Source organism: Miscanthus floridulus, chromosome 8, assembly GCF_019320115.1.
Source record: "Miscanthus floridulus cultivar M001 chromosome 8, ASM1932011v1, whole genome shotgun sequence".
In the NCBI taxonomy this organism is placed as follows: Eukaryota; Viridiplantae; Streptophyta; class Magnoliopsida; order Poales; family Poaceae; genus Miscanthus; species Miscanthus floridulus.
This window is the reverse complement of record NC_089587.1, coordinates 169,079,551-169,141,716: the sequence shown is the minus strand read 5'-3', so window position 1 is coordinate 169,141,716 and position 62,166 is coordinate 169,079,551. Positions and strand designations below refer to the sequence as shown.

Sequence of the window (62,166 nt, the reverse complement as noted above, 5' to 3'; positions counted from 1 at the left end):
CCGTCGAGGCTTCGTACTCAAAGAGCTAGAGACCCATCGCGGAGGCTGGCCGGCGACGAGCAGAGCGCCCTTCAGGAGTAGATGTGACCACGAGATCCATACCGAGTCATGCAGGATGACTGGCCTGAGCTTGTCGAGTAGATCTGTTGTGGGTAGTGGTTACCTGCTCATTAGGTTGACTTTGAATTGAACTTACCAGAGCTAGGGTTTCAGCAAGTTTGGTGCTGACCCGATCGATGGAGTCGAGCAGGTCGGTGTTGTCGATGTGCTTCCCTTTATAGCGAGGAAGCGGACGACGGGTTGTCGGCGTGGCTGAAGACGATGCGGGCATGGTCGGAGCCAGATCCATCGTGGTCGAAGCCGTAGCTAATGCAGGTGAAGCAGTGGTCGACGCAGATTGAATCTGTGCCTCCTCCGTGGTCATGGCGATGAAGTCGTCGGAGCCAGTGGTCCAGGTGATCTGGCCGATGGTGAACGTGAGGCCTTTCGGAGTAGCCATGGAGCTAGGGATGATGACCATCTTGTTTGCTTGGAGAGCAGTATGCACACCCCCTACCTAGCACGCCACTGTCGATGAAATATGGTCGGCAGTCTACCTAGGGGTACGCCCAAGGTAGTAGATTATCGGCAGACAGATGCGCAAGCTACAAACAAGATGGTGACGCAAGACAGACACGAGGTTTTATCCAGGTTCGGCCGCCGTGAAGGCGTAATACCTATGTCATGCGTCTGATTGTATTGTTGTATGTCAATAAGAGATGTTTTTTAGAGGGGTCCCCTACCTGCCTTATATAGTCCGGGAGGCAGGGTTATAGATCTGGAAACTAATCCTAGCCAGTTACAATTGCCATAGGTGACCGGATAAGGATTCCTATTCGAACCGATCAGGATCTTGCTTGACCTCCAAATATGTCTTGATTCCTTGCGCGGGATTCCGAACAGATTGGTTGGGCCGCGCGTCGTCTTCTAGTGGGCTAGACCTCCTGATCTGGGCCGGCCCAAGCCTAGCCGTAAGGGTATAGGAGTTAATACCCCCATAGCTTGGGTCATATAAACTTGCATAACTCTTTTGTTCTTATTATCAACAGCTTATATGATCCAAGCATGTTAAAAACCTCATCTCTTTCACATACTCGAGGTGGTATTGTCATCAATCACCAAAAAGGGAGAGATTGAAAGCATCTAGGCCCCTAGTTAGGTTTCGGTGATTAATGACAATACGTGATTACTATGACTAACGTGTGTTTTGCAGAGGCAATTAAGTTAGGTCATGGTAATGGAGATCGATTGGGCAATCATGGTGGTCATGCCCCTACGATGGAAATCATTTCGGTTTTCAAAGGATGGACGATAAGGTTAAGGATGAACTAGTTTTAAGTGTCGTTTGGAGTTGAAGAGACACTTAGAGTAATTTAGGACTTTGTTTTCCTTTGGTCGTACTATTAAGGGGGGTATGGACGTGTAGCTTGACCTAGGTGAGTCTAGTAAGTTAGGTGTGGTGCACACTTGTTAAATCTAACACTAGGTAGCTCCTAAAAAGCCCTTAGATCCATTGGAGCAAACTTCATTCATATATGATTGAGAGTTGGAAGTGAATGGAGGGTCAAATATTGACCAAACACTGGTTCCGGTGTGACCGGACGTTGGTGCAGAGTCCGGTCAGTTCATTTGATCAAGGTGATTTCGTCTGGTGCAATCGGACGCTGAGAGGTAAGTGACCGGACGCTGAGGGCAAGCGTCCGGTCGACTCCAGTAAGGTTCCAGAGAGAGAAAATCTTGACAGGACGCGTTCGGTCAGTGCTGACCGGACGCTGTCCAGCGTCCGGTCACAACTTAAACACTGGAGTTCGGGGAGAACTGACCGGAGCGTCCGATCACCCCGCAGAGGCATATAACGGTTCGTTTTTCAACCAAGGTTATAAATACTTCCTCCATTCGTGTGAGGGGGTACTTTTGCTCATTCCAACAGTTGAGAAATACCTTTGAGAGTGCCAAGAAGAGCAAGGTCCTAGTGTGGTGATTGAGATTTGAGAATCCCAAAGAGAGCCCTCATTAGTAAAAGCAAGAGCAGCAAAGTGTGCATCCACCCTTCTCATTAGGCTTGTCGTGGTCAAGTTAGAGTTTGTGCTTGTTACTCTTGGTGATCACCATCACCTAGATGGCTTGGTGGTGATTGGGAGCTTGGTATTCATCTGGCGGAGCTTGTGGAATACCCAACTCAAGTTGTGAGCGGTTGTGGGTGATTCACCGTGACGGAGTGTCAAAGAATCAACCCGTAGAGAGCACTTGATCCTTGCGCGGATCAAGGGGGAGCTACACCCTTGCACGGGTGCTCCAACGAGGACTAGTGGGGAGTGGCGACTCTCCAATACCCCGACAAAACATCGCCGCGTTCCTCCTTCTCTCTTTACTTTGAGCATTTACTTTAAGCAATTCAATTCTTATGTTTACATTCATAGAATTGCTATGCTAGAGTAGGATTGGAACTTAGGTTGCAAGACTTTTTGTGCGATAGAACATTAGAAACACATTCTAGGCACAAGGGGTTAATTGGGCTAACCGTAGGGTTTAATTTTTGCAAAGAAATTTAGAATTAGCCCAATTCACCCCCCCCCTTCTTGGGCATCTTGATCCTTTCAGTAGCTCTGGTGTTGAACATGTTGCAATAGGACCCACCTGCCGTAGCTGCCTCTTCAGCTACTAGTCGCCAGCGTGGTCACCGTGTGGGCGCCTGAGGCCAGCAGATGCATTCGCGGCATGCATCCACATGTGGGCGCGGTTGGTGACCTAGACCCACATGGCTATAGGCGGGTCTCAAAGCGAAGGGGCGCGAGCGGGTCCCCAGCAGGTGCATTCACGTAGGAAAGGAGCGGCGTGGGTTGGTCCCGTCTGTGCGAGCGGATCCACGTACACGCAAGCGCTCGGACGTGGGTGTCGGTGCGGACGTCCAGGCGCTAGCCTTCTTGTGTCTTTTTGTCGATCCTAGTTTCTACCGCTATTTTTGTTTTTATTTTCCTATATCTTTCTATTTTTGCAAAAAAATAATAAATGCAATATTATCGGTATTTGTATCCTTTACCCTTCATTAATCATTAATAAATAACTATTCTTACTACTAAGTTGCTGATGTAGTTTTGATTAAAAACAAATTCCTCTTAGAATGTAGATTAACAGATGGTCCGCCGACTAATAAAATCGTGAACTAAAATCTTGAATATTTTGTTATTCAATGTAATTTAAATAAATGTGTGTGCAATCCTCAACGATGACTGAAACAGATATTTAACTCTACCAACGTATGGATAGTATAAAAATTAAAACCATGTTTTTTTTTCAAATCACGGTACGTACATACGCAGGCACTCATGCTTGCACCCACACATATTCTAGCAACTCCGTAACTGAGACTGCATCGACATATCACATATATCGAGATTAACGAATTCGCCGCAGGTGTCTTGCAGTCGATAGGTATGCCGCTTGATAAAAGTGCCAACCAAACAACACCTTAATTCCATAGCCAAGGAAGAAACTTTTAAGCTGTTGAGGTATAGCTGCTACTCGAAAAACAGTAGAATACTTTTAGAAACATGCAGTCCAAAAATACCAACAAATCCTAAATTAAGAGCCTCTAGGTCCTTGTCCTCCGTTCCAAGTTCTTATTTCTCTTATTTCTCTACAGTTTCCCTTTTGTAAGACTATACTACAACAACAACAACAACAAAGCATTTAAGTCCTAAACAAGTTAGGGTAGGCTAGAGTTGAAACCCAGCAGAAGCAATCAAAGTTCAGGCACGTGAATAGCTGTCTTCCAAGCACTCCTATCTAAGGCTAAGTCTTTGGGTATATTCTATCATTTCAAGTCTCCTTTTATTGTCTCTACCCAAGTCAACTTCGGTCTTCCTCTGCCTCTCTTCACGTTACTATCCTGGCCTAGGATTCCACTACGCACCGGTGCCTTTGTAAGACTATAGATGTTCTTTAAATTTATTGAACTTTTAATGTTTTTTTTGCATAATGGGTAGGTGTTCTGCCTTTTTATTTAATAGAAAGCAATCAAACAGTACAACAAAGTTACAGGGATGAAAAAAAAGAAGTTGAGAAATCAACAACTGTAAATGCCCAATTGGGCACCGACCAGGGGCTACTGCAGCTCCTTAGCTTTATTTACATGGTTTACTGCACTCTAACAAGAATAGCATACAAATTTTTGTGCTCTGAATATCTCGTGGAGGAGTAGCGTTTTTTAGAGGGGCTTGCAAATTGCAAGTATATAGATGTGCAAGATTCAGTACATGCCAGCCTCCAAGATTTTCTAAAACATCTGATAAAAAATCTCTAGGCAGCGCGCTGACGTATGACATCGACACAATCGAGCATCGGGGCCTCAATGTATCACCGACATCAATATCAATATCAAGCACTGCGTCATGCTGACCGCCATTGCAAACACACTTGTATCTTCAGCCCCTCAGCTCTAGTATATTTTTCTAGATCCGTCACTGGCGAGTAGAGTGTACAAATTGATCTTGCAATCAATCAAGCAGCGGCTAGAAAAAGAGGCAAGTAAGCAACGACTACTTTGTCCATGAAAAAAATATGTGAAGATTTAAATGTTTCATGCAATCCAAATTTTCCATTCGTGTGTGGGATACCGTGGTTTTTCACTCTTTGCTTTCTCTCATTCTTGGGTCTTCTCTGGTCCCTCTATTTTACGATCCTTTGTTCGCAATAGGGCTGTAGCGTGCTCCAACTTATATTCATTAATTTTCTTGTAGCGTAATTCTACGACGCTTAGAAATAATGATAGCCGTTCGTGGCTCTTAGTATAAATTTCGACTTCGCACAACAGAAATACAAACCGTTTTCTCTCTCTCTTTTTTGTGAGTGTAACTAGCAACTGCTTCATTTCAGAAACAAACTGACCATCAAGACTTGATCATTTGCTTTCAGTGTAGTGGTCAAAATGCAAAGTCAAAAAATGGGAAAAGAAAAAAAATAGATGCATTGTTTCATCTCATGTGGATGAAGCAAGCACAAATTATTCCAATATCCACATGCACTACACCACAACACCGCATCACCGTCACACATCTGACGCTAAAAATTATATTTATCGATGAATGATTTGTCGCTAAAGATAATTCACAGACCATCTAACGCTAAATCCCTATTTACTGATTGATTGTCTCCCCATATGGCAATGGATGAATGTCATGATCCAGAAGGAAATGCATGCATTTAGGAGTGCTAGAGGCGACCGCAGTCATAGTTGGCATGCCTGAGCGACCTACTGCCACTACCGGACACGGCTGATTTGCCGAGTGCAAAAATCTTTGCCGAGTGCTTTCTGTCGGGCACTCGGCAAAGGCAACCTTTGCCGACAGCCAGACCCAGCGGCACTCGGCAAAGATAGGCCGTCGGCAAATCTGCCTTTGCCGAGAGCCGGACACTCGGCAAACTTTAGCCGTCGGCAAAAATTTTCCTTTGCCGAGTGCCGGGCGCTCGGCAAAGATTGGCCGTCGGCAAAAAAATCTTTGCCGAGTGCCGGGCACTCGGCAAAATTTGGCCGTCGGCAAAGGTGGCTAGCATGACGGCGGCCACCTGCCGTCAGACTTTGCCGAGTGCCCCGCCGTTAGGCACTCGGCAAAGGGTTTTTTATTTTTTATTTTTTAAAATTCTTTGCCGAGTGCACTGTGACCTGGCACTCGGCAAAGGCTTCTTTGTCGAGTGCCAATGTTGGCACTCGGCAAATTAATTTTTTTTGTTTTTTTTTGCCCCATTTTTTCTGGGGCCTTGCTACAGTAATTAAAACTCCATTTCAAAATTTGGGATAATTTTGAGTTTTTTTACTATATTTCCTTAATTATTTTTGTTTCGTTGAATTTTTCCAACTATTTCAAATTTGAACTGCATGTACATGAAATAATGGAATTTGGTCATTCAAAAAATGGTATTCATGATGTTTGGCGTATGTTGAGGCCGTATCCAGGAACTTGCATGAAATTACGAGCATCTTGTTGTCGTAACATGACGATGTGTTTGCGGAAAAAGTGTATTTAAATTATATAAAATCCAAACGAAATCCGAAAATCATGAAACTTGTCGAGGTGTCTTGTTATCGCATGTGAAGGCCGTGGTAAAAAATTAAGAAAGTTTAGAGCAAGTTGTGACGTCGGATGCTTAAAAGCCAGACATCTCCACATGTGACCACACAGCAAGCTTTCACACAGCAAGCTACGAGCGAGCTTGGCCCCATCGAAAAACCACAAACAGCGGTAGCGGCAGCGGCAGCAGGAGGGGCCGGACTCCTCTAGTCAGGCCGCGTGACGTGTTGGAGGAGGAGCGCCGTACCATGGACTCCTCGCTGAGGAGGAGCTGATTCGGCAGACGGACGACGAGGGAGACGAGGCACAGCAGGGTGGCGAGGCTAGAGGCACAGCTGGTTCGGACTCCTTTGCTGTGGCCAGGATCTACTTGCGAGGTCCCTCGAAACTCCTTGAGCCTCCGCTTCTTCCTCTACGCCCAGTGATCCGCCCCCAAGGGGACAGGTAAGTAACTTTAGATTTTATCACAGCTACTTCATATAACCTGTTGAAAATTGTTAGAGAAACTAATAATGTTTGTTAATGATTTGTGCAGGCACTGGCTGGTTGTGTCGCCTGGTGACTCACGCAACCCCAACCACATCCTGGGTCTTGTGTGCAGGCACTTTTACCCTGGCATTGTCACGCACAAGGGAAACACTGAGCCGGCCAAATCGTGGGACCACTACAAAGATGCCCCCGACGCATGTGGAGATAAGTAGGAGCGGGTGAGGAGAGAGTTCTGGGTAAGTCTCGCTCGCACAACTTTGATCAATACATCGCATTCATTTGACTTTTTTGACATAATGAATTGATACATTGTGTCTGTCTACAGACTTTTTTAGATGTGAAGAGGGATAGGAGGACAGGGCGGAGAAGGTGATGGTGAAAAATGCCAGGAAACGAATCACCAACATGCACTACGAGGAGCGCCTCACTTGCATCGTCAAGTACTACGCCACGCACCTTGGTGAGAAGATCACCAAGACACAGGCAAGACAGAGGACGCTACCTAGGAATAGTACCTCAAGGTAAATGAAGAAGAATAATATTGATTCGTTTTGAGATTAAGTATCTTTAATTTGGTCTTCTTACATCTCAAATTCTTTATGACATGTAGATAATTCCATGGTTGTGCGAGTCGTATCGGGATTGCTGGGAGATGATCGTCGGCAGGTGGTTCACGGAGGGTTATATCCAGGACCACGAGGCGGGGCAGGAGCGGCATATGGCAGCGACAGGCCCCACACACCATCAAGGCAGTCGCAGCCTCGGTGCGTACAAGCAAGCATGGGTACGTGAATTTTTAGTATTCTGACGCTCCATTCTGCATGTTTCTTCTAATAATCTTGTTGTCTTTCTCGCAGTCGGCGTCACATGGTGGGCAGTCCATCTCCAATTTCATGGCATATGGTCTGGCCCGCAAGGGTAAGGCGACGTCCGCTGTCACCTTCACCCCGGATGACCCACCCGAGTCCTACAACAACCCGAACGTCCACACCCACATCAGTTCGTACGCGTCGGAGGCAAGGTCGATCCATGGGCCAGACTGGGATTCGAGCACCGACGACATCGATGGGACGATGGTCATGAGGCTCGGACAAGGCAAGAAGCATGGGCGGTACTGGATTGGCGATGGCACCCTCGAGCCCAGCGAGATTCCCTCCCTCTCCCAGATCCGAGCACAGACCCCGAGCGGAGGCCCGGCCATACGCCAACGGCTGTCCCCTTCACAGCAGCGGGTCGACGCACTCTAGGTTATTCCCATTTAACTCTTCGTACATTGATCTTTAAATAACTTAGTTACCTTTGCATTACTGAAACATTTGATTGAAATGTTGCAGGCCGAGAACGACAGGATGGCTCAGGAGCTATGGGACCTGGCGGCGAGGACCGAGCAGGCCGAGCGGGAAAGATAGGACGAGCGGGCCGAGTGGGAAAGGCAGGCCAAGCAGCTGGCGGAGATTATGACGTTCCTGCAGAACTTTGGGCAAATGCACGGTGTAGCTGTGCCGCAGTTCGCTCCACCGTCGCCGCCAGTTAGAGCTAGTCCTGTGAGTATGAAACCAAATTGCTTCGACTAGTGCTTTCATTAGATGACCACTCTAACAGATGCAATCTCTTGTCCTTTATGCAGCCTCCGTCGGCGGGTTCGAATAACCCATCTCAGGCGCAAGCAGGCGACGACACTTTTCCTTCACCAAGCACTCAGTTTCCTCTCCACCGGTAGTTTGTATCTCTTTTTCACCGCTTGATGGACATGTGATGCACTGTGATCAACTATCGACTTGTTTCGATGGATATTGGACCTATTATGCTTGTGATGTCGTGTATGTGAGATATTGTGTGATCGACATGTGATATATATGTGGTATTGCCTTTGTGATGAGATGGATGTGATATATATGTGCTATATTGTGTTTATGATATTACAGATGTTATATATATCTCTTATATGTTGTGTCTGTGAATATAGAATCAAAAAAAAATTAGCCTCTTTGCCGAGTGCCAGGACCAGGGCGCTCGGCAAAGATTTTTTTAAAAACAAAATATTTGCCGAGTGCCGCCCTGATAGGGCACTCGGCAAAGAAATTACGAAAAAAAAATTAAAAAATATTTGCCGAGCGCCGACCTAGCAGGGCACTCGGCAAAGAAATCTTGAAAAAAAATTAAAAAATCTTTGCCGAGCGCCTCTAACATGACACTCGGCAAAGCATGTGCTAACGCAATCGGCGCCGTGACGGTCACTTTTCTTTGCCGAGTACCGAGATTGCACTCGGCAAAGACTTTGCCGAGTGCCCGATAAAAAACGCTCGACAAAGAATTCTTTGCCGACGGATTTTTTACCGGAGGCTCTTTGCCGAGTGCATTAGCCACTCGGCAAAGCGCCCGAATCCAGTAGTGTGCCTAGGAGTGCCAAGACAGCCACGCAGGCAAGCTTGGTGAGCAGCGACGACTCTGGGCGCACCAGCGTCCCTATAAGAAAGCTAGAGACAGCATTGTTACCCTCAGCCTCCTCTCTCGGACGTACTCCTGAATCGCGACACTGTAGTCACCGGCGGCGGCTCGTGACAGCGACCGGGCGAGCAAGACGGCGTCCTCAAGCGCCGACGAGCCGCCCTCGCCAATGAACGGGCCCATGGCGTGCATCGCATCGCAGGCGACCGTCACGACGCCCTTGTGGAAGGTGCCGAATGCGACCTGACATGGAGGCCGGCACCAGATGCTGTTCACGACGTTCAGGGACTCTGGATCTGAGTTCTGGACCATCTCGATGATCTCAGGAGGGCAATTATCTCGTAGCTTCTCTAGCATGGAATTCTTCGTGGCCATCACGTCTTTGGTGATTATTCCTGGATGACATCATTGTAATAAGCGCTAGTTATTCGGTTATCACGCAGTTTTCTTGTAGTAGTTCAACAAACCATATACATATATACCTGTTGGAGGATTAGGCCTGGTTACGAAGAAATGAACTAGCAGCTTGTTCGCTTGCTCGTAAACGATCGTAAATTTTCAGCCGGAAACAGTGTTTTTCTCTCACACCAAACCAGCCAGCAGTAAATAATCCACGATACGATACGGCCTCCCGAACAGGCAATCTGCCGACAATGAACTCCTCTCCTCTTAATTGCAGAAACTCAGTCCCAAATGGATGTCCATGCAGATATCTAGTGAAACCACGAAGAGCCGTGCGAGGGATTATTTTGGGCGCAGACAGCCCAAGGTACTTGGCTACCACCGAGCTTACGCCATCACATCCAATGAGAACCTGCACGTCGAGATCGATCAATACATAGTTTCAGACAGAAGAATAAACAAAAAGAGAGGAATCAGATGCGTGAATGTGGAGATACACCTTGGCCCTGATAGTGCAACCATCGACTGTAGTAAGAATGGCTCCATGGGTACCACCAGGATCTTGGTGGATCGCAACCATGAGGCAGCCGAAGCAGATTGCTCCTGAAGGTATGTTCTTGGCCATTGTCTCGATGAGATCCTTGATAGTATTTCTTAACCTCTAGGTGTAGATCTAGCGGGTATGAATAGCTCGGTGTACCTTGGTAGCTAGTGCGCCCGCGGGCGCCGTCACCGTGGCCACGTCGTGTTGGAGTAGTGGTAGCCGTGACGCCCGCGCTAGGCCGTCGTAGGTGCAGGCACGGTGAAGTGACAACGGTCGAAGGCGTCCCGGTGGTGGCACTACAGAGGCGACGGCGAAGTCAGTGGGGATTCCCATCGTTGGCAACACCCTTCTCTTTAGATTGAATAGGGTTAGAACCACAGTGGGGCGTCTAGCGGCTTAGGGGAACCTAGTACCTTGTGCCCCAGGCTCACCTCTCTTTTATGGTGTTGTGCGACATGGGCCCACCAATCATAGAGTAGTTGGACGTCCCCGATCAGGGCGTTGATCAAGGGCCTAATTGGCCGTTGGACCAATTGGTGGAGATCAAACTAACATTCTCTCTCTTGATCTCACCTTATTCCTTAAACTTAACTTACTTTATCTTGTTCCCATTCCATCACAGATCAGTGTATAGAGCGTGCCTCATCATCACGGTTTGTTGTCATTAGATTAAACAGCTACAACGCACCTCTCTGTTTTGAAACAGATACTCAATTATGCCCTTAGTATCCAGAAATCATAGGCTTTCCTATAAACCCATGTCGACTGTGTGTTCTCTGAACGCACTAAGTGGTTAGCCTTTTGTAAGCGGATCCGCAAGTACTTACTCGGTACTTATGTGCTTAATACTTTCAAAATAATTCTGGATTTTCTCCTTTACAACATATACCTTAGTGTCAATATGTTTGGCAGCACACTTGACTTGTTGTCTTAGAAGTTAACTTACTTTAAATAGTTATTGTTGTTGTCTACCATTGTTAAATCCAGGTACAAATTTTCTTAACCTTCTTTTGCCTGTTCCTTAAGCCTCATGTCAAGCTATTCTATGGTATGCATCACTGATGACACCACAACTATTTTTTTGGAGCTTTTCCATAATAATACTCCAACTGCGAGTGTTAGCAACTACTATGGATTTCACTACACATCTCGCCAAGACTTAACTTTTGTATCCTCAACTATTTAAGAGTTCTTATTCTTTCTTACTCAGCATAAGGCCTATAATACTTTGCAAAAATGCAAGACATTCTCAACTCAATTCCAGTGATCTATATCTGAACTGGACTTCTGTCAAAATATCTTAGATACATAAACTATGTCAAGGTAAGTTCTTACTTGTACTTGTATACACATCAAGCTTCCAACAACTGAAGCATATGGAACCATATTCTTTTGATCGATCTCATATCGGTTCCTGAAACACTTAAAGTTCCTAAAACTATTACCCTTTACTATAGGGATAGGCGTAGGTTTACTCGCATGAATATTTTACTTCTTTAGAATCTTTTCTAAGTATGCATTTACGATAGCCCTAATACCCCATTTTCTTCTATCTCAGTAAATTTTGATTCCTAGAACCAATGACACTTCACCAAGATCATTCATATTAAAACTTGAGGATAAAACTTTTTCTTCTCCAATGATAGATTAACATCACTACTAAGGAGTAGAATGTCATATATTCACAGGATGTGGAAAATAAATTTTTCATTCTTGATCCTCGCATAAACGCTGTCGTCCTTCTCATTTTCTTTAAAACCCAAACTTTCTTATTGTTTTCATCAACATCAATACTAATGTCTAGAGACATACTTTTAACCCATAAATGGATTTCTATCGGCAACATCCCATATGTTCTTTTTTTCCACGACAAAACCTTTTAGATTATGCCATGTAATCGTTTTCATATAAATCCTCATTGAGAAATGTCGTCTTTACATCCATCTGATGTAACTCTAAATCTTAATGTGCCATTAATACCACTATGATTCTAAAAGAATCCTTACATAAGACTGGAGAGAAAACTCCTATTATAATATGTTCTTTCTCCTTGCTTAAAGCATATTGCCACAAGTCGCGCTTTATATCTTTCTACATTCTCTTTGGAGTCACATTTTGTCTTATAGACACATTAACAGCCTACTATTTTGGCTCCATTAGAAATTACTTTTAAGTCCTAAACATTGTTGGTATTCATCGAATTCATTTCAGCTTGCATAGCTCCTTGCCATTTAAATGAGTAAACCCTTCTCATGGCTTCTTCAAATGAGGTAGGATCATCCTCCATTTGAATTTCTTTACTAACATAAACTTCATAGTCATCAGAAAACTAGTTTACTAATTCTTTGGGACCTTCTGGGAGCTACTGGCACTTTCATATGGGGCTATTGTTGCTCTTTATTACCAAGAGACAATTGATTTTACAGGCTCCTGTATAACAAGATCCTTATTTATAGTATTCATCTTCTTCGAAGAGCTAACAACAGGTGTTGTATTGGTCATACAACATCAATAGGTATTGAGAAACTTATTGCTTCTAAGTCACTAGAGTGGGCACACAGTCCCTCTTCTCTTCAAGTCTTAGGTCTCTACATACCTCTACATATCATGCTCCCCTAGATCTTTTTATCTTTTCTAAAGATATGGTATCTTCAAATATCTTATTTTGGGTTTGATCTGTTAAAATCCCATATAGCACTTTAAGCACCACCTTGACATCTTTGAAACTGACTACGCTATTTTTCTATCGAAACTTTAAAAAATCCAGGAATTTAGCTATTTCTCTGCTTAGGGGTATCATTGTTGTAACCGTTGTACTCCTTCGACGGTCACATTCATCTTAATTAATATTTATCTTACTCTTAGTGAAGAGTATCTTTCTTATTTGATCTTTATATCCCCCCCCTCAAAATATGGCATGAACTTTACTGCCATAATTTCGATAACTATTTAGAAAGCCTGTAAACGAGGGGACACTTATAACTTACTTTATTCACATGATTATGGCATGTAAACAAAGTTATTTCTTAAACTGTTTAAGAGTACACTTTCCTTAATTTACTTTAAGAACTCAACGAGGTCTTTCATTAGCGATACTTTTGCAAGTCACACTTACATCTTTTCTTATCTTTTGGTTAGTATTGACCATAACTATGCATTTCTATTGTGCCAAGGTTAATACTAGGACAGCATAAGAGCTACCCAAACTTCTCTCGCTATATGGGATACAAAAAATGTGAATCATCATAAAACTTCTCCCGCCATGCTAGATGGACTAGCATAATTACTATGCCAAAACTTCTCCCTATGCGGGATACATCTATACGAAAACTTAGTCATCGCGACTAAAATATTCACTTATACTTCATTTTCTAATTAAATCTTTCCGTTGGTTCTAATTTAATCAGAAAATTAGTAAGCTAGCAAAAACTATCCTAAACTGGCTTGACTCAAGCTTTTTCATTCACATACCCCAGCATTACAGCCCGTTGGCATGCAGCCGAGTGATCTCGTCGATTAAATAAACAAGGTGCTTCTATATCAATTCTACATCACCGTTGGGCAGAAAATAGAATTAATGCATAAAACTCAGAAACTAACTTGAAATCCATATAACTACTCTTCAAAAATTAAATTCTCCCATCGGTTCAAATTTAATTGGAAGATAATCAACTTCATTGCAGTGAAAACATATTAATAAAATATATTTTATTAGCTCAGGAGCATTTCTTGGTCATTATCTACTCTCTGAAGAATTGACCATGTTGGTGTGAAATTTATAAGAGATTTAAACCTCAAACTTAAACTCACTATAATATTGTTATCATCAACGTTGGTCAGAAAATAATAATACCATAATTTAACAAAAACAAAAATAGATTACTCCTCTAATTAAATTTTCCCGTTGGTTCCAATTTAATTAGAAGATCAACATAATCATAATTTTCTAAATATAACTGCTCTTCAAATTAAATTCTCCCGTTGGTTCGAATTTAATTGGAAGATAATAAACATTAAATTTTGCAGCGGAAACATAAGAAATTCTTTATCTACTTTTCAAAAGCAATTTACTTTACTCATCTACTCTCTGAAAAAATTATCCCGTTGGTTCAAATTTTGACAGAGATTTAAAACTTGACAAAATTCATCGAAATTTGCTTCTGAAAATTGTCGAAACTACTTCTGAAAATAAATAAAACTTAAAGCATTAGCTACTGTTCATTTGGCCCAACCGAGAAAATTTGGCCTGCGACCCATCTCGCCAGCACGCGTGCACTTGCAGCCCAGCACGCGAAAGCACGGCCCAGCAGCCTACTTCACCCAGCGCGCGCCCGCTCTCCTACGCCCAGGCCACAACCAAGACCTGGGCCGGGAATCTGCTGCCCCGCCTAGGCTCTATTCGGTCTAGACAATCTCAGCCGCTGGTTTCCATCCGATGGCCAGGCGTCAACATCGCAAGATCAAAACCGCCGCTGCGGCTATCTCACCTGAAACCCTAGCTCACTTGCCCCTCCCTCCTCTCTCTCTCTACGTCTGTTATCGGTCAGCTCTCTTCTCTCTCTCCTTTCTCCTCTTCGCCGCACGGCTTAGCCAGCGTAGCCGAGCTCAAGGCGGACACGACACAGGGGATGGCGGCTCTACCGTGGCACCCCTCGCCGACGCATGCGTGTGGCTAGAGCCACGCGCGGTACCGTTGAGCGACACCATGGTGGTGCCCTTTGGCCTGAGCCCGAGGCGGAGACCGTGCCGCGGCGCTTCTCTCGCCCTAGCGGCTGGGGTTGATTTCCCGCGGGCGTCCATGCGACGACCGGCAGTGGAGACGGAGCAGGCGGACCCCAGGTAGGATCTCCTTCCCCTTGTCCAATTCGCTCTCTTCCCCTTTTCCCCTTTCCCTCTTCTGTCTTTGGATCTTTTTGTGTTCTTCTCGGTTCTTTGCCGATTGGGGATTAGGGTTAGGGTTGCGTACTGTTCTTCTTCCCCAAGCTTTTGCGCAGGTTAGGGTTAGGGTTACGTACTGTTCTTCTTCCCCGAGCTTTTGCACGGGTTAGGGTTAGGGTTAGGGTTAGGGTTAGGGTTAGGGTTAGGGTTGCTTTCAAAACCCGATGCCCTTCTCACTCCTTTTCTTCCCCGATTTTGGGTTTAGGGTTCGGAACCCTCTGTCTCGATCCGAATTGGATCTTTCTCATCTCCTTCTAAATTGCTACCCCTAATTTAGATGTACACTAGAAACTGGCTCTGATACCATTGATAGTATTTCTTAACCTCTAGGTGTAGATCTAACGGGTATGAATAGCTCGTTGGTGTACCTTGGTAGCTAGTGCGCCCGCGGCCGCCGTCACGGTGGCCGCGTCGTGTTGGAGTAGTGGTAGCTGTGACGCCCACGCTAGGCCGTCGTAGGTGCAGGCACGGTGCAGTGACGGCGGTCGAAGGCATCCTGGTGGTGGCACTGCAGAGGCGACGGCGAAGTCGGTGGGGCGTCCCGTCGCTGACATCGCCCTTCTCTTTAGATCGGATAGGGTTAGAACCTCGGTGGGGCGTCTGGCGGCTCACGAAAACCTCGTACCTTGTGCCCCGGCCCCACCTCTCTTTTATGGTGCTGTGCGACGGAGGCCCACCAACTATAGAGTGGTTGGACATTCCGATCAGGGCATTGATCCAAAGCCCAATTAACCGTTGGTGGAGATCGAACTAACAATCCTTTCTTTTCAAGCATCGTTGTTCCTTATTCCTAACCAAATCAAGATTGGCCGACTTAGTGCCTTTGTCATATATAGGAACATGACTTTTTTTTTTGGAAACGGCCGGCAGGAGTTCTGCCCGGCTTATTAATAGAGAAGAAGTATATAGGAACATGCACAAAGACTGGTTTTATTAAGTTTGTTTCGAGTGCTACTTTGGTATTTGGCATATCGTCGCAAACGTCGTTGTACTAAGTACTGACCTGATTGGTACCTGGCTAGTCTTGTTTCTCTGCTGCTACACGTCATGATGCCTGAAATGCCGAGTTAAAGCAAGCACTATTTATCCCTCAAGAAAGAAAAAAAGCAACCATATTGATTCTACTACTTCATTCCTCTGTTTGATGCAAAGTTGGGACTTCTAAACTGCAAATTTGATACTGAATTGTCGCTTTTCAGTTTTCATTCCATCCGAAGCAATCAAAATGTAACTTTAGGAGCAGTTATCAGGATCAACAAGAGTAGTTGAGAGAAAACCTTGTTTTTTTAGAACACAACTTCACGTGTATTTCATTAAGAAAGAAAAACAGGACAATACAATCAGGAGCTATCCGAGAGCAAGATGCCAGGATAGATCAAGGTAGCACTAGCATCAACAGGTAAGGCATACTGGACTACATCTAGACAAACTTTGCGACAACCAGGTAGAGACCATCACAAAGGCTGTGCTGCATCTGCCAGAAATGCCGAGATTGCCGTGAACCCAGCGGCAATCCACTCATCACCTTCGTGCAGCACCTTCCGTCTCGCCTGATCTGCCGTGATCGCCACATTGTCAAAGATGTGCGAGTTACGCTCTCTCCACAGCCGCCAAGACACTAGCAGCACCGCCGAGTCAAACCCCTTCCGCAGGTCCCTGGGCACCTGCCGCCGAGCATCCATCCACCACGACGAAAGCGCTGTCCCCATCGATGGCGTGAGCCGTTCCCAGCCGATGGGGCGTAGTAGGTGCACCAAAGGTCCCTTGCATAGACGCAAGAAGCCAGCAGGTGGTCGACCGTCTCATCCTCCTATCCGCAGAGCGCACACTCAGCAGTATCCTGTAGGCCATGCCTCCTTCTGCGATCCGCTGTCCAAATGCACCCGTGGATAGCCAGCCAAAAGAAGAACTTGACCTTCGGCGGAGCTGAGGCCTTCCAGAGTTCCTTAGCTCCCAACAAGGACGACATACCCAGGAAGAACGACCGATAAGCCGACGACGCAGAATCAGCGCCGTCCGGCGTCCATCGCCAAACGAAGCGGTCACTGGCAAGCGGCCGAAGCTGGACGGCCTCCAACTTCTCCTAGAGATCGGCGTACTCGTACAACACCGGTGCGGTCAGTGCCCCGGTGATATGGCGCACCCATCAGCTTTGGGCAAGCGCATCCCTGACAGACACCAACAGGAAACGGCGACCAACTGCTCGGTGTTAGATCGATCTCTTTCGATTGGTCCACGGGCCCTTAGATCCGTGTCCTGATTGGAGCACCCAACCGCTCCATGGTTGGTAGGCCCCGTCACACAGTACCATAAAAAAGGAGGTGGGGCCAGGGCACAAGACACGAGGTTCACCTGAGCCGCCCGACACCCCACCTACAGTCTCTAAACCCTAAACAGATCTAGTGAGGAAGCGTTGCCAGCAACAGGAAGACCGCCATCGGCCACCGCCGCCTCTGCACCACCGCCACTGCGACAGCGCCTTCACCGCCGGACATCACTGCGCCATCGTCAAGCAACCCCATGGCTAGCTCGTCTTCTACGAAGACGGACGATGGTTTGCACCTCCGCAACCCATCTCTCTCTCTCAATCTATCTATAAATCCCGTACTAGTTCATGTTCTAGGACTTGCTGTTTATCCCAAATGTGAAGGCGAACGATGGTTTGCACCTCCGCAACCCATCTCTCTCTCAATCTATCTATAAATTCCGTACTAGTTCATGTTGTAGGACTTGCTGTTTATCCCAAATGTTAGTAAACATACTAGATCTATGGCTAGTTGATCCTATCAAATCTATCAATGGTATCAATCGCCTAACTAGGCGTAGATCTAGCTTATTGGGGTAGAAAACCGAGTAGAAGAGTAGAAGGAGGGGATTCGATTTGAAGAAACGGATCGGACCCCAACCCAAAACCCTAACTCAAGAGTAAGGACGAAGGAGGGGAGGACCTACTCGGACTCTCCGCCACGCGTAACCACCGCCATCGCCCGGGTAGAATCCCGTCATCGCGCGAGAAGGAGCTCCGCCGCCGCCTCGCTAGCGCACGGGGAGAAGCCAAGCCGCGCTTGTCGCCGTGCGCGCCAGCCCGGCCGAGGGCACCGTCACAGGACCGCTCGACGGCGGCGCGCTCGCTCCGGCGAGGGGACCTGATGCGGCGCCGGTAAAATCTAGGGTTTTGGGGTCGTGCTCCACCGCAGCGCGTGTGGGGGCGTAAAGTGCACCACCGCGGTGCCGGTCGCCAGCGCCGCACACGGATCAAGCCGCACGCGTGCACCGGCAAAGGGCGCCATGGCGGCGCCACCACGCTTCTCTCTCGGGCCGTCGTGGTTTGGAGTGAGAGTGGGAGAGAGAGCTGATGCCACGACGAAGAGAGAAGAGACAGTGAAGAATGACTTAGGGTTAGGGTGTCCGCGCCATGCCAGGCCGTTTTTGTATCCGCTGAGAATGATGGACAACTGTCCGATCGCGATGAACGGTTGAGAGCCATCGGGCCGGATACAGCCCAAGCGGGCGAGTGAAATCTCGGCCTAGGCCCAGGTTGCGGCCTGGGCGCGAGGGAGCGTGGGCACGAGCCGCCGCCGCATGATGAATTTGTTGCTGGGCCGCGACAGTGCGCAGCGCGCAAGCAGTTTCAGCCCAAGTTGCACAGTTACTTTTTGTTTTTGTTTTTTAATTTTCAGAAGCAAATTTTGATGATTTTTTACTAGTTTAAATTTCTGTCAAAATTTGAACCAATGGGATAATTTTTCCAGAGAGTAGATGAATGCTTCTGAAAAGTAGATAAAGAATTTTTTTCATTTTTCCGCTGCAATGTTAAAGTTTATTATTTTCTAATTAAATTTGAACCGGGAGAATTTAATTTGAAGAGCAGTTGAATTTTATTCAGTAAATTATAATATTATTATTTTTCTGACCAATGTTGATAATAGCAATATTATAATGATTATTCATAAGTTTTTCTATGCATTAATTCTATTTCTACCCAACGGTGATGTAGAATTAGTGTATAAGAAAGTTGTATGTTTTAATTTTGTCAAACGTTAAATTAAGGCATACAATTATTATGACATTTTCTCACTATATCTGATGGTGTTCTTCAGGACTCAACCCAATGGCTTTTATCTCGCACATACCGCCTCTTGAAGGGGGCAACTATAGGGTATGGTAAGAGAAGTATAAACTAGCACTTACGTTGTCTGAAAATGACCTAGCGCTTACCTCCCCATGTCCTACAGAGCCAGTGGACCTAGTGAGGGAAGAAAATGAGTTTAATGCTTATTTCACTGCTCGGCAGCGAGATCATGCATAAGTGCGGATGAAATATGATCTCGAACGTAAGAAATGGGACATTTCAAACCGCAAGTGTTTGATGGTGGCTAAGTCCACAATTTCAGATGCTATAAGGAGATATATCCTAGATTCTGATACCGCCACAGAGTATCTTAAGAAAGTGGAGAGTCAGTTCACTGACTCTTCAAAGGCTTATGCCAGTACTTTGATCAAGAAACTGTTCAATGAGAAATACAATGGTGGCGGTATCAGAGAGCACATACTGAAGATGAGCAACACAGCTTCAAAGCTGAAGCCAATGAATTTTGGGTTCAAGGATGAGTTCCTGATTCATTTGGTTTTTTGCTTCCTTGCCTAAGGAATACGAAACTTTTGTTGTTAATTGCAACATGCAGCCCGACAAATAGGATATAGAGAAGCTCATTGCAATGTGTGTTCAAGAAGAGGAGAGGCTAAAAAGCTCACAGGGTGACTCTGCTAACCTTGTGAAGGACAACAACAAGAACTTCAAAAAGAATGTCAAACCTTAAGGAAAAGCCCCTCAGAATGACCACCATCAGAATAACAACAATGCTCAAGTTGAGAAAGATCAGTATAAATGGTGCAAGAAGCATGGACATTACCAGAGGGACTGTCCAGACTTTCTGAAGAGCCTTCTAAAGAGAGGTGAGGATTTCATTATATTCATAGATGAATCATTGTATTTAAGTTATGCAAAATGTACTTGGTGGATTGATTCAGGTGCAGTTGTTTATGTTGTAAATTCATTACAGGGATTCCGTACGAGGACCCTGCAAAGAGGAGAAAGAAGAATTAAAGTTACAAATGGAGTTGAAGCTGAAGTTGAAGCCATTGGAGATCTCTCCCTAGAATTTGATGATGGTTTTAGACTACAGCTTTCAGATATTCTTCATGTACCCTCTTTGCGTAGAAACTTGATAAGTATCTCATGACTTGAAGATGATGGATATGATTGCCATTTTGGTAATGGCAAATGTCGAATTGTGTATAATAATAAGTGTGTTGGTCTTGCCTTCCGACAAGACAAGCTTTATTTATTATCACTTTCTGAGAATGTAAATGCTGTGAGCACTGAGAATAAGAATGCTTCCTGGTCTATGAATATAACAAATAAGCGAAAGAGAGTGCATGATGTATCTTTGAAATTATGGCACTATCGTTTAGACCATATTTCGAGGGGAGAATAGAGCGATTGATTAAGAAATTAATTCTTCCGCCTTTAGAATTTTTAGATTTAGAGCAATGCATTGATTGCATAAAAGGAAAGTACGTTAAAAAAAATAAAGAAAGATGACAAACGAAGCGCAGGAATTTTAGAAATAATTCGCATAGACATCTGTGGTCCTTTTCCTGTGAAGAGTGTGGATGGTTATGATTCATTTATAACATTCACAGATGACTGTTCTCATTTTGGCTATATTTATCCAATTAAGGAAAGATCGGAAGCATTGGATAAATTTAAGATATTTAAGGTTGAAGTAGAAAATCAGCATAGCTAAAAGATTAAGATAGTAAGGTCCGACTGTGGAGGAGAGTACTACGGTCGACACCCCCCATATGGCCAAGTTCCTAGACCCTTTGCAAGGTTCTTACAGGAAAATGGCATAGTAGCCCAGTATTCTACATCGGATGAGCCTTACCAGAATGGAGTAGTTGAAAGACGCAACCGTACCTTAATGGATATGGTGAGAAGCATGATAAGCTACTCTGCCCTATCGATAAGTTTATGGATGGAGACGTTAAAAACCGTCATTCATATTCTTAATCGAGTGCCAAGCAAGTCAGTGCCCAAAACATCGTATGAGTTGTGGACAGAAAATGATCCCTCACTTAACTATTTATGTGTGTGGGGTTGTCCAGCTAAGGCAAAAGTTTTTAAGCCAAACATAGGGAAGCTAGACTCCAAGACAGTTAGTTGCCATTTCATTGGCTATCTAGAAAAGTCATAAGGTTGTCGCTTCTATTGTCCTGACAGACAAACGAAGTTTGTAGAAATAAGACATGCTATCTTCTTGGATGATGATATGATCAGGGGAGGCATGGTAGCATGAGAAATTAGTTTAGAAGAGAAACAGATATATGTGCTCACTCCTATGATTTAGGAGCCATTCTTCACGCTACCTGTTGTTGCTGTACCAACAGTGCAAAACACTATAGTAACAACACCTGTTGTTAGCTCTCTTGTGGCAACAATAAATGAATATGAGGAGCCTGTCCTTCAAGATCCCCTAGTACCCGTTGTCACATATGAGGAAGAGCAACAACAACCTCATATAGAACAAGCGTCATCTAACGAGGCTCCTAGAAGGTCTCAAAGAGTTAGGAGATTAGCCATTCCTAATAACTACGAAGTTTATGAATGTGAGAAATTTCAAATAGATGGTGATCCCACCTTATTTGAAGAAGCCATGAGAAGCGCTCACTCATCCAAGTGGCTTGAAGCTATGGAAGATGAAATGAAATCAATGAAAACCAACGGTGTTGGAAACTTAGAAACAATTCATAAAGGAGCCAAGATAGTAGACTGTAAATGGGTCTACAAAACTAAACATGACTCCAAAGGGAATATAGAAAGGTTTAAAGCGCAACTTGTGGTAAAATGTTTCACGCAAAGAGAAGGTATAGATTACAATGAGACATTTTCTCCAGTCTCATATAAGGATTCTTTTAGAATCATAATGGCGCTTATAGCACATTACGACTTAGAATTATACCAGATGGATGTAAAGATGACGTTCCTAAATGGGAATCTAGAGGAAAATGTTTACATAGCACAACCGAAAGGTTTTATTGTGGAAGGAAAAGAACGTATGTGATGCCGCCTGAAGAAATCAATTTACGGATTAAAACAAGCTTTAAGACAATGGTATTTGAAGTTTGATAGTATAATAAGAAAGTTTGGGTTTCAAGAAAATGTAGAGGATAATTGTGTTTATGCAAAATTCAAGAATGGAAAATACATTTTCCTAGTCTTGTATGTGGATGACATCTTGCTCGCTAGCAGTAATGTTAATCTACTACTAGAAACAAAAAAGTTCTTGTCCTCAAAGTTGGATATGAATGATCTCGGTGGAGCATCATTCGTCCTAGGAATAGAGATTCACCGAGATAGAGAAAAGGGGATTTTAGGATTATCGCAAAAGGCATACTTAGAAAAAGTTCTAAAGAAATACAGTATGCAAAATCGTAAGTCTTCACTTGCTCCCATAGTCAAGGGCGACAGATATGGGGAATTTCAATGTCCCAGAAACCAATATGAGATTGATCAAATGAAAGCGGTTCCATATAGTTCAGCTGTCGGAAGTTTACAGTACGCTCAAGTGTGTACTCGCCCTGACTTAGCATTTGTTGTCGGGTTACTTCGCAGATATCAGAGTAATCCAGGAATAGAACACTAGAAATTAGTAAAGAAAGTTTTATCTTACCTGCAAGGTACGAAGGGTCTCATGATAACGTACAGAAGATCTGATTCTCTGCACATAGAGGGATATACAGATTCTGATTATGCGGGAGATGATAGAAAATCCATGTTAGGATACATATTCACTCTCGCAGAAAGAGCTATATCGTGGAAAAGCTCAAAGCAAACCGTCACTACATCGTCCACAATGTATGTCGAGTTTGTAGCATGTTATGAGGCCACAGGGCAAGTGAATTAGCTGAAGAAATTCATGCCCGGGTTGAAAGTGGTAGACGACATACATAAACCACTCAAATTATACTGCGATAATAATCCAGCAGTATGTTATACTCACAACAATAAGTCAAGCGGTGCTGCCAAACACATTGACATAAAGTATTATGTTGTGAAAGATAAAGTCCGGGATCATATAATTAGTCTTGAGCATATAAGAATAGAAAAGATGCTCGCGAATCCGTTTACAAAAGCTTACCACCCAGCGTGTTCAGAGAACACTTAGCCGGTATGGGTTTAAGGGAAAGCCTATGATTCCTGGACAATAAGGGCCTAGTTGAGAATCTGTTTCAAAACAGAGAAGTGCATTGTAGCTGTTTAATCTAATGGCAACTGATCATGACGATGAGGCACGCTCTATGCACTGATCTGTGATGAGATGGGAACAAGATAAAGTAAGTAAGTTAAGTTTAAGTCATAAGGTGAGATCAAGGGAGCGAATGTTAGATTGATCTCTTCCAATTGACCCAACGACCAATTGAACTCTTGAATCCATACCCTGATCGGGGACGCCCAACCGCTCCATGGTTGGTGGGTCCCCATCGCACAGCATCATAAAAAGGGAGGTGGAGGCCGGGGCACAAGGCACGAGGTTCACCTGAGCTGTCAGACGCCCCACCTACATTCCCTAAACCCTAAACCGATCTAGTGAGGGGGCGTTGCCAGCGACAGGAAGACCGCCATTGGCCACCGCCGCCTCTGCACCGCCACCACCGCGACAGCGCCTTCACCGCCGGGCATCACCGTGCCACCGTCAAGCAACCCCATGGCCAGCTCGTCTTCTACGAAGACGGCCGATGGTTTACACCTCCACAACCCCTCTCTCTCACTCTATCTATAAATCCCATACTAGTTCATGTTTTAGGACTTGTTGTTTATCCTAAATGTCTGTAAACATGCTAATCTATGGATGCTATCAAGTCTATCACTCGGAAGAAGTGCGGTGTGAAGAATTGGATGGACCCCGCTGGCAGCCAGGAGTCAGTCCAAAAACGAGCCGAGACCCCGTCTCCCAGCTCGACGGAGACCGAGCAGTGAACATGGCACTGGCCATCTTCTCCGGCTTGGATGGGAGCTTAGTCCATGGAGGCGCATCAGGCGCCCTCTTCTACCACTCCCACCTGAGACATAGGGCGAATCCAAGGATCCTTATGTCCGGGATCCCCAGGCCACCATACGGTTTTGGGGAACACACCACCGGCCATGCGACCTTACATTTTCCCCTGGCCACGGTGTCAGTACCGCACACCACATGAAGGCACGACAGCGCTTATCAATTTGACGGATCGCCCAAGCCGATATACAGCAAGTGATAGATACATGTACAGGTATGGCCGACAACGTCGCATGAGTGAGCATCAGCCTTCCTGCCGCATTCAAGAGACCAGCCTTCTAGGTCGGAATTCGCCTTGCGATGGCGTCCACCAGCTGCTGCTCATCAGCGCGGTGTAGGCGCCCCATTGAGAGCGGCGCACCCAAGTAGCGACACGGGAAAGGCGACAACTGGCAAGGGAACACCTGCTGGATAAGTGCGACGTCCTCCTCAGTACATCGGATCGGCGAGATGAGACATTTGTCGATGTTGGTGATCAACCCAGAAGCTCCAGCGAATAAATCCAGTATGACACGAATGCAACTGAAGTCTTCCTGTTTGGGCACGAGGAAGAGAACCAAATCGTCCGCGTACAGCGACATCCTATGGCCAAAGTGGTCACCAGGAAGGGGCGTTAGCATACCCTGCTTGCTGTCTGCTTCCACTATCATGGCATTGAGCACTTCCATAACAATTACGAACAGGAAAGGAGACAGCGGGTCACCCTGTCACAAACCCCATGCATGAAAGATGCGCCGGCCCAAGCGACCATTGACTAGCACCTTTGTGCTCGCAGAGGAGAGCATCGCAGCTATCCAATCTCTCCAGCTCTGCGGAAAACCCATGCGCTTTAATACTTCGAGCAGGAAAGGCCAAGCGACTGAATCGAACGCCTTGGCGATGTCAACCTTGAGCAGAATGCACGCATACTGCTGTGCGTGCAGCCACCGGCAGTAGAGCTACACCGAACGGAAGTTGTCATGTATCCGTCTCCCCTTTATGAACGTCGTTTGGTTGGCACGGACCAGAGCGTCCATGAACGGGGCGAGCCGCAACGCCAACCACTTGGAGACCAGCTTAGTGAAGCTATGAATGAGACTAATGGGCCTGTAGTCCCTAAGGACAGCCGGGGTCTCATTCTTTCACAGGAGAACCATGGAGGCGTCGTTAAGGAGGTAAAAGCTCCTCCAGTCTTGCTGCCACAACGAGTTGAAGGCGCTACATATATCATCTTTTATAATAGGCCATGCAGCTCGGTAGAACCTTCCGGTGAAGCCGCCTGGACCTGGAGCACGGTCAGCCGGTGATTCCTGAATAATCTTGGCAATCTCGTCCTCCGTGAGTGCCACAACCAGGTCCTGCAAGTCCAGCCTTGGCAAATCAAGGCGTTCCCGATGAAGCCGCTGGAACCGAGTACCCAAAAGGGCATCATAGTACTCGAACACCGCTCCTAACTTGGCCTCGTCTGTGGTGAAGGTGCGACCCCCGTGTGTGAACGTTGGTATGTAGCTCTTGCATCTTCTGTGGCAGGCTTGGAGATTGAAGAACTTAGTGTTAGCGTCACCATCCTTCAAAAAACGGTACCGGGACTTTTGCCGAGCAATAGTCCAGACAAGGAGGCGAGGCCTAGCGTGGCCACCTTGAGCTCCCGGCGCAGCTCAAGCTCCTCAGGAGACAGCAGCCTGGTTTCCTGTGCGACTTCAAGTTCAAAAATGACCACACGTGCGGCAGCAAGCTGAAAACGGACGCTACCGATACGCTGTGCACTCCAGCGTTTCAGCGCTTTGGCGACATTGCACAGCTTGTAATCCAAGACTCTACAAGCATCAACCTCTCGAAGGGGACAGGTCTAGGCGGTCGCGACCACGTCGAGGAAGCCATCAACCTTTGGCCAAAAGGATTCCAAGCGGAACCGTGGCTGCGCCCAAGGATCCGTGCTGAGTACCAGCAACAAGGGAGCGCGGTCGGAGCAGTCTGTGCAGAGGCAATGCAAATTGTGGTAGGGGTGGCTCTCTAGCCACGGCACCATGGCGAAGACCTGGTCAATTCGTTCCATCGTCAGCCTACTCCTCTCTTTACTCCAGGTATACATACGACCGGTAAGGTGGAGCTCGGCAAGCTGCAGAGCGTTAATAGTACGACGGAAGCGCTTTATGAGGCGACGGTTTAGCCTGTCATTGTTCTTGTCTTGCGCCTGATAGATCAAGTTGATGTCACCGCATATCAACCAGGCCCCCGGACAGGAAGAGGCCATGCGCTGGAGCTCCGCAAGGAAGGCCTCCTTCAACGACTGTTCAGCTGTTCAGTTGGACCATAGACCGAAGTGAGCCAGCACTCCCCGACATCCACCCCGTCGACCGTCTTTAGCAGCACCGCGACTGAAAAAACGGCAATGGTGGGGTTTGAGCCCCGCCACATATCCCTGCGCGCCACTCAATAAGCACCCCCCCCCCCCCCCCCCCCCCCCCCCCCCCCCGACACACCAACAGAAGGCAGGAAGGAGTAATCGAAATCTGGTCCCATTAGTTCATTGATCATGGACACAGAAAATTCAGCGACTTTGGTTCCTGAAGGCAAACCATAGAAGCACGTTCCTGGACAATGATGTCCCTAACGGCTGTGCGACGTGCCCGGCTATTGAGGCCACGGGCGTTCCAGACTAGAAACTGGTTGTAATTCATGAAAAAAACAGCGGCGCGACGGATGACGACTATCCTTCAGATGTCGAACGCTAGAGCAGCGGTCCGGAGGCCTCCAGCAGGGAAGAGCTCGCGCATGGCCGCGTGCTTGGAGGAGGCCAGGGGCTCCTTGAAGGCCCGATGATGGAACCTGTCGGCGTAGGAGGCATCAGGACTCTGTGGCGGCGAGGATCTCCCCGCCGGCCTCCACTTCCTCAGCATCACCTTCTTGGCTTGAATTTCCGGTTTTGGGTCACGGAGATGCGTCAGCGATGCGATTCGCACGCTACACCGGCGAGAGGTACGACGAAGCGGAGTGGAGTCGATGTCGGGCAGCGACGTTCCTGCTGCCTGCATGGCCGGTGCCACCGGCGCCTGGGTTACCTATGCCGCAGGCGCAGGGTTCTCGATCTCGTGAAGCAGCCCAGGATTAGCAGTAGATGATGTGTCGCATGGGCCCATATCCTCCGTACCCGGGCCAAAGGCAGAGATCTGCCCCGCCAAATCTTCAACCACTGGATCAGAAACAGGACCATGACCCAGCTGGCATTCCTACCCAGTCCGGCATGAACTCGCACTCGGGGTCTCAAGCATGAAGCTAGCCCAGGACGTCTCCCCCTCCATTGGGGTCCAGCAGGAAACCCGGCCCATCCCGGTCCAAGGACCTGCTGCCATGCACGACCATGAGCAACGAAGGGTCATCGCAGAGTAGCTTCCCCAGGAAAATCCGGGCACCGCCGCACTCGTCACTAGGGATAAAACGGATAGGATACGGATATTTGTTTTCATATTTTTGTCCAGATTCGGATTCGGACACGAATAGTATTCGGATACATACATGAATACGGATTGACTCGGTTACAGATACAAATCATAAGTATCAAATACAGTATGAATCGGATTCAGAGAAGGTCGGATACAAATATCTATTCGGATATTGAGTAAAAGCAGCGCATATATATATATATATATATATATATATATATATATATATATATATATATATATATATATATATATATATATATCCAAGTGGGAATTTATATATGGGCCAGGTAGCTTAGCTAGGGTTATAGAGGATTGGGCCGTTTGGGCAAGAAGTAATATTTTGGCCTAATTCCAAAAATCACAATTCGAGAAAAAAAAACAAAAAAAGCAAAAAATTATTGTTTGAGGCCCTAAACAAAGTCAAATGAAAATATTGTAATCAACAAAGTTTCATAACTTTTTGGGATCTAAAACTTTCATTTTGGTTGTTTCTCCATCTGAGATTCTGAGGTCGTTTGAAAAATCCAAATTTTAAATTTGAGAAATTCAAACGTAGTTTTCCTTGACAAGATGATTTCAAATAAAAAAGTTTTTAACTATAAAGTTTCATAAATTTCTGAGATCTACAACTTTTATTTTAGTCATTTGTTCATCCGATATAGTAGTAGTAACATTATTCACAAATCTCACACATCTTTCTTATAGTTTATGAAACTACAAGAGAGATGTAAATTTTGTGAACAATGTTACTACCACAATCTTGGATGAACAAATGATCAAAATAAAAGTTGTAGATCTTGATGAGTTTTACAACATTTATGTTCATGACTTTTTCAGCTGAAGTCAGTTAATGTTTGAAAATGACGTTTGAAGTTGCTATTTTTTGAAATTCAAAATTCAAATAGATAGAATACAGTCACATGAAAAGATGAACACAATAATAGCTATAAGAACACAATAAATTGATAGAACATGATTTTAGAAAATTTTAGAAAAAAATTATCAAATTTGAAGTTAGTACGAGAGAGAAAAACTAATTACAAGTTTTAGCCAAAGATTAAAAAGAGAAATAGGCGTTCTTTAACCATTTCGAAATTGAAATTCAAATAGCATTTTGAAGCACTAAATGATTTCAAACGAAAAAGTTGTAAACAACAAAGTTTCATAACTTTTTGAGATCTACAATTTTTATTTTGATCATTTCTCCACCCAAGGTGGTTTGAATAATATCCGGATAATATCCGTTTGAATAATATCCGGATATATCCGATACTTAACCGGATTATCCGATATCCGCCGGATATCGATGATATTACATTCGTATTTGATATCCGCCTAAGATATCCCTTTTATTATCCGTATTCGAAAAAATTATGGATATCCGAGTAACTATCCAGATAAGTGTTCATATTTGTTCGGTCGAACGGACGGTCGAATAAATATCCGTACCGTTTTCATCCATACTCGTCACGGTGACCAACGAGGGATATGTCATCACTGCACGCCCTGTCACGCTGGTCCCCCGCCCCCGGCATGGAAAGCAGGAGGGCCTACCCAGTCAACATTGGGTCCGTATCCACTAGTCCATGACGCGTGCCATCGCGCGCGTCGGCAAATCACCTGGTTAACCAGGCAAAAAATATCCATATTAATTGAATTGGTTGATGAAAAAGGGCAATAACCTGAGATACAAAGCAAAGAAGACTCCAGGCTGTTGCGTAAGGGTGGAAATGAATTCCTTGAATCTATAAGTAGTACTGTAATAATTTCGGCTGAACATTTTATCCCTTCCATATATATTGGCAGTATGACTAAGACAGTATTTTGTTAAAGGAAAAAAATTGAAAGGTCTGGCTAATAAAATGTTTCATACATCCTAAGACGCTGTGAGACGAAGTCTAGGCTATATGTTTTAGTTTAAATGCGGAAACTAATATGTATAAATCACGTATTATTATTCTAAATAACAAATCTTCCAGGAAAAATAAGAGGAATTATCAAAATATCAAAATCCATGTTTTTAGATCTTTGATGCGTAGGATCATCTATCTATTTGCAGTACTCAGGAAGCCTATAACTAAAATAACCATGTTATATGCAACTACATATAGCGGTATAACTATTCAAAATTAGTTTAATGATCAAATATGATCAGATGCAAAACTAAAGGAGCAACATGGCCAACTGCTGTCATGTTGAAGTTTCATATAACAATACTCCATAATCTTAAAATTAAGCATTCTAAAATAGAAAGAGGGATTGATTCACTCAGATTTCAGAATAGTCATACCAAAAAGCATCACAGAGTCACAATGAGACAATGAGTGCACTTCGGATGTAGTAAGTATTTTTTTCCCGTTAGCGTGGACCATGTTGTTGAACGCTGAACCTTGTGGCTTTGATAAGAAATAAATTTACTGGGTGAACCATGGGAAAAGAACAATGATAAAATTCATTTGATTGAAATCTAACATAAAAGCACACATACACTGCATTAAAAGCATAGGCATGGATCTGATTACCTGAGCACATTGGAACAAATATGATATAATATTTATATCCTGAACATGGTCCAAAATCGCTGATCGACTGAAAAAACTGGAGAGTATTAGCTCCATATGCCAACCATAAATATAAATTGGCAAATAAATTAACATTAAGGTATGGATGCAATATATTTCTATTTTTTATTCGACATGCATCATATATCTACTTGGAACTTCATGTCACACTTACTTTGTTGGAACAATTCAGAACATGGCAGATCAGAGCAGTCTGTGCCTTAAAGAAAACACCATATTCATTTATGAATTCTGCATGGTCTTGACATAGCTGAAAATAAAAACTGAACCCAAGAATTTGATCCAGGACCAACGTCTGCCATTGCAAAGGAAGGAAAATGAAACTGTAAGTAAGTGAATAGGCTGAGGTTTATGAAGGTAGACAGGATTCATATATTACATGTAAAAGGTCTGGTGCACCTCTCTGAACTCATTAGAAGCGTTCCATTTTTGAGGCAAGGAAAAGGACCTACAGAATCTAGATGGGCTCACCAAAATAGCAGCCACCATGCTAAACCATGCGGGAGGGCCCTGATCAATCAGGTTGAAAAAAACAAAAAAGTTATCAGTAACTGTGGCAACCAAAACACTTGGTTACGGTATAGAAGCCAAACTCTAGGCATGCTCTCAGGATTCAATCGAAACAAAAATCCAATCACCACATAATAGCAGTCAATGTGGCCCAATCTAGTGAAAAAACCAAAAGGACCAAAGCCAGGAGGGGGATACCTTTAACATTGAGATGGCTGTGATAATGAATCATTGGACAGGCACCATATGGGAACACAATAGAGACACTTGGAGCAGTAGTGTAGCAAGACAAAAAGAGAAGCCGATGCTCATGCATCCTAACACCTGACATCTACAAATTTAGGATGACAAAGGCATTGGCATATATTACATAAGCAGAACACCAACCGCAGCACAATAGACCATACCATTTATGTTTGAGCAATCAAAGACATATGTGACTATTTGTTATTGCAAAGCACACTAAAATAAAGAAAAGATTAAATCCATGCACACCAGGATATCATGTTTCCAAGAAGAATTACGCAATCAAGGTGGTTCGGTTCAACAAGAACTCACCATGTATTGTCGTAGCTGGCTATCTTCGTTGCCACCATCTGTGCATCACTGAGATACTCATATATCTCTGCAGCATGTAAAGCAGTAAAAACAGGAGTCTAAACACATATTAAAACCTGAAGAATTCACAGAATCTGGGAATCACTATTGAGAGCACAAAAACAAACGTGAAAGACCATGATCCGAAAAACTCGCCTTTGAGCAGTTGACATCATCAAAACTCATAAGGCTGAAAAGGAAAGTGGGTCACATACAAATAGATGAAACATGTAGGGTCAGTTTTCAATTGACAACAAGCAATGATAAATTTTAAAAACATGTGAATAATCTCAGGTCAAATATCTTTAATAAAAAAGGTTCAGATGGCAACAATCTGGATAGAGAGGGAGATCCATTTCGTCCTTTGTCTGATTACCACATATGCATACAGTAAGTATGCAGAGCACACCTATTAACTGTTCTTAAGCAGCACTTACATTTAATAGTTCACAATTCTTGAGTACCCATGCCGTAAACCTATAACCAGAAAATGTCACGACTCATCATATTTCGTCGTTGCGCTCAGGCTACGTAGGGAAAAAAGAACAGGTAGTGGGCAGAACGAAGAGAAGTATAAAAAGGCATTGAATCATAAAATTGGTTCAGAGAAATTCACTTGTAGAAGTAGCCACGTGTCCATTAAACATAAAGCAAAATTATGGATATTTCACTGATCTGGACATAAGAAACGACAAGGAAATCATCGCCCAAATAGCAACATGGATATCTTACACCTTTAGGTATTAGCATAGAGTAAAAAAGAACAGTACGTAGGAGGATCCTGAAACTTTAAGATGGCATTTGCAAACTCTCTTGAACCTAGGATATTTAGACCTGTAGGTACCAACGTAAAGCAATGAGAGGTACATATATAAAGATCGAAGAACATAAACTAAGCGGTAGCATGTGAAATACCTTACATTGTAGCAGCTCTTGTAAGCAGAAAATCGCATTTGTACACCATATCGTGGATGAGGCAGCAGCCTACAGATAAATGGAGAAGTAGCAGCAATAAACGTAGTAAGAACAATGAAGGACCATGAATCTAGCGAAAGAATAGAAAAGCACAACTTTTTTCAAAGGCTCTGATAGGTGTGGTACAAATTAGGAACTGACAAGATTACTTCATAGCAGCTGTCACTGGACTACCTTTTCTTCCATGCTTCACCCAGCCCACAACCCAGTGAAAGTAGGACATATTTTTATGCAGCCAAATTAGAAACCATATCTAATTCATGGTAAGAACAGGAAAACTGGAACATAACAGAATATCATAACTGAATCATAAAATCTCCAAATCAGAAGAGGCACATAGAGGAGACTGCAATGAGATGAATACAGAGGAGAGGGATGATCTTGCTTCACCTAGGAGACACCAAGAAACGAAAGCAACAGAGAGGGCACCATGGGCAGAGACAGCCGTAGTGGTGCAGCGCACACCGAGGATCGTTGCCGGAAGATCCGAGCCCACCGTGGGGTGCGGCCGTGGGCCACGGCCATGTCAGTGCGCCATCGTGCTAGGGGGCGGCCACCGCCCATGCGCCTTCGGACCCCCCACGCTGCTGGGCGTCACGCATCTTGGGGAGAGGGAGTCTGCACCATCGCGCCGCCCGTGCTAGACCTGGTGCGTGCCTGAAGGAGAGGGGGAGATAGAGGGGAAGAGATGAAGACTGCCACCTAGGGTTTCCTCGGAGCAAATGGGGTCGCGGTCTTTGGGAGAGAGTAAGGGAGAGGACGCGAGGGTGGGGGAGGGAGCGGCGGAGGTGCCAGAGCACTGCCTCTGGCCAGCCGCACGCAGCGTGGGGAGGCGGCTGCGCCATCCGCTGCCACATCAGGAGGGAAGGAGAGAGAGAGACGAAGGGGAGAGAGAAACAGAGATGAGAGGTAGGAGAGGAAGGAAGGGAGGGAGGGAGAAGGAGGAGGAGGAGGAGGAGCACGGCCACCACCACCAAGCACAGCTCGTGGCCGGCACCATCGCCCCTATTCATGTGGGGATGGAGAGCGAGAGACCGATGGGGAGAGAGAGAGGAGGGACCAAAAGAATCTAGAAGAAGAAGCGAGAGCCGTAGTATATATTTGGTTCTCTAGATTCTGACGAGAAGCGAGAGAAGCAGAGGATAAGGGAGAGAAGCCAACTAGAAGCACCAGAATCGGTTGTCATCGAGAATCCGCTTCGAGCGATCTGGGTTGTCGAACGCGAGATCGGACAGCCAGGGGTATTTGGAGCGACGTGGATGGCCTGAGCGCTGGCCAAAGTAACCTGCTTTGATATATAGAAATACCCATGTCAACCTCAGAGCGACTGATATCACTTGCTAGGGGGTCAAAGCTGTCCTCCCCCAGCTTTTCACTCGCCACGAGGGCCTTGGTTCCCGAGTTGTCGCAAAACCTAGCACGCTCGACACAGCATCCCAGAAGTGGGTAGACCATTGATCCAATGACCAATGACGGGGCGTCGTCATCACCTCCGGCCAAGTAGACCAGTTCAGACCCCGTGGTGAGCCACCGTGGCAATAGTCAAGCCCCAGATGATAGCGGTTGCAATTGCTGTTGCCTGAGTCATTGTCGTCATCCGCATCACCGCCAAAACCATCATCATCCAGAGATAGCCCCCACGATGGGCCACCGTGGCCATCATCAAGCCCTGGGTGATAGTGATTAAAGTTGCTATCATATGAACTGTCATCCTCATTCGCACCACCACCATGACCTCCCCCATCTGGGGAAGCCGGCAGCGTATTCCAATCCTGGAACACGACCAATCAGAGCCGCACCCGATAGCGCAGGCCAGGAAGCTCTGCCCGAATGGCCTCCACAGGGTTGTGAATGTGCGGCTCCAAGATGAAGATGATCTTCTCGTCAGGGATGAAATGCGGGTGCATACACCACGCCACAATGAAGAACTCATGGCCATCATCCGTCGGCACATCCCTCGGCAAAATGACTTTGATGTCTGCACAGGTGGGACCAAGGATGGTCTATGCCATGGAAGCATTCTGGGCATGGAGGGGCACACGCCTCATCCCCACCAACACTCCCTACCTGAACGACCCATCGAAGGCCATCGAGGTCCTTCGCTAAGGCCGCTAGATCAAGGAGAACTAATCCCCCACCGTCGGAGTGCTGAGAACTCGGTCCCTATCCTCGCGATGCCTGAATCGCACAACAAAGTCCTCAGGGTCATTACGACAGACCTTAGCATCTTCCCTGCCACACCAAAACATTCAAAGAGGAACTGGCGGACCATGGCTGGCGACACCGGGGGCCTGGTACCACCAACTATAGTGACAAGCGCAAGGCCGAGTTCGTCCTCCGTAGCCTGCAACTCCATGGAGCGAGGAACAACAACAAACTCTATGCGACACGGCCGCACTGAGCGGCCCTCCGGTTCCACAGCCCTAGGGGACCCCGCCAGAGGGGGAGGAGGCGGAGTCAGGGGAGCACAACAGTGAGGGACTAACAGTTCTAGTGGCATCAGATTACTTAAGTGGTGCATCATTTCATCAGTTCAATAGCTTTGTAAGGGTACAAGCTTATGCGGTGATGAGATTGGCAGTTTCCCTGAGCTCTGCAGCCACTCCAAGTTGCTCTAGAACTCTCCATCTGTTGGCATGAACACCAACTGCCACTCCATCTGCTCGTAAGGTCTCAGATTTCTCCAGCACCAGACTAGCAATCCATTTCCTATATGCATGCCATGTTCAGAGCTACTCAAGTCATGTTACTCTATAGGGGAAAGGATAAACTAACTATGATGTGGAGCAAGTGAACGCACCGATGAAGAGCGAGAGCAGTGGCAAGGCCGTGTTGGCCCATAGGATCACCGGCTTAGGTGAGTGAACCACTCACCAGTCTTGTCGAGCACCCGCTAGTGTTGCTGAGCACCCACTAGCCGTGCCGACCATGAACAAGCGTTGTCCGTCCCCACACACTATGGCTAGAGCTAAAAGAAGAAGGGAGAACAAAGCATGCACACACAGTACAAGACACCAGCGTTGGCCGAAGCCCTGTCTGGGAGATGACAAATCTAAACTATCTTTACTGAGTTGCCATGGTAGTCTATTTATACAACTTTATCCATCTAGTCCTAGTACAACGCACATGCTACAACAGTAACTAGATAACACAGCAGGGCTAACTCTGCGCCGGCCTCTACATGTGGCTACAGTGTTGTAGGTGAGCCGTGCGGTGCCTGCACCTGCAGCGGCTACAGTATCACAGCAAAGGGCCTTTGGCGCTGCCTTCCCTTGCTGTGTTTGTCGCAGAACCGACCAATTTATAAAAGTACAAGTACGATGGTAGCCCGCAAGCGGTCGCACTATCATACTTGAACCCATATAAACCGGGTAGTCCGTCGAGTACCACGACGGGTCTCGATAAACGATTACAACAACCAAGATCATACATGATTCAACATACCTGTCACATATTACATAAAGTTCACAGATACATTTTCATCATCAGAGTACGAATAAAAGTTATTACAAACTGAGTTTGATAGATAAGCAGAAGCAATTAAGTTTGAAAACAAAGTTTCCAACATAGTTTGATACAGTGCCAAGTAGGATCACGGTCCACAAAAGCAAAGATAGGGATTAATAAAGAAGCCTGCCCAAAGCTTACTCCTCATCCACAGCGGGATAGAAGCAACTCTTGCAATAACCATGGTACACAGTGCCATCTGCAACAATGGGAAAATAAACCCTGAGTACGAGAAGGTACTCAGCTAGACATACCCGTCATAAACCAGAAATAAAATGACTCCAAGGATTATGCAAGGCTGTATAAGTGGAGATAGCTTGACAACATTTTGCATAAAAGCAATTGACGTAGTTGTACAATTTTGATTTCCTTTATCAAGTTAATTATAACTATTCATCTCTAGATTAGCAACTATCATGTGCCAAACATGTGGTATATCAATTTAAAAGCATACAATAGTAACCATAGCAGGTCTTGTAATTCCATATTCATCCGAACCATCATGTTCCATAGCACAGTTACTACAATGTTGGGACTAGCCAAGTTTCTCACTATCCGAGAGAGACGGCGATTCGAATCGATTTCAACCAGCTGGGAATTTATTCCTAACACAAACCTAGGCATACCACGTGAAGGCAGCCTTAGGTCACCTTTGGTACAACTCAGGTCCACATTTCACGGGTCCGTACTGTGCCGCACAATCTGGGACACCAGATGCCAGGATGTTCAGGCCTAGCCTGCCCTTGGGCTCAGTCTGATCGCCCCCCGCAAGGAGCGCACAACAAAATGGGTCCTGGCCTGAGTTGAGCTACTCGGCTTCTCGGTCGGAACGAGTTATCCGGCCAACTAAGTGATAGGCATGCGTTCAATCTTGTCAGAAGCGCCAACAACGGTACGGTCCTTAATCGGCTCAGACGGAATCACATGAGTCATCCTACGCATAGACTCCACCTGGCCTTGATTTTCTTTTACCCCATGGTTCTGTTCCATGATAGCAAATATAGTCAACCGTGCTCCAGTATCCACCTATATCTCGCAGGTGACAGGACATCACCCGACTTCTACCGGTCTAAGTATGGCTAAGCATATATTCGATCCTGGACCTATACCGGTTAAAGGTGTAATATCTGGACAAGGAATTTATATGCATCAAGTGGTTCCATTCAACTCTTATAACCTAATACATCAATCATAAGTACTTAAGTAATCATTTGTAAAATATTGGGAGACTTAAAATGCTCTGGGGCTTGCCTCGCAGAAAGGAAGTGGGGCGGTGGTCAGGACACTCCAGAAGCTCTTCAAGATTCTGCTCCATGACTTCAGGAGCTGTGACTTGAGGATTCTCCTGCTGGTCCCCTTCCTCTATCTCATCGAATTCCAGCAATGTTATTTCTTCCTCCGATCCTAGATGCATGAATATGGCATAAGATATTGCGAATGCATATATGTTAACAAGGGTGGTGTGATGATACATGAGGAATGCATTCTTGCAATTATTCTTATCAGCGTGTGGTTTAAGTAACAACAAGTGCATCGCGTTTACTGAGTAGGTGCATATCTCTTCTTGATTATGTAATTAATTACTTTAACAATGCATCTACTACTTCACAAACAGTAGCTACTTGTTTTACTCATAACTGGAGTTCAAATTATCCAAATACAGTGATCGTAGACTTTCTGGAAAGCTTATAAAATTACCTCCAACTTTGTTATTAACTATTTTTACAGTAAACATCATTTTTATCATGCAACTTATCAAACTCCAGAATCTGTCCGGAAACTATTCTAATTCGCATTATGACGCAACAATACTTCTACTTCATATGAGTATTCAAATTTTTACATCACAAGGTCTACCAACAGTTTAAGCATACCAAATACACTCAATAAAACCAAAGGGTGAAGCCCAAACTATTTCTTTAAATGCCTTTCTTATTTTATTTAAATACTTAGGTTAAATAATAAACATATACCAGATGTACTTCATAAATTCTCAAAAATTTACAGTGCCTTACTAATGCTATCAAAAGACTACTGTAAAAGGTTCATGCCATTTTATATAGTAAAACATTCTATACAAAAATGACAAGACAAAAAGGCTTACAATAGCAAAAATAGAAAACCCTAGTGAAAAGTGTTAAGCAACAGATTTCCTATTTTTCTTAGCATCCATATGGCACTAGGATAACCTCCAACAAATTTCATGAATATTGGATGCCTAAATAATTTATAAAAATTCATACAAGGATTACCTATTTATAAAAGAAAAATCTATAACTATAAATCTATACATGCATTGATCCTCAAATTTTTACCAGAGCTAATACATGTCAAGAATAGCTTACCACAAAAATTTCATAATTTTTGGAGCTACCAAACTGAAGATCTATAAATCTATACAGGAACTCTAGATATAAAATAAACAAGTTTGCATGCATTCAAAAACACATTTCAAATCTCCATTTAAATCTTCCAAAATTTCTACTGTAAGTGTCAAGATCATATTTTTCTTAAATACTTCACTTCCTAAGGAATGCTACCAAATTTATTTCACAATTTTTGAAGCTACCAAAATGAAGATCTAAAAATCACAAAATACATGAAATCTGAAATCAAAATGAACTAGCCTACTCTCTAACTGCCACTAACCGGTGGGACCCGCTGACAGAGGACCCCACGCGTCAGAGGCACCGGGACAGGGCAGCGGCCCTACGCGATGGTTGTGCGGCCAAAGCTCGCCGACAGTGAGGTTGCCGGCGGTGACGTCTTCACGGTATGACCTACTCGACCAGGCGCATCGTTTGCACTACTTGGCCGGCCCTATCATTGACGCTAGTGACGACGGCGGCAGCCATGGTGGCACGGCGGCGCTGCATAGTGTGTGCCGGTTGTCTCTGGCTACGGCGAAGCCAAACAAGGCGAGCAACAGGACCACGGTGACCCTAACACTATGTCACAACGACCCAGACGGCCAGAGATGCTCCAACGAAGCACGGCCATGACAGCGGCCATGGCAGAGCTCCGACGAGGACAAACCTACGATGGCGCAAAGCTAAACGCGGCTTACCAAAGGCGAAATCATAGACGCTGCAAGGTGGAAACAGTGGGGAAGGTGGAGGCGTAGATGCAAGCGCGACCGAATGGCGAATGGGGCGGCGGTGAGCGCAGGCGAGCTCGGCGGAGGTGGGGAAAAAGCTCGGTGCTGCGGCTGCTATGGTGGGTGAAGAAGGAGACCGAGGCGAGGCAACTGGAGAGCGTGGCTGAGTGCGGGCGGGTGCGGGCGATGTTAAGGCGCACTCTGGCCTGCCTTAGCCACACGCGGCGAGACGCCGGCGACGTACAGCGTTCGCTGGCCACCACGCGGCGCGCGGACTCTATTCCGATCGGCCACCGAAGACAGCGATTCGGTTGATTCAGAAACCGAATGGGACGCCTGGCAGCCGGTTTTCAAGGTGATTAAACTTCTAATCCGTGGAGTATTAGCGCACATAGTCTAAACCAAAATTGTAGCTCAATGTACCAGCTTCAATTCTTATTCAAGTATCTCGTGCCAATTCTCAACCGAAACTAAGTAATATCATCCCCAAGGTCGGCCTGTCAGCACTGTCTGTGATCATGACTTAGAAATTTTCTCTAAGTGTTGTAAAGGTGAATTTGCTAATTCTTGTGATCCCAATTCAAGCATGTTAGAAGCTAAATCAGTTAAGGACCCAAAAATAAAAGTTTTTCCCCATGCCAAACACTACAACCTTGCCTTAGTGACCTCCTCCATGCAAGGTCTCTAACACCTAGTTCGAACTTGGTCAAACATGTCACATTGAAATGATGATACACTGCAAACTACGGCTTAATGATCTATTTACCCCTAACCATGAATATCAAAGTTGTTCATAATGATACTCTAAACATGTTTAAGCAAATTGCAAGGTCATACAATCATTTCATGTATTAGTCACTCATAGTGCTATTTAGTTTAATCACATGAAATCTTAAGTGTTGGTTCATGAAAGGTGACCTTCATGAACAAGGTCCTATTTGCTAACCTATGTGTTGCTACATGTTGTTGTGATCCACATCAACTAATTACATGTATACACTCATGATCATTTGCATATGTACAATGAAACATGCAATAACAAGCAAATGTTGCATATGTTTCAATCCAATGTTTCAATTGTAAATGCTTATTTATGAATGCATGATGATCATGCTCATGCTATGCAAGTCAAGTTATGCAAGGCTAACACCTTGGGTGTTACAGCCCCTCCCCCTTATAAAAATCTCGTCCCGAGATTTGCAAGACCTACCATTCTTGGAAAAAGGCGGGATAAACTTCTCGTAAATAATCTTCTCTTTCCCACGTAGCATCTTGTTCACTATGATTGTTCTAAACTACCTTATAGAACTTAATAATTTTACTCCGTGTTACTCTTTCCATCTCCTCTAATACTCGAATTGGCTTTTCTTCATAGGTTAAATCCAATTGAAGTTGCACGTTGGTGGGTGCAATAGCTTCATCAGGTACTCGAAGACATTTCTTTAACTGAGATACATGGAAGACATTAAATATTGCACTCATCTTAGGTGGAAGTTGTAACTTATAAGCAACATTCCCTTTCCATTCCAAAATCTGGTATGGCCCTACATATCTAGGTGAAAGCTTCTTTTTCATCCCAAATCTCTTCACCCCTTTCATGGGTGATACTTTCAAGTATACATAGTCACCCACTTCAAAAGTCAGTGGTCTTCTTCTTCTATCAGCATAACTCTTTTGTCTTGATTGAGCTGCCTTCATATGTTGTTGGATGACACGTACTTGCTCTTCAGCTTCATTGACAAAGTCAATACCAAAGTATCTCCTTTCACCAGGCTTAATCCAATTCAATGGAGTTCTACATTTTCTGCCATACAATGCTTCAAATGGAGCCATCTTGATACTTGCTTGATAACTGTTGTTATAGGAGAACTCAGCTAAAGGTAACCGTTTCTCCCATGAACCTTTTGAAGATATAACACAAGCTCTAAGCAAATCTTTTAAGATTTGGTTTACTCGCTCTGTCTGTCCTGAAGTTTGCGGATGGTATGCCAAACTTCTGATTAGCTTAGTCCCCAAAGCCTGGTGTAAGTGCTCCCAGAAACGAGCTATGAACTGTGGTCCTCGATCTGAGATTATAGTCCTAGGTACTCCATGCAGTCTCATAATCTGAGAAACATATATCTCAGCGTATTTCCCAACTATATACCTTGTGTTCATGGGTATAAAATGTGCTGACTTGGTGAGATGATCAACAATAACCCATATTGAATCATGACCTTGTGGTGTCATTGGAAGGCCTGTGATAAAGTCCATGCTGATTTCCTCCTATTTCCAACCTGGAATAGGCAATGGCTGAAGTAATCTGACAGATTTCATATGAACAGCTTTTACTCTACTGCAGTTATCACACCTAGCGACATAGGCTGCGATCTCTTTCTTCATTTTAGTCCACCAAAAATGGGTTTTCAAATCTTGGTACATCTTACTACTACCCGGATGGATAGACAATTTGGACGAGTGAGCTTCATCTAAAATTTGGTTCCTTAGCTCACGGTCTTTTGGTACCACCAGTCGGTCCTCAAACCATAACGCACCTCTTTCGTCCAATCTGAAATGCTTGGTCTCTTGCTCTTGCATTTTTCTTTTGATGTGACTTATTCCAACATCTGTCTGCTGTAGCTCTATGATTTTGCTCTCAAGTGAACAACTAATCATGATATTGTGTAGTACTACAGGGTGTAACAAGTTGAATCCATCTTCCAATAATGCTTCTTTAGTGTTGCAATGAGACTTTCAACTGAGTGCACCTGCTACTACATTAGCTTTTCCTGGATGGTAGTGTACTTCTAAATTGTAGTCCTTAATTAGCTCTAACCATCTTCGTTGTCTCATGTTCTGCTCTGGTTGGGTAAAGATATACTTGAGACTTTTGTGGTCAGTATATATATGACATACATTGCCCAACAAATAATGTATCCATATCTTTAATGCATGAACAACTGCTGCAAGTTCCAAATCATATGTAGGGTAGTTGACTTCATGCTTTCTCAATTGTCGAGAAGCATATGCAATAACCCTTCCTTCTTGCATAAGCACACATCCCAAACCTATTCCCGATGCATCACAAAATACATCAAAAGGCTTTTCAATGTCTGGTTGTGCTAGCACAGGTGTAGTAGTCAACAAAGTTCTGAGGGTGTGAAAAGCTGCTTCACATTCTGGTGTCCATTTGTACTTCTCATCTTTCTAAAGTAGTTTGGTCATGGGCTTAGCTATCCTTGAAAAATCTAGAATGAAACGACGATAATATCATGCTAACCCTAGAAAACTCTGAACTTCATGAACTGAAGTTGGGGCTTTCCAATCTATGACCTCTTGTACTTTTGATGGGTCTACAAAGATTCCATCCCTTGATAAGATGTGACCTAAGAAAGGTACTTTGCTCAACCAAAATTCACACTTGCTAAATTTCGCATATAGCTTATGCTCCCTCTATCTGGATAAAACAATCCTGAGATGCTCTTCATGATCTAACTCATTTTCTGAATAAATCAATATATCGTCGATAAACACGACCACGAACTTGTCAAGCTCGGGCATGAATACCGAGTTCATCAGGTACATGAAGTAGGATGGAACATTTGTTAGTCTAAAAGACATAACCAAATACTCATATAAGCCGTACCTAGTAGAGAAAGTAGTTTTAGGTATGTCCTCCGGTCTGATCTTTATCTGATGATAACCTGATCTCAAGTCAATTTTGGAGAATACCTTTGCCTTTGCTAGCTGATCGAACAAGATGTCGATGCGGGGCAATGGATATTTGTTCTTGATGGTCACAGCATTGAGTGGTCTATAATCTACACACATTCTCAGTGACTTGTCCTTCTTTTTCACAAACAATGCTGGACATCCCCATGAAGATGAGCTTGGTTGGATAAGACCCTTGTCCAATAGATCTTGCAATTGAACCTTAAGTTCCGCTAACTCATTGGGTGGCATTCTATAGGGCCTTCTTGATATGGGTGCCGTACCTGGCACTAACTCAATCTTAAATTCCACATCCCTATCCAGTGGTAAGCCTGGTAATTCCTCTGAAAATACATCCAAAAACTCACAAACCACTGGGATATCACAAAGTGTGGTGGTTTGGATAGCACAAACTAAATGTTGGAGTTCAAAATTGCGGGAGAGTGGTACTAGAAAAGCATTCTCTCCCATGGGTTCTCTCAGCATAATAGTATGGGTGCTGGTGTCAATAAGAACACCATGATACTTCATCCAATTCATGCATAAGATTACACTTATCGATAACCCGGGCAATATTATCAAATCCGTTGTATACTCCCTCCCTTGTATAGAGATGAGTACATTTTTTACTATCTTTTTGGTAGTAATAGTACCCCCTGCTGAACTTATATTATAACCCCCTTTGCTTACTTCAATTATTTCCTGATCATGTCTAGATGCAAATGCTTGACTCATAAATGAATGAGAAGCTCCCGAATCAAATAAAACAACAGCGGGATGCTTGTTGACGAGAAACATACCAGCCGTGACAACTTCTCCAGTGGGCACTTCCTCAACAGCGGTATAATGCACGTATCCTGGACGTGCCCTTGCGTTCGCCTGCCTCTGATTGTTCTGGTTGCCATTCTTCTTGGGGTGGGGGCATTCCTTGGCCCAATGACCCATTTGGTTATAGTTGAAACATGGCTAATTATTCCAAGGTCCTGTGGAGCTCCCCTGACTGCCAATCCCCTTTGGTAAGGCAATAGTGAATGGCTTATGGAATGGTTTCTGAGGTCTGCCATTCTGAGCCTTAGGTGGTGGAGGCCTAAACTTGGGTGCAAGTGGACGGAATTGTGGCCTAGTTGTGATAGGTGCTTTTGACTGTGAAGATCCGGAGGCACCTGCCTCATATGCCCTCTTGCGACCCTTAGCAACGGCATGCATGTTATTGTGGTTTTCTTGGGTCAAAGCATCACTAATAAACTCATTGTACGTGGAGCACCTAGAATTGGCCATGGTCTTCATCAGTTTGGTACCCAGGCCCCGCTTGAAGCTCTCTATCTTTTTCTCCTCAGTATCCACAAAACCTGGAGCATATCTAGACAGGTTGTTGAATGCGTGCATATATTCTGTGAGGGTCTTCATTCCTTGAGTGAGCCTCATAAATTCAGCCGCTTTCATGCGCATTAGGCCCGGGGGAATATGATGTCCCCTAAAAGCCAGCTTGAACTGCTCCCATGTCACTCGCGCATTAGCAGGCAGAGACGATAGGAAATGTGTCCACCAGATCCCTGCTGGTCCTTGTAGCTGATGAGAAGCATACTCAGCTTTTAGATGCTCGGTGACCCTTAGCAGACGAAACTTCTGCTCAATGGTGTTGAGCCACTCATCAGCCTATAGTGGCTCCTCAACCACCTTGAAGATAGGAGGCTTCATATCCAGAAATTCCTTGAATGTACTGTGCTGATTTGGCTCAGCCCTTGGTTGATGTGGGTGGCCACGAGCGGTGTTTTGCGTGATGAGGCGCAGAGCTTCTTCCATTGTCCTTTGGCTCTCTAAGAACTGGGCAAAGAACTCCTGAGCGAACGGCGGCGGCGGTGGTGGTAAGTCATCATTATTGCCATCATGGCTGCCACCAGCTCCAGCACGGGTGCACGTCTTCTGCGATGTGGCAACAATAAGCGATTATCGGTTGATGCCACAAGATTGCAGATGAATCATAATCATGCCAAACTGAAATTACTGGAGAAAACACTCAAATTCACAATAAAAACAGAGGCATAACAATTCATTCTCGCAACATGACATCACCAATTTGATCGCTCATCGGACTCGTAGCACGTTAATATCCAAATCGTGAGCTCAGATAGCTCAACGGGAATTAGAGTTTTAACTGAACATGCGATAGTCGTGCAAATAACAATTTTACATGATAGTTCAAATTACCAATACCGATTTCAAACTATAGGTCCATTACAAATCCAATGATGATATATTAGGCACTTATACTAAATACTACGCAGTCTAATCCTTGTCATGATCACTATCAAGGTCAGAGATAGGACCATCTCCTTCCTCAGGCTCCACCTCTTCCTCTTCCGATTCTGCTTTCCCCTCCTACTAGAAGGGCGGTTGTGTGTAGGCTAGTATAGTGAGCCGCACCTCGTACCATGGTTGTCCTTCCAGGTACTCTTCAATCCAATGATAAAGGGGCAGTTCATGGTACCCCCGCAAGGTGCAGAACTCTCCACAAGAGGGTAGGTGTTCCGAAAATAGTCAGGAAATTCTCACTACCAACGGGTGCTGCCATCTGTACCATCAATATGTCCACTTGGTGAGGCCAGGCCATAATGGATAAGAGTTACATAACCGAGTAAGAATTTTATAAGGGGAGGAACAATGTAATTATGTGAATGGTAATTATCATGATGCATGCTCGTTCCGTACGTCCTCACAAACTTAGGAAAAATTTGTTTCTAACGGTAGACATGGTGGCATACATACGTTCTCTCATATGTAGCGTAACTAGTCGAGCTACACGTTTCATTGTTAGTGTACCTGCATAAGAATTTCATTTCAGCCCAAACCCATAATGAAATATGCAGAATGTAAATTTAAATACTTCCATATATGTATACCCATACATATACTTCCGTATCAAGCTACCCAACAATAATTTAAACCCACAATTAAATACGTACCATATACACATGCAAGCATGCATACGTAGCCGTACCAAAGCTAACTCTCCCCGACCGCACGCTCACAACTTGCGGTCATACACTCGTCATCTTACCTTGGCGTAGAGGCATTTGATCCATACATTACCATTCAAGTGAATGGCATCCATACAATAGCACGCCGTATGGACGACGAAGTAAAAACCCCCATGTTAGTACTTAAATAGCCACATAATAGTCCTTAATTTGGGCATTAGGAAAGTGATCATTGGCACACTTTAGGTTTCAAATACCTATTAATATAACTATCAGTTGCTAGATAAGGGTTTTTGGGAAAACAAAAACTTTTGTTTTGAATACACATGTGACAATTATGATGCTAGCTGTCGCATAACCGACCAATTTATAAGAGTACAAGTACGATGGCAGCCCACAAGCAGTCGCACTGTCATACTTGAACCCATATAAACCCGGTAGTCCGTCGAGTACCACGACGGGTCTCGATAAACGATTACAACAACCAAGATCATACATGATTCAACATACATGCCACATATTACATAAAGTTCACAGATACATTTTCATCATCAGAGTACGAATAAAAGTTATTACAAACCGAGTTTGATAGATAAGCGGAAGCAATTAAGTTTGAAAACAAAGTTTCCAACATAGTTTGATACAGTGCCAAGTAGGATCACGGTCCACAAAAGCAAAGATAGGGATTAATAAAGAAGCCTGCCCAAGGCTTACTCCTCATCCATGGCGGGATAGAAGCAACTCTTGCAATAACCATGGTACACAGTGCCATCTGCAACAATGGGAAAATAAACCCTGAATATGAGAAGGTACTCAGCTAGACTTACCCGTCATAAACCAGAAATAAAATAACTCCAAGGATTATGCAAGGTTGTATAAGTGGAGATAGCTTGACAACATTTTGCATAAAAGCAATTGACGTAGTTGTACAATTTTGATTCCTTTATCAAGTTAATTATAACTATTCATCTCTAGATTAGCAACTATCCTGTGCCAAATATGTGGTATATCAATTTAAAAGCATACAATAGTAACCATAGCAGGTCTTGTAATTCCATATTCATCCAAACCATCATGTTCTATAGCATAGTTACTACGATGTTGGGACTAGCCAAGTTTCTCACTATCCAGGAGAGACGGTGATTCAAATCGATTTCAACCAGCTGGGAATTTATTCCTAACATAAACCTAGGCATACCGCGTGAAGGCAGCCTTAGGTCACCTTTGGTACAACTCAGGTCCACATTTCGCGGGTCCGTACTGCGCCGCACAATCTGGGACACCAGATGCCAGGATGTTCAGGCCTAGCCTGCCCTTGGGCTCAGTCTGATCGCCCCCCGCAAGGAGCGCACAACAAAATGGGTCCTGGCCTGAGTTGAGCTACTCGGCTTCTCGGTCGGAACGAGTTATCCGGCCAACTAAGTGATAGGCATGCGTTCAATCTTGTCAGAAGCGCCAACAACGGTATGGTCCTTAATCGGCTCAAATGGAATCACATGAGTCATCCTACGCATAGACTCCGCCTGGCCTCGATTTTCTTTTACCCCATGGTTCTGTTCCACGATAGCAAATATAGTCAACCGTGCTCCAGTATCCACCTATATCTCGCAGGTGACAGGACATCACCCGACTTCTACCGGTCTAAGCATGGCTAAGCATATATTCGATCCTAGACCTATACCGGTTAAAGGTGTAATATCTGGACAAGGAATTTATATGCATCAAGTGGTTCCATTCAACTCTTATAACCTAATGCATCAATCATAAGTACTTAAGTAATCATTTGTAAAATATTAGGAGACTTAAAATGCTCTGGGGCTTGCCTCGTAGAAAGGAAGTGGGGCGGTGGTCAGGACACTCCAGAAGCTCTTCAAGATTCTGCTCCATGACTTCGGGAGCTACAACTTGAGGATTCTCCTGCTGGTCCCCTTCCTCTATCTCATCGAATTCCAGCAACGTTATTTCTTCCTCCGATCCTAGATGCATGAATATGGCATAAGATATTGCGAATGCATATATGTTAACAAGGGTGGTGTGATGATACATGAGGAATGCATTCTTGCAATTATTCTTATCAGCGTGTGGTTTAAGTAACAACAAGTGCATCGCGTTTACTGAGTAGGTGCATATCTCTTCTTAATTATGTAATTAATTACTTCAACAATGCATCTACTACTTCACAAATAGTAGCTACTTGTTTTACTCATAACTGGAGTTCAAATTATCCAAATGTAGTGATCCTAGACTTTCTGGAAAGCTTATAAAATTACCTCCAACTTTGTTATTAACCATTTTTACAGTAAACATCATTTTTATCATGCAACTTATCAAACTCCAGAATCTGTCTGGAAACTATTCTAATTCGCATTATGACGCAACAATACTTCTACTTCATATGAGTATTCAAATTTTTACATCACAAGGTCTACCAACAGTTTAAGCATACCAAATACACTCAAGAAAACCAAAGGGTGAAGCCCAAACTATTTCTTTAAATGCCTTTCTTATTTTATTTAAATACTTAGGTTAAATAATAAACATATACCAGATGTACTTCATAAATTCTCAAAAATTTACAGTGCCTTACTAATGCTATCAAAAGACTACTGTAAAAGTTTCATGCCATTTTATATAGTAAAACATTCTATACAAAAATGACAAGACAAAAAGGCTTACAATAGCAAAAATAGAAAACCCTAGTGAAAAGTGTCAAGCAATAGATTTCCTATTTTTCTTAGCATCCATATGGTACTAGGATAACCTCCAACAAATTTCATGAATATTGGATGCCTAAATAATTTATAAAAAGTCATACAAGGATTACCTATTTATAAAAAAAAATCTATAACTATAAATCTATATATGCACTGATCCTCAAAATTTTTACCAGAACTAATACATGTCAAGAATAGCTTACCACAAAAATTTCATAATTTTTGGAGCACAGGAACTCTAGATATAAAATAAACAAGTTTGTATACATTCAAAAACACATTTCAAATCTCCATTTAAATCTTCCAAAATTTCTACTGTAAGTGTCAAGATCATATTTTTCTTAAATACTTCACTTCCTAAGGAACACTACCAAATTTATTTCACAATTTTTGAAGCTACCAAACTAGAGATCTAAAAATCACAAAATACATGAAATCTAAAATCAAAATGAACTAGCCTACTCTCTAACTGCCACTAACCGGTGGGACCCGCTGACAGAGGACCCCACGCGTCAGAGACACCGGGACAGGGCAGCGGCGCTGCGCGATGGTTGTGCGGCCAAAGCTCGCCGATGGCGAGGTTGCCGACGGTGACGTATTCACGGTATGACCTACTCGACCAGGCGCATCATTTGCACTACTTGGCCGGCCCTATCGTCGACGCTAGTGATGACGGCGGCGGCCATGGCGGCACGGCGGCGCTGCACAGCGTGTGCTAGTCGTCTCTAGCTACGGCGAAGCCAAACAAGGCGAGCAACAGGACCACGGTGATCCTGACACTATGTCACAACGACCCAGATGGCCAGAGATGCTCCGACGAAGCACGGCCACGGCAGCGGCCATGGCGGACCTCCAGCGAGGACAAACCCGCGATGGTGCAAAGCTAAACGCAGCTTACCAAAGGCGAAATCGTAGACGCTGCAAGGTGGAAACGGGGGGGAAGGTGGAGGCGTAGCTACGAGCATGACCGAATGGCGAATGGGGCGGCGGTGAGCGCAGGCGAGCTCAGCGGAGGTGGGGAAAAAGCTCGGTGCTGCGGCTGCTATGGTGGGTGAAGAAGGAGACCGAGGCGAGGCAACTAGAGAGCATGGCTGAGTGTGGGCGGGTGCGGGCGATGTTAAGGCGCTCTCTAGCCCGCCTTGGCCACATGTGGCGAGACGTCGGCGACGCGCAGCGTTCGCTGGCCACCACGTGGCGCACGGACTCTATTCCGGTCGGCCACCGAAGACAGCGATTCGGTTGATTCAGAAACCGAATGGGATGCTTGATAGCCGGTTTTCAAGGTGATTAAACTTCTAATCCGTGGAGTATTAGCGCACACAGTCTAAACCAAAATTGTAGCTCAATGTACCAGCTTCAATTCTTATTCAAGTATCTCGTGCCAATTCTCAACCGAAACTAAGTAATATCATCCCCAAGGTCAGCCTGTCAGCACTGTCTGTGATCATGACTTAGAAATTTTCTCTAAGTGTTGTAAAGGTGAATTTGTTGATTCTTGTGATCCCAATTTAAGCATGTTAGAAGCTAAATCAGTCAAGGACCCAAAAATAAAAGTTGTTCCCCATGCCAAACACTACAACTTTGCTATAGTGACCTCCTCCATGCAAGGTCTCTAACACCTAGTTCAAACTTGGTCAAACATATCACATTTAAATGATGATACACTTCAAACTATGGCTTAATGACCTATTTACCCCTAACCATGGATATCAAAGTTGTTCATAATGATACTCTAAACATGTTTAAGCAAATTGCAAGGTCATACAATCATTTCATGTATTAGTCACTCATAGTGCTATTTAGTTTAATCACATGAAATCTTAAGTGTTGGTTCATGAAAGGTGACCTTCATGAACAAGGTCCTATTTGCTAACCTATGTGTTGCTACATGTTGTTGTGATCCACATCAACTAATTACATGTATACACTCATGATCATTTGCATATGTATAATGAAACATGCAATAACAAGCAAATGTTGCATATGTTTCAATCCAATGTTTCAATTGTAAATGCTTATTTATGAATGCATGATGATCATGCTCATGCTATGCAAGTCAAGTTATGCAAGGCTAACACCTAGGGTGTTATAGTGTTCACACAAGGTAGCAGTAGATTATCTAACAATCTTCCTCTAATCCTTCTGCTAACCCTTGTACACCTCCATGTCAATCATCTCCTTCAGCTCCATGAGTCAAAGACGTCTGAGCGGCTTGGTGAGGACGTCCGCGAGTTATCGACCAGTTTTGACAAACTCGATGATGATCTGTCCTCCATCGACACTGTCCCTGAGGAAGTGGAACTTCACATTGATGTGTTTACTCTGGTCATGCAGAACTAGATTCTTCATGAGGGTGATGGTGGGCTAGTTGTCCACCATCAGTGCTGGTGGGTGAGCTTCCACGCCGGTCAACTCACCTAGCAGCCAGTGTAGCTATACAACTTGACACGCCACTATGGTCGCTGCTACGTACTCTGCCTCGCACGTAGATAGCGCCACCACCTTCTGTTTCAGCGATAGCCATGAAATTGGGGCCGACCTAAGGAAGACGAGCATGCTAGAGGTGCTCCATCGTCCATCAATGTCCCCCACCATGTCTGCATTGTTGAACACAATGAGCTGCAGCCTACTCCCACTGGTCTTGGGAAAAATGATCCCTTGATCCACCGTCCCCTTGACGTAGCGCAGTATCCGCTTCACCGTAGCCCAATGATCCTCTCTGGGATCCTCCATGAAGTGACTGACATAGCCCATGGCGAACACAATGTTCGGCCTCATGTGGACTAGGTAGCACAGACCGCCGATGATGCTCCGGTAGAGTGTTGCATCCACCTTCGCCACGGTACTGGCCTTCGTCAGCTTCAGCCGCTCCTCCATCGGAGTCACACATGGCTTGCACTCAGCCATGCCGCTCCTCTCCAATAGTTTGGAGGCATACGCGCTCTGACCGAGCGTGAGTTCCTCCTTCCCCTGTCTCACCTTGATGCTAAGGTAGTATGAGAGTACGCTGAGATCGCTCATTCAAAAACGAGCCACAATCTCACACTTGAAGCCATTGATGTCCTCCGTGCACGTGATGGTTACGATCAAGTCATCCACATACACGCTGACGATGAGCTCCTCCTTCCCCCATCACCACATGTAGAGCACGTGCTCAGTTGCACACTACTGAAACCCAAGCTCACCCAGCGTGGCGTCAAGCTTGGCGTTCCATGCTCGTGGGGCCTGCCGCAGCCCGTAGAGCACCTTACACAGTCGAAGCACCCTGTGCTCCTCTCCCTTGATGGCAAAACCTAGAGGTTGCCTGACAAAGATCGTCTTCGCCAGCTCGCCATTGAGGAAGGCCGATTTAACGTCCAAGTGATGGACGCACCAGTCCTTTGCTGCTACCAAAGCAAGTAGCAAACGGATCGACTCCATGCGCGCTACTAGAGCAAAGACCTCCTCAAAGTCTATGCCCTCGCGCTAAACAAAGCCTCGGGCGATGAGGCATGCCTTGTGCTTAACAATGGCACCGAGCTCGTCCCGCTTGACCTTGTACACCCACTTCAGGCTGATCGGACGGCATCCTAGAGGTGGATCGATGAGCTACCATGTCTCATTTTCCTTGATCACCTTCATCTCCTCCAGCATCGCCTATCGCCAGTTTCCGTCCCGCTCAGCTAGCGCGAACATGGGTGGTTCCTCTACACTGACGAGCAGTAGCTCTACATCATTGAGCAGCCAACTAGCCAATCTTGAGGGTCCTATGCTGCCGATGATGTTGTCCAGCCTGCGGAACCGCACCTCCTCACCTTCGTGGAAGGCATCCACGAACTCGGTGATGTCACTTGGAGGTGAGGCGAACTCGATCGGCATCGATGGAGTTTCCTGTTCTGCCGGAGTGCTCGGCATAGCACCTTGAGTGCTCGGCACCCTGGTTGTAGTGCTCGGCACTACTTCTAGATTGCTCATCATAACTCCTGTAGTGTTCGGCCACACTGTAGGAGTGCCCAGCATCAGTCTTGGAGTGGTCGGCACCACTGCAAGACGTCTTGGCTCTGCCATGGGAGTGCTCGGCACCCGTCCTATAGTGGTCACCACCACTGCAGAACCTCCCAGCACCACTCCTAGCGTGCTCGGCATCCCTCCCAGAGTGCTCGTCACTCCTCTCGGAGTGCTTGGTATCCCTCCCGAAGTGCTCGGCACTACCCTAAGAGTGCTCGGCTCTACTACTAGACTGCTTGGCACCTCTTCCCCAGTGTCTCCACCACCGTGGATGACCAAATGCTCGACAACGAAGGTGCTGGTAAAGCCGCCAGCTTCCCCCATGCTTGGACTGCTCTAGTCCCAAGCTGCCTCCTTATCGAACATGATGTCGCGCGAGACAAGCACCTTATCTCCACATGGGTCATAGAGCTGGTATGCCTTGGTACCCTCCGTGTAGCCCAAGAACACCATCGGTGTGCTCCTGTCCTCCAGCTTGGTGAGGTTTGGCTTCATCTTCCTAACATGGCTGATGTAGCCGAATGTCCAAAGGAAGGACACACTCGGCTTGCGCCCATACCAAGCTTCGAATGGTGTCTTGCCATTAGGGCTTTGGTCGGAGCGCGGTTGAGGATGAACACCACCGTGGTCACCACCTCCCCCTAGAACCTTGTCGGCATGCCTTTGGCCTTCATCATGGATCGGGCCATGCCAACCACCATCTGGTTTCGTCGCTCCACCACGCCATTCTATTGTGGCGAGTACGACACGGTGTGGTGTCACTCCACACCCTGATCCACGCAGTATGAAGCAAACTCCACCAAAGTGAATTCACCACCGTGATCAGTCCTCAACACATGGAGCTTCTTGCCGCTCTCAGCCTCCATGCGCATCTTGAACTTCTTGATCACCACCGCCGCTTCGTCCTTGCTCATTAGGAGTTGCAGCCACATGTAGCGACTGCAATCATCCATGAGCTAGAGGAAGTACTGCTGACCACCGTTTGTAGCAGTCGTGATCAGCCCGCAGAGATTGCCATGGACGAGCTCGAGAGCATCCTTCGTGCGATACTTGGTCGCCTTTGGGAAAGGTAGCCTCCTCTACTTTCCGGACAGGCAGCTATCACACAGCTCACCTCCGTGCTTGATGTGGGGTAGCCCTCAAACTATCTTCTCTAGCCAACCAAGCATGTCGAAGCTGAGATGTCCAAACCAGGCATGCCACATCCACGGTTCCTTAGAGTGCCTTGTCGCCAGGCACACCGGCTGCTCTACCTTCAGGTCGAGCAGGTACAACTGGTTTAGGGACCTCTTCACCTTGGCAAGAAGTCACTACTCCCGGTCCCTAATCCTAAGGACTCCGTCTTTGATTAGTACCTCGCTACCACGCTCACCCAGCTGACCAATGCTGATGATGCTAGAATGCAGCTACGGGATGTAATATACATCCGTTAGCGTGCGGTGCTCCCCGTTCTGCCACCTGAAGATGATGGTGCCACGCCCTTGGATAGCCACCCTTGAGCCGTCACCAAACTTCACTGTACCGGTAACATCGTTGTCGAGCTCGAAGAAGGATGCCTTGGAACCCATCATGTGGTTGCTGGCACCAGGGTCCAAATACCACCGCTGCTCCTGATCGGCGCCCACACTTCCGAGGTGAACTTGGGCGCATGGTTCATCGAGGCTGATAGTCTTCAGGGCCTTCCTAGGTCCTTCCACCATGGTCGCCTCTTCCTTCTCCTCGGCCTCGATGTCGTGCAGTGCACAGAATGTCACCATCAGGATAGTGGCCTCATCCTCATCATCGGTTTGTGCCAGGTGAGCCTGAGCCTTCTTTTCCTGCTTGCGGTTTGGGCACTCCCGTGCCTAATGGCCCATCTTCCCGCAACGCTGGCAGGCGTTGGGGTCGACCTGCTTCTTCTCCGAAGAAGCCTTGCCACGGCGCTTGCCATTGCCACCGCGGCTGGAGGAGGCTGCCTTCCCGAAGTTCCTCCGAGCAACCCACTCCTCTTCCATCAGTAGGAGTTTTTCGCTGTCCTTCGTTGCCGTCGCCTGCTCCAGGCACTCGTCCACCGCTCGTAGATGGCCTATCACATCCTCAATGGTGAGGGTGGACAAGTCCAGCATCGTCTCTATGGAGAGAGCGATCTGGATGTACTTTGCTGGCACAGAGTGGAGGTACTTGGAGACCGTCTCCTCTTCGTCGATGGTGACGCCGTAGCTCTTCAGCTTGCTGATGAGCGTCTGCAGACGGAGAGAGAAGTCATCCACTGTTTCACCATCCTTGAACTTGAGGTTGGCGTACTCCTGCTTCAGAAGCTGGGCCGTCGCCTTCTTTGCGCGGTCGGAACCGACGCGCATCGCCGCAATAGGCTCACATGCCTCCTTAGCCGAGCTCTTCGACCCCAACGGCTCCCTATACTCCGTCGGTACAGCAGCGAAGATAGCCTCCAATGCTGACATGTCATCTTCTTCATTGTCGGTGCCCTTGTCAACAGCATTCCAGAGTCATCGGGCTCTGAGCTTGACCTTCATGGTCACCGACCACTCTCCATAGTTAGTGCGAGTCAGCGTCGGCCAACTGGTGCCGCTGACCTCCCGCACCATGCGAACAACGACCTCCGGTCGTGGCTGGGCAGCGACAGCAGTGCCACTACTGTCGCCCATCTCCGAACCGCCCGTCATCGCCAGCGGTTAGTCTGGCGACAGCGCTTGTACGACTCTGATACCACTTGTTGGCCCATAGGATCACCGGCTCAGGTGAGTGAACCACTCACCAGTCTTGCCGAGCACCCGCTAGTGTTGCCGAGCACCCACTAGCCGTGCCGACCACGAACAAGCGTTGTCCGTCCCCACACACTAGGACTAGATCTAGAAGAAGGGAGAACAGAGCATGCACACACAGTCCCTCGTTCCCAAAAATAAATAACATTTTTTTTATAAATGACAGCGTTCGGCTGAAGGGCATCTGATAAGACGAGACACGACAAACATTTTCCTAGAGAATCTTGGACAACAAGCATCCTTCCTTGCAATTTTCTTAACAAATTACTCCCTCTGTCCCTAAAATAAATAACGTTTTTTTACTTTTGGATATCGTATTTGACCATTTATCTTTTTCAGTTTTTATGCAAATTATAATATAAATAAATTATTATTAAAGTATCTTTAATAATAAATTAAGTCATAACAAAATAGATAATATTTACACAAAATTTTTTAATAAGACATACGGTCAAACAAGATGTCTAAAAGTAAAAAATGTCACTTATTTAGGACGGATGAAGTAGGTATAAAAAAGCAAAAAAAAAAGATGGCTAACCGACAGGTACAAATAGGTCAAATCGTGAAATAATTACCAATAGATAAATGCCATTAAACTCATAAGAGGACTTTTTTCACAAACAAAAATATTTAGGTCATTCCGAACCTACACCACTGTTTGGTTTAAGTAATGGCATGACCACATCCGTAACCAAAACATATTATTTAGGTCATTCCGAACCTACATCGCTATTTGGTTTAAGTAATGGCATGACCACATCCGTCATTAAACCATTCCATGGAGCAGTAACCGCAGGCCAATAATGCAGAATCGATTGATTCCATAAAAATTCAACGGACCAACCCATGCAGAGCCAACCCATGCTGCATGGGGCCAACCGTTAATCTAAACACGTTGTTAAGAATCCAGATGATCACTTTGAGAGTTCATAGACCCAAATAAAAATATAAGAAAAGTTTAATTAAAGACACAGACTGTATTTCACTCTTTAAAATATCATTAAGCCCTATATGCGCTACGAGCTCAAATCGATTGTCTATGCTATTACATTAGCTAAGTGCACGGTCTATCATCAAGAATCCATGCTTTTAATAAAAATATAAAAAGAGAGTTTTATTTTAGATAAAAGGTACAATAAGCAAAGCACAATAATAAAAATATAAAAAGAGAGATTTATTTTAGATATAAAAAAGGTACAATAAGCAAAACACTGTTAGAGGCGACCGCAGTCGTAGTTGGTGTGGCCGAGTGCCTTGGTGCCCAGGAGAGCCAGGATGGCCAAGCAGGCGAGCTTCGTGGCCAGCGACTTGGCTCGCAGTAGTTCCCCCACGACGAAAGCCTCCAACGACAGCCTCGCCACCCTCAGCCTCCTCTCCCTAACGTAACCCCCAATCGCCGTCGCCGCACCGACTATCATCGTCCTCTCGCACGGCTCATCATCACGGCCGCCACCACTCCCGGCGGCAGCTCGCGCCAGCGACCGGGCGAGCACGAGGGCGTCCTCCAGCGCCGCCGAGCCTCCTTGGCCGATGTACGACCCCATGGCGTGCATGGCGTCGCCAGCGACCGTCACGGTGCCCTTCCGGAAGCTGGCGAACGCGACCTGCCATGGCGGCCGGTACCACACCTTGGTGACCACGTTCAGCGACTCAGGGTCAGAGTTCTGGACCATCTCGACGATCTCGGCGGGGCACTGCTGGCCTTCCAGCTTCTGTACCACGGAATGCCTCGTGGCACGCATGTCCCTGGTGTCGCCTGCATGCAATAGGTGACATGCATCTTAGTGATGACATGGCCAAGGAAGAGGTAGGTGATCAACATGCATGGCCAGTAGTGCCTACCTGCAGAAGGGATGTGACAGGCTACAAAGAAACTGACGAGAGTGTCGGTGATGGGAGAGCGCCCAACGAAGAAACGCTTGCCCCTCAGGCGCAGAAAATGGTCTCCAAAGGGATGTCCGTGCGGATACCTTGTGAATCCACGCAGAAACGTGCGAGGGGTTGATTTTGCCGGAGACAGGCCTAAATACTTCGCCACCACTGAGTTAGAGCCGTCACAGCCAATCAACACCTGCAAGATGGGAGTACTCCTATATCAACAAAAGAATTCAGACCAAGGTTAATTAAGGGGGATAAAAATGGATCATGTTGTAGGAGTTAAGATAAGATCGATTGATGCTGCCTTGGCCCTAATGATACTGCCACCCGGTGTGGTAAGGACCGCGCCGGGATCTGACGGATGGATCGCTGTGATGTGGCAACCCAAACGGATCGCTCCTGCAGGTACGTTCTTGGCCATCGTCTCGAGCAGATCCTTCCTCTTTAACCATCGGAGCTCCTTTCTAGGCAAGGACCAAGTGACAGAGAGATCAAAGTTAATGATAATCACTCCGGCTGTATAGGATTGCATCTTACAAGGGCTCTTTGTGACGGTTAGCTAGTTACTACCTGACGGGTGTCAGGGTGATCTTCTCTTCTTCCTGCCACACGTCGTGAAACCTGGAAACAAATGACAGTCACAAAGCAAGCTCTACTGATTCTGAATCTGATGGCATTTGGTACGAAAGGTCAGTCTTCTCTTCCTGAATGAACATCAGCTCGTTCCTAATTCTACTACCTACCCGATTCCACTTTTCAGTTTGATGGAAGTTCTCGAAGTCTTACTAATCTCAAACATATGAAGTTATCCTAATATGGAGTATTTCGGACGGGAGTTATCAGGATCAAGGCAATGGTAAATGCTGGTTGCGAGAAGATTTGGCATTCTATACTAAGAATAGATTAATTTCAGAGCACGCAGAGGAAAATTTGCATGGCTAGAAAGTAGAAACTTACGCGGTGACAAGGTTGGCAGTCTCCCGGAGCTCTGCAGCAATCCCGAGTTGCTCCAGAACACGCCATCCATTGACATGGACACCGATGGAGCCGCCATCTACTCTCAAAGTCTCCGACTTCTCCAACACAAGGCTCGCAATCCCTTTCCTGGATGCAAATCAGCAGCAGATTGCATTGTTGTTGGCATGGCAGCTACTCCTACTTCAGAAATCGCAACTTGAATGCATTCAAGCTTTACCATTTGCAGGTAGAGACATACACCACGATATTGTGAAAGTAGACATAAACTGAAATGCTTACTCTAATACGGAGTACTAAAGAGGAAGAATAAATGGGGAATTTGAGACGAAGGGGCTGAAATGCTGCCATATCAAGCCGAGGAAACTAAAGCAGCCAGCCATGGATGTGATGTTACCGGTGGAGTGCAAGAGCGGTGGCGAGGCTGCAGATGCCACCACCTACGATGACGATGTCATGGGACTCCTCCATGTATGTCTCCTTGATTAGATCGAGTAAGTTGCTGCTGGAGCTGGTGCCCGGCCGGATTAGAGGATGCCGCATTCATGCGCATATATACATCTTCATAAGTTTGCTGTTGGCGCTTTTGACTTCGAATCCTTATTGTTAAAGGGATGGGGCTCCAGAGAGCACAACCAACAACCGGGTGTGTGCCCCTCGCCAACTCAAAAATCAAAAGAAATGTGCATGTGCACAACAGCACAAGCACAGCGGTGGATCGTGCTAAAGATTCTCATTCGATTGCTGCTTTGCCGGCCATATAGAATTCGACCCATGAACATGCGATCATTGCTGTGGCGGGGTGCCCTGCCGTGCGTTGTCACGGTTGACCCCCAACGCAGCGATGGCTCTGTTAAGAATTTAGGCAATTTCTTGTTATATTTAATCCAAAAAAATAGTAGTAAATTTATGACAACAAATGTAGACACGTATAAACTACTAGTGGCAGTGAACATACTGATCATTGGAATAAATAATATTACTCAAGGCATTGGTGGCTCCATTCACACTAGTTGCCATAGTGAGTTGCTCGATGTCGTGGACCACGGACGATGCAGGGAGATGTTCGCAGTGTAGCTCCTCGACTCGAACAAGCACCAGGAAGAAGACGATCCGGCGATCTCGGAGTTAGACGATCCGGCGGCGAGGGCTTGCGCGAGGAAGAGGATGGCGATTCGGAGACGAGCAGTCGCGGCGGCGCTTCCTAAAAACCAAATCGCCCACACACACCAGAGCACGAGTCGCATGGACGAGGTTTCGGAGGCCTGCTCTCCTAGCTCTCTGTGCACGCAGAGGTTGGGACGGGGAAGCTCTGAGGAGGCTCGACAGAGCACGGTTAGGATGGCGGTGTGTTGAGTCGTAGTGAGAGAGGCGCCCGCAACTCCCCACAACTGTTCCTCACCGTACAAATCCGCAAGTCCAGAAGACCGTTCCTCACCGTACAGATCCGCGAGCTCTTGACCCCAACGCAGCGATGGCTCCATGAAGAATTTAGGCAATTTCTTGTTATATTTAATCCAAGAAAATAGTAGTAAATTTATGACAACAAATATATGCACGCGTAAACTACTAGTGGCAGTGAACATACTGATCATTGAAATAAATAATATTAATCATCATGAGTTTAGATAAGAATTTATATCCAGCGGAGGGACCCATGCTCAAGGCATTGGTGGCTCCATTCACACTAGTTGCCATAGTGCGTTGCTCGATGTCGTGGACCATAGGCGATGCAGGGAGATGTTCGCAGTGTAGCTCCTCAACTCGAACGAGCACAAGGAAGAAGACGATCCGGCGATCTCGGAGGTAGACAATCCGGCGGCGAGGGCTTGCACGAGGCAGAGGACGGCGATTCGGAGACAAGCAGTCGCGGCGGCGCTCCGCAAAAACCTAATCGCCCGCACACACCCGAGCACGTGTCGCATGGACGTGGTTTCGGAGGCCTGCTCTCCCAGCTCTCTGTGCGCGCAAAGTTTGGGACGGGGAAGCTCTGAGGAGGCTCGACAGAGGAGGGTTAAGGTGGTGGTGTGTTGAGTCATAGTGAGAGAGGCGCCCGCAACTCCCCACGACCGTTCCTCAATTTACAAATCCACGAGTCCAGAAGACCGTTCCTCACCGTACTGATCCGCGAGCTCTTGACCATCCCGAGTGAGTGGCAAAAATATCCGCGGACACGTCGTGACGCACACATGCTCGCCACGCCTCAGCTCGGCAGTGGGGTGCGTGCGCGTGGCACACCCTTCATTCTCTCTCAACTTCTCAATAGGTGCACATGTGGTTTACTATTTAAGTTGAATCAACAAAAGTTAAAATCCAATTCGAGATTACTATTGTACACCGTAACTACTTACTATGGCCCTACGATTTGTTTGATTATATTATATGGGCCAGGCCCATATATTAAATCTAACAGGCTCTTTGTAAAAAAATGTCCGGCGGCATCAAGCTCGGCGGAACGGCAGGGTACTAGAGCACTTGCAGAGCCATGCCGACGGGAGGGAGACATGTACTAGGAGATGTTGTTGATGGCTTGATACCCCGCAGTCGTCAAGGATCACCCCATCGTCAACCGCCGCCGGTTGGTGCTTTACGCGTGGAAATAAACGCTTCGCGAAGAAAGGAGATGGAGAGGTTGGAGGAGAACGTGATTGGGTATGGGCCAGGCATAGGAGGCGTCAGCCCATACAGGGCCCAACTGGAAAGTAATTAACATTTGGTTAATCAATTACAGCTTGCTTTAGTTTCTCAAAAAAAATTACAGCTTGCTTTAAGATTTGTGCTAATTTTTAGGAGGAAGTAGGTCGGGGACCAAATACCGGGGTACCCGAAGAGGGGGAGCTAATAACCATCAAACGTTGATGCTTCCAAACAAGACGAGAACGCAACTACACTTCTTGCCCCAACAACTGAAGATTGGCTCCGCCTCGTCCGCCCCCTGAGGGCTAGCTCCGCCTCGCCCGGCCCCCGAGGGCTGAACTCCGCCTCGCCCGACATCTGGGGGCAGACTTCGCTTCGCCAGACGATCGAGGGCTGGCTCCGCCTCGCTCGACGTCTGAGGGCAAGCTCCGCCTCACCCGACAACCGAGGGCGGGTTCTGCCTCGCTCGATGTCTGGGGATAGGCTCCACCTCGCCCGACATCCGAGGGCAGGCTCCGCCTCGCCCGATGTCCAGGGGCTGGGCTCCGCCTCGCCCAACGTCCAAGGGCAGGCTCCGCCTAGCCCAACGTCTAGGGACAGGCTTTGCCTCGCTCGACGTCCGAGGGCGGGCTCCACCTCGCCCGATGTCCGAGGGTCGGCTCTGCCTCGCCTGACATCTAGGGGCGGGGCTCTGCCTCACCCGATGTCCGAGAGCAGGCTCCACCTCACCCGACGTCTGGGGGCAGACTCCGCCTCGCCCGACGTCTATACGCTACTCCTACATAACTACGTGTGCAGATAAGACGGGGCACTCAAGTCAACCACAATATCGAGGAGCATACCCTGCACGCCTATAGGGAAGTGCCATCAGGACATGACCAGACGGGCGCTTTAAGCCCTTCTAGGTATGTTAGGGCCCAAACAGTGTTGTGGGCATCGACATTTATCCTACAATGTTATGGGCGCCGGCATTTACCCTCGGACACGAATCCTGACGGCAACATACGACAACCACTACGGTCTAAGAACAAAACTCATGTCATCTGTAGTAACGAATGTGGGGCCTCTACGCCATCTACTCCCCATAGGGTCGTGGCTCGGCACCCTGGTGCGCCGCGTCGTCCGCCGAGACGGGATGGGACGTGACCACTTGCTAAACGAAGCCAGAGTACGACCCTATCAGGATCAGCGAACGTGCTATCCCTAGCACCGTCTATCATGTCAGCGAGGCAGGCTCAAAGGAAAAGGAAGAACCAGCACATTCAAAGGACCTTCTCTGCCTCTAGTTTTTCCTCTTTCTCCCTTCTGTAATCCCTGCTCCCCCTTGATCTATAAAAGGGAGGGCAGGGCACCCCACTAAGAGGAAGGATCAATTCGACACACACCACATTACACACAGCTGAGCAGCAACTGAGCTCTCAGTACTCATTCGACCTTTCCATCAGAGACTTGGGACCTGTCCCTCTCTCGACTGTTTGTACCCCCTACTACAAACCTTTTAGTGTTGATAACACGAGCAGCAGTAGCAGACTAGACATAGGGACATTCTACCCGAACTAGTATAAACATCATATCTTTTAGCACACCATCTGGGCCTAACGCGCAACAAATACAAATTTACTAGTTGGTGTTTACTCGAAACACCGATAGTTGGCGCGCTAGGTAGGGGACCTTTGCGCTTTCCGACGTTAAACATCAGGCCACGGATGGCTAGCCACGGAATCAGCTGGGTCTCAGGCACACACGTGCACTTTGGGAATCTAGACTTCATCATCACGATGGGAGGAGTGTTGGCATTGGCTCAC

At 45.9% G+C, this 62,166-nt stretch overlaps 1 protein-coding gene and 1 pseudogene across 1 annotated transcript; both read right to left on the bottom strand.

The window, feature by feature from the left end:
• Window positions 1–5,250: 5,250 nt before the first annotated feature.
• Window positions 5,251–34,977, bottom strand: LOC136470153 (monooxygenase 1-like; annotated as a pseudogene).
• A 21,078-nt stretch (window positions 34,978–56,055) lies between these two features.
• LOC136473963 (monooxygenase 1-like) lies at window positions 56,056–58,267 on the bottom strand. The gene is made up of 6 exons (XM_066471580.1): window positions 58,122–58,267; window positions 57,707–57,853; window positions 57,320–57,370; window positions 57,054–57,213; window positions 56,714–56,942; window positions 56,056–56,627 (listed from the first exon to the last, which is right to left on the bottom strand). Exons 1-6 carry the CDS (start codon window positions 58,265–58,267, stop codon window positions 56,086–56,088), a joined length of 1,275 nt encoding a protein of 424 aa, XP_066327677.1. The 3' UTR covers window positions 56,056–56,085.
• Between the last annotated feature and the right edge of the window lie 3,899 nt (window positions 58,268–62,166).

Excerpts from the sequence above, each read along its gene's own strand:
- LOC136473963 (XM_066471580.1), bottom strand. The coding sequence starts at position 58,267 with ATGCGGCATCCTCTAATCCGGCCGGGCACCAGCTCCAGCAGCAACTTA. Across the intron at positions 57,854-58,121 it reads ACCGCTCTTGCACTCCACCG|GAAAGGGATTGCGAGCCTTG; the intron begins GTAACATCACAT and ends ATTTGCATCCAG. Across the intron at positions 57,371-57,706 it reads ACTGCCAACCTTGTCACCGC|GTTTCACGACGTGTGGCAGG; the intron begins GTAAGTTTCTAC and ends ATTTGTTTCCAG.